This window comes from Culex pipiens, chromosome 3 (assembly GCF_016801865.2).
Source record: "Culex pipiens pallens isolate TS chromosome 3, TS_CPP_V2, whole genome shotgun sequence".
NCBI lineage: Eukaryota > Metazoa > Arthropoda > Insecta > Diptera > Culicidae > Culex > Culex pipiens.
Window position 1 is genome coordinate 139514621 of NC_068939.1, and position 72089 is coordinate 139586709.

Sequence of the window (72089 nt, forward strand, 5' to 3'; positions counted from 1 at the left end):
TTAGTTTAGTTTAGTTTAGTTTAGTTTAGTTTAGTTTAGTTTAGTTTAGTTTAGTTTAGTTTAGTTTAGTTTAGTTTAGTTTAGTTTAGTTTAGTTTAGTTTAGTTTAGTTTAGTTTAGTTTAGTTTAGTTTAGTTTAGTTTAGTTTAGTTTAGTTTAGTTTAGTTTAGTTTAGTTTAGTTTAGTTTAGTTTAGTTTAGTTTAGTTTAGTTTAGTTTAGTTTAGTTTAGTTTAGTTTAGTTTAGTTTAGTTTAGTTTAGTTTAGTTTAGTTTAGTTTAGTTTAGTTTAGTTTAGTTTAGTTTAGTTTAGTTTAGTTTAGTTTAGTTTAGTTTAGTTTAGTTTAGTTTAGTTTAGTTTAGTTTAGTTTAGTTTAGTTTAGTTTAGTTTAGTTTAGTTTAGTTTAGTTTAGTTTAGTTTAGTTTAGTTTAGTTTAGTTTAGTTTAGTTTAGTTTAGTTTAGTTTAGTTTAGTTTAGTTTAGTTTAGTTTAGTTTAGTTTAGTTTAGTTTAGTTTAGTTTAGTTTAGTTTAGTTTAGTTTAGTTTAGTTTAGTTTAGTTTAGTTTAGTTTAGTTTAGTTTAGTTTAGTTTAGTTTAGTTTAGTTTAGTTTAGTTTAGTTTAGTTTAGTTTAGTTTAGTTTAGTTTAGTTTAGTTTAGTTTAGTTTAGTTTAGTTTAGTTTAGTTTAGTTTAGTTTAGTTTAGTTTAGTTTAGTTTAGTTTAGTTTAGTTTAGTTTAGTTTAGTTTAGTTTAGTTTAGTTTAGTTAAGTTTAGTTTAGTTTAGTTTAGTTTAGTTTAGTTTAGATTAGGCTGGTACAAATATTTTAAAAAGTTTTTGTCACCCCCCCCTTCAAAATTGGCCCGAAAAATCGGGGGGCAAAAAAAATATTTTTACAATAAACTTCAAAATTTCAATGAACATTCAAGTGCAACCAACTGGAATCAAATTAAAATACATTCTCCTGCGTTTGAAATCATTTTGAGCATGTTTGGGTTTATTAAAAAATCTTAATATTTTTTGAAAATTTTCGATGCAAAATCTTTTTTTTCGATACAATTTTTGTTTTTGTCAGATCTTAGATTTTTTGAAACCTAATGATTGCAAAACAACTGAACTAGTGTAAAATGCATTTTAAAACACTTTTTTCATTTAAATGTGAAGACTATGGCTTGTTATTTAAATTTTTATATTTTTTTATTTTTTTGCCCCCCCCCCCCTTGACCTCGGCTAGGGCCGAGGGACAAAAACTTTTTTAAATATTTGCATCGGCCTTAAGAAAACAAATTAATGTTTATATATTGTTTAATATGCTAATTAGTCAAACCTTGTTTTGTTTATAAAATTATTGATTCATATTGCATTTTTAGCTGAATTCGAAGCAGGAACAACAAGTATTCACATTTGATATGAAAATTGTTCTAAATTTGCAGAACTTTTATGGATTATGTTTGAATCCACAAAATATTTATTATTTACAAACTTATTTTACCTTATCTAATTTGAATCTAATTGAAAAATGGTTGAAAAATCTGAAAATTCATTTCCATCATGTTCATTGTGAAAATCAAGAACTTAAAGAATAATCAAATAATGCTTTTCATCAACATTTTCTACATTAATGTTTACTGACTGTTTACACTTATCAATATTTTATAAATACTTCTTCTTGAAGTACTTAGAACATTCTTCTAACACGGGCAGTAACCGAAACGGTTCTGTAAAAATGTCCCAAAAATAAAAAAAATATGCGTCGATATTTCAAAATCACTAAATTACAAAAATCCTCTACAGTTATTTGATAGCAATGGGTCATGTCGGCTAAGTACATTGATTTTTGCTCAGCAAGAGTTCAATCCAATCAGAAATTTAGGTTTTTTGAGAATTTCTGAATATTTATGATACCATTTTCAAACTGACTTGTTTTTATTACCGCGTACTGACATATTGTAAGATAAGAGTATAAAAGATCCACAATTTTCAAATCAAATGGCAACCCGTCTAAGAATTTCCTCCAAAAAAGTTTTGGCAGTGTTTTCATTTCACACCCTCGGGCCAACAACTCCGAGAGCGACTGAGCTCCACCGAGAGTGGAAAACCCCGAAAATTTCCCAACGGATCTCACTCTCTTCGCTCACACTTTATTTCTCACCACTCTCCGCAAAACCGCTCGTGGATGCTGCTTGTGTACAAACAAAAATGTGCGGGAAAACAGCTGAGTGATGTGTCTGACGACGTTTTCGCCTTCGTCATCGTCTTGTGGAGGAAAAAAGTTCCAACAAACAATTTTCCCGTCAGTCAGCGATCCAGACTCGGCACGAGAAGGAGCTTCGTCGTCGTCATCCGGCGGAGAGTGAAAAAAAAAACTCGAAGCACATGACCAGGCTGGCGGGCACGTTTCGCCCCATTGCTTCATTTCTTCTCTGGAAACAGGGACTGGGGAGGATTATATCCTTTTGCCAGAAGTCTGCCGGGCGTGGCGTGCAGCATCTTCTCCTCCTCCCTCTGGGAATATCCAGCCAGCCAGCCAGCCAGTGAAAAGCTCACTGAACTTGTGGGAATGACGAGGACGCGTTAGCAGGGAAATAATAAAAATAATATGTCAATGTGACGAGTGCACGGTGGGGAATGAACAGCGATTTAAAGACAACAGAATGGAACCATACAAATCGATAAATCATCATTAAAATTTAATTGAATTGTATTGAAATAATAGTTTGACTATGAACAGTTCTTCAATTAAGATCATCATTTGTTTGAGATTTCCTTAGCCAAAAATGTCAATATATTTGGGTTGGTACAATCCTTGTGGAATTATTATTCAAAGTGGAACAGTTTTTACTCGACTGCACTGAAAAAAAATCCATATTCTGTGGACAACTAACGAAATTCAAATTTAAATTAATACAGCAAATATGGCCCAAATGTGAGCTCATAGATCAAGGTGAAGTAAGGCATAACGAAGCTCAAAGTTACAAGTTCTTGAAATGGATGGTTTTTTGAAGTGACGAATGTATTTTTTTATACATGTAAAAAATTATAGCTCAAAAATGAAATCAAATTATTCACTTTACAGTATTGCCTTGACGTTCTCGATTGCGAGATTCCTACTCGAAACTTGGTGTCCGAAGGTTTGATTGTTGAGCCAATTGCAAACCTTTTTTTACACCTAACCTTCATCCACCCCGGAATTCGAACTGACGACCTTTGGATTATTAGTCTGCCTACCAGCGACTCCATCGAGGCAGCTACATTATTAAAAATGTTAAAACGAAAGCTTTATTTTTTTTCTATTGCAAAAAAAAAAAAAATTTGCGATAATTACAGTCCAGACTCGATTATCCGATGGCCTTGGCAAAATTTCACTTCGGATAATTGAATCATAATTTTTTTTTCGGATAATTGAATCATGAAAATTGCCAATATGGCCCACTGGATTCAATGATTTTGTAGACAGTACTAAGCCTATCGCAAATAGTGGTTCTTCAGTACAACAAAAGAAATTAGTTAAAGTTGTTTTTAAAATTAAGTTTGGAAAAAAATAAAAATGTTTTAATAATTTTGTACAGTCAAATTTAATAAACAATAATTTTGTTCGATTTGTTTAAAAGGTCTTTCATTGCAATTCAAGATGAGTTAAAAGGTTGGTTTTTTGGTTGAACTCATTACATACAAATATAATGTTTGAGAAACTGCTGTCTATTTAAACCAATCTATAAAAAAATACTTCATTCATCAAACTACTCTTTGACTGTCATCGAGGAGCAATTATCTTAGAAATTGGCCGATGTAAAAAAAATATAAGTCTTTTTGAGGCCCTTCCCATTCCCAATAAATCATGGTGTTCCTCCATACAAGTTTCCATATAATTTGAACAGATGTCTAGTGAACAAGAAAAATTTATTTTTTTGAACATCTCAACAAATATACCTTTGCTTGATTCTTTAGGCATTAATAAATAACTATGTCAATTTTGAGCTAAATCTGTTAAGGGGTTACATACATGTTAAAAAATCACATAATTTCATATTACAGAAAATTTATAAAATAGGGTAGGGTAGTCCTCAATGAGACACTTATGGTTTTTAAACTTCAACGATTTTTGTAATTTTTTTTATTAGAATATTTTAAAGAACTTTTTATTGCATTTTCTTTCTTTTAGTTTGTTCTAACATTGACGAAAATATGAGATCGATCTGACGTCTACAGTCAGAGTTATTCAACTGTCTCATTGTAGACGCACTTGGCAGGAACAATGAGACAGCTGGGGAACAATGAGACACTCTACAAAAATCAATACTTTTCTAGTAAAACATCATGCTTTTATATTGTTCCATTGCAGGTGACTTGCTTTGAATATTTTCAAGCAATTTTGTCAACATGAAACTTCTGAAAAGTTTAATGAAGAAAAATCAAAGTGTCTCATTGTTACCCATGGGTAGAAGAGAGTGGGAAACAATGAGACAGACCTGGATTCTGGGTATATTCTAAATTTTGTTCAAACCCAATAAAAGAACATTGTAGCCCAACTCATGCCCTGTAAAATGGCGAAAGAAATATTAGTTTTTGTGTTAATGGCAGCCTATGAGCGAAAATGTAATTTTTAGTCATAATTTACTTTTACACCCCATAATCAAACATGTATGAATAACTTTACAAGGGAGCATCCATAACCAAAGCCACAATTATGGCAGACGTGTATCTAGTATACACACATTTCCCCCAAATATGAGCCTGATTGATTGAAACGACGTCTTGTGAGAGCCATTTTATCATTGTTCCCCGTGTCTCATTGATGACTACTCTACCCTACACTAAAATGATGATTTCAAACACTCCTGAGAGTTTCATGATGATATTTCATTATAAAACTGAATAAGAGACGATTCAAGCACAATTAGAGGGTGACGAGCGGGAATTCCCGGGAAATCAGCCATTTTTGGACCTCTCGATTCCCGGGAAATTTGGTCGAGACTCCCGGGAAATTTTTTACTTACAAATATCGACCCAAAATTAAAAATTCAATCAGAAAAAAAAACATTTGAAAAATTCAAAATTGTTTAGAATATTGGATGTTCAATGTTCGATTCTCAAATTTGAATAAACCAATGCTTCTCTAATCTACTTATTCTAAAAGTGTAAATTCAAACTTTTAAAAAATTCCAAAAACTATAATTGAGAGCTACCAAAAAATGTGGACCCCAAAATTAACCTTGAAACATTCTTAGCAGTAACACACCAGGAATGAAATATTTTTATTTTTAAGAAAGAAAACCTTTTCAAGATAAGTTTGATCTATCAAGCATAGAAAAGCTCATACACTTGTTTTTTTTAATTCTTGGTAAGCCAATTTCGCTGTATCGAGGTAATTTCCTTTTTTGATGTCAATAAGTAGTTTTGTGTTTTGCATATTAAATTATGTTGGGAATAAAAAATCAGCCATTATTTGTTAAAATAGTGTCCGCTAATTGTGAACATTTACAGTTGATCTTAAGAAGGAAAAAATCAACTTAAAGTTTTTACTTTGTGTCGTTATTTATCATATTGCAAAAATGCCATATTGCATAAATGGAAAATTATATATTAGTTATATTTTTAATTTCAAAAAAAATGTAATAATAAGTCCAACAACAAGTTTGTCCAACTTTTGAAAAATCACTTGAATGAAGCGAATGTGCGAATGAAGATTCGTAAACGTTTAAACTGCAATTTCGAGTCCCAAAAAGGCTCAAGAAACGATTTTGTATTTGTGGATTGAAGTAAAAAATAAAAATGAAGAAAATTTTCCTTAAAACAATGAGGTTACTCAAATTTACATTTCAATGGATTAGTATGAATTAATTGTACCTGAATTCATTAAAAAGATACGTTTTTTACTATTCTTTTTAAGTTATTGACACTATTGGCTAGTTGAAAAAATCCCGGGTCCCGGGAATTCCCGGGAAATGGCAAAACTCAACTCTCGATTCCCGGGAAATTGAAAATCTCGAGAGTCGTCACCCTCTAAGCACAATGTTTTGCTATGCGTAAAGCGAAGTGTCAAACTGCGTGAGCGTTTTTCTCTAAACACCGAGTCGATTTACGGGTGCCACGATATCTCGAGATGAGATGGCAAAATTGGCTGAAATTTGGGGTGAAGACTCTCAAGACATATCCCCTGTGCATGACGAAGCCCGATTTTGAAATTTTGCTTTAAAAAAAAATACGAAAATCAAAAACTATATATTTTTTATATCGTCAGTTGTGTGCTATCTTGTGACAACGACCATTTAGTGCATTTCATTTTCATTTTTACTTTTTGAAAATCGGCCTTCGACATGCACACGGAACCAGTTTAACGAGTCTTCACCAAAATTTTGAGCCGATTTGGTCAAAGCAGTGTTGCGATATCGTGGAAAATGTATATTTTAATGTCCTGAAAGCAGATTTGAAAAAAAAAGTTAAGGCGTGTGCTCAAACCAATCTCTGAAATTTATGCCAATTTACATGTATGTAACCCCTTAAGGCAGAGAGAATGGAATACTCTTTGCTTAAGGTTTAAGTGTCGCTTTTTATCATTGAACTTTATACGGAAAAAGTCGCGAAGATGTATAGGGAAATACATCGTAAGTGTAAGATTCTTGTAGGAAATTTTATTCTCGACAACTTTGTTGAAGGGTGCAAGAAGGTCCGAATAGATTTCGATGAGTTATTAGCTATGCGATGGAAAGAAATCAGCTTATTTACGTGAAAGCATTGAGGCGATATATAGGAAGTATATAAGAAAATGCTATTTACTAAAAAATCATCAAAAATCATGATCAACTCGGATCTTTTTGCACCCTTCGAAAAAATTGTGGGAAATTTAATTTTCCTACAAGAATCTCACACTTGCAGAATTTTGGGCGAGACCCGCGCCACTTGGCGGAAAAATACTGTAACGATGTTTTTCTGCATACATTTTTTCGATTTTCCCCATATAAACTTCAACGATACAAAGCGACCGATTTGCCACAAAATTTGCACAGATACTTAGTTTTTCATAAGGTATCGAAGCAGAGGGTATTCCTGATGTCGATTTTTTTATTGTCACACGAACATCCACACAAAAAAAGTCAACTTTGAATCACAGACATGGAATGGACAATAATATTTTGACGAAGATGAAATTTCGTGAAAAATGCTTAGTTTTTCACAAAATGTTGAAAATGCCTCCAAAAAATTTTCAAGTGTTATGTCGATTTTAAGTCCAATTTGCAATATTTGTTTTTGGTTGATTAATTAATTAAAAACTTCATTTTTATAATCACAAAAAAAAATCTTTGCTTGCCGTGCACGATGATTTCCATGTATGATAAATGGACGGCCATATAGTCAACCTCAAAACAGACAGATTCACTGGAGTGGTCCACACGTTTGTGCAGACATCATCAAAAGGGGTCTGGCTTTTTTTTTTTGCTTACGCGATTTTTCCGCAACAACTTTTTCCGCATAGATGGACGACCATCATGGTTGATGAAACGTTGCAGATAAAGTGGATGATGGTCGTGGTATTTCATGAAAATTGAGAACGGAATGCGATGCCGCAAGCTCTCCCCATGAATCATGTTTTAGAGCGCTCGCAGTGGCATCGCGGCGAGTTTCGGGGAGGAAAATGCTGAAATCATTAGACTGATGGAGGACGTTTTTTCCCGTTGAGATGGGCATGTTGGCAGTTTGTAACATTGTGGTTGAGATGTTGAATTATTTCTGTAACCGCAACTGATGTAATTGCGACGGTAACACTTTGTTGCATGATTGACTGATTAATATCAACGAATTACGTGACTTGAAATTGAATGTATACATAGACATATCTGAAAAGTTGTTGAAAAATTATAATTAATTAAGACTATTATGGAAAAATTCACACCAAATATTCAACCAAACATCTTACTCTATAGAAACAACTTCACCCAACTACCAAAGCCAGTACTTCTCGGGGCAAAGTTCACCTCTGCTACACCGTCTTAATTGCTCGCAAAGTTTTGATTAAATTCAATTTATACAACCACTTTGTACCGAGTGCCCTAGTTTTGCTCCCGAGCAGCTGCCGGCTCATTAAAGCTCGATATTTTGGAAGAAGCGCCGAAACTGGAGCAATGTTACGCCGTCTTCTGGTAAATTTTGGTGTTTTCGGATAGTTTCATATTTAAAACAAATATCTAAACATTTTTCAAGCACAAAGTGGTGTCTTTAGAGTATCTCTTTCAATCAATATTTTCGAAACAATTTTATCGAACGAATCTCATCCAAAGTAAGATCCTGTTACCCCTGAATAATTTCCTCTAATTGGTTTCACGATGCCGGGAATACTGTCAACACTTTGCGGTAAGAGTCTGCTGGGACCTATCCAGGCTGTTAAGGCCGCCACAATTGATCGCTGGGGAAAACTGTTTTGAATTTAATTACCAAGCCATAACGAGACTAAATAGGAATTTTTGATGAGGTTATTTGAAACCAATTAGAAGAAAATAGTAAAAAAAAATGTGCTTGTTCATTTCAGGTAATTGGTAATCCATTTCAATACAATTGGGCCTATGCATATCAAAAACTGCTGACGATAATTATGGCAACAAGTAACGTTTTTAACTTTCAGAAATTAAATTTCTTTTGCGTTAGTTTTTCTAACTGTCACCAGCGTCACGTAAACAATTTAGCCTACAATTTGAACTCCGATAAAAATACCACTCTTGGGTTAGGGGAAAAACAAGCAACAGTCGTCACCCAATTTCATTTTAATTTGTCCTTAAAGTAAAACAATTTGCCTGTCATCAGTATTGAGAATACGCCTCACAAAAGTCGATAATGGCCTCCTTATGGTCAGTATTAGTGGTGAAAAATAGGGAAAGGAGGAGGGTGTGATAAAAAGTCTATTTGCATAAAATATTAATAAGATTAAACCGGTAAGGAGGAAAAATGAAGCAAAAAATGTATACGCAACGGTGGGCGGTGGGAAACTTTGAAACCACTTTTCGTCTGATGCGGCTGATTGGTACAACTTTCTGAAATCCGAGCAGGAGGAAATAGTGAAAGACAGTCATATTTTTACCATCGTACATTATATTTTCTGGAGTTAATTCGGTGACACTTTCAAGGATAGACAAATTTCGATAAGTGTTAAGATTATTTCATGACAAAAATATGTCCCGAGCAGACGGAAATAACTTGGGAAAAACATTTTTTGATATTTGAAATTACTGGGCAAATAACATTTTATGTAATTTAAAACAAGATTTGTTATTCGTCGTTATGATTTTGTTTTATTATTGCATTGTTATTGTAATAACCGACTAATAACAAATTCATTTATTCTTCGAACAAATCATTGTTATTTTTTTGTTATTTTAACAACTAATCCAATCATCCCAATAACAGTTTGAGGTATTCTTCCATAACAAAAAATGTTATTCAAAAGTTTTTTAGGCTTTCAATCAATATCAGACCAATAACAAATTTTGTTATGATAACAAAAAAAAGTTATTCAACTCTTACGAAAAAATTGATTTTCCAAGAAGAATCCATAACAATTATGTTATTTTAACAGTATTTGTTATTGAAATGGCCTGAATTTAGTTATTACCGTCTGTTTGGGATAACAAAATCCGAGAGAACCCTAAAGTTTCTGCGACATCGCTTTTTTTTGAGTCACCATAGTTTATGCAATTTAACAAACAAAATAGCGAAATAGATTTGAGTTGAAGCCATGCTAATGAATTTTTATTTTCAAATAAAAACAAATTTAATTATTCTATGTGAACTCGAGCCATGCAGTTGAAAATGATTCTATGTAAAAAAATGTTATAAGTTCTGAGAAAAAAAAACAATTCAGCTTTTCACTTGATTTGAAAATTCCGATTTAAAGAAAAAAAAGTTTTTGCGGCATTATTTTCAACTTTCAGGACAACTACTTGTCCTAAGGGATAACTCCCTGGTCACGAATCCATATCATGTTCTTGTTCTTGTTCTTGTTCTTGTTCTTGTTCTTGTTCTTGTTCTTGTTCTTGTTCTTGTTCTTGTTCTTGTTCTTGTTCTTGTTCTTGTTCTTGTTCTTGTTCTTGTTCTTGTTCTTGTTCTTGTTCTTGTTCTTGTTCTTGTTCTTGTTCTTGTTCTTGTTCTTGTTCTTGTTCTTGTTCTTGTTCTTGTTCTTGTTCTTGTTCTTGTTCTTGTTCTTGTTCTTGTTCTTGTTCTTGTTCTTGTTCTTGTTCTTGTTCTTGTTCTTGTTCTTGTTCTTGTTCTTGTTCTTGTTCTTGTTCTTGTTCTTGTTCTTGTTCTTGTTCTTGTTCTTGTTCTTGTTCTTGTTCTTGTTCTTGTTCTTGTTCTTGTTCTTGTTCTTGTTCTTGTTCTTGTTCTTGTTCTTGTTCTTGTTCTTGTTCTTGTTCTTGTTCTTGTTCTTGTTCTTGTTCTTGTTCTTGTTCTTGTTCTTGTTCTTGTTCTTGTTCTTGTTCTTGTTCTTGTTCTTGTTCTTGTTCTTGTTCTTGTTCTTGTTCTTGTTCTTGTTCTTGTTCTTGTTCTTGTTCTTGTTCTTGTTCTTGTTCTTGTTCTTGTTCTTGTTCTTGTTCTTGTTCAAGGGGTAAATTTTGTTTTTGTTTTTGTTTTTGTTTTTGTTTTTGTTTTTGTTTTTGTTTTTGTTTTTGTTTTTGTTTTTGTTTTTGTTTTTGTTTTTGTTTTTGTTTTTGTTTTTGTTTTTGTTTTTGTTTTTGTTTTTGTTTTTGTTTTTGTTTTTGTTTTTGTTTTTGTTTTTGTTTTTGTTTTTGTTTTTGTTTTTGTTTTTGTTTTTGTTTTTGTTTTTGTTTTTGTTTTTGTTTTTGTTTTTGTTTTTGTTTTTGTTTTTGTTTTTGTTTTTGTTTTTGTTTTTGTTTTTGTTTTTGTTTTTGTTTTTGTTTTTGTTTTTGTTTTTGTTTTTGTTTTTGTTTTTGTTTTTGTTTTTGTTTTTGTTTTTGTTTTTGTTTTTGTTTTTGTTTTTGTTTTTGTTTTTGTTTTTGTTTTTGTTTTTGTTTTTGTTTTTGTTTTTGTTTTTGTTTTTGTTTTTGTTTTTGTTTTTGTTTTTGTTTTTGTTTTTGTTTTTGTTTTTGTTTTTGTTTTTGTTTTTGTTTTTGTTTTTGTTTTTGTTTTTGTTTTTGTTTTTGTTTTTGTTTTTGTTTTTGTTTTTGTTTTTGTTTTTGTTTTTGTTTTTGTTTTTGTTTTTGTTTTTGTTTTTGTTTTTGTTTTTGTTTTTGTTTTTGTTTTTGTTTTTGTTTTTGTTTTTGTTTTTGTTTTTGTTTTTGTTTTTGTTTTTGTTTTTGTTTTTGTTTTTGTTTTTGTTTTTGTTTTTGTTTTTGTTTTTGTTTTTGTTTTTGTTTTTGTTTTTGTTTTTGTTTTTGTTTTTGTTTTTGTTTTTGTTTTTGTTTTTGTTTTTGTTTTTGTTTTGTTTTTGTTTTTGTTTTTGTTTTTGTTTTTGTTTTTGTTTTTGTTTTGTTTTTGTTTTTGTTTTTGTTTTTGTTTTTGTTTTTGTTTTTGTTTTTGTTTTTGTTTTTGTTTTTGTTTTTGTTTTTGTTTTTGTTTTTGTTTTTGTTTTTGTTTTTGTTTTTGTTTTTGTTTTTGTTTTTGTTTTTGTTTTTGTTTTTGTTTTTGTTTTTGTTTTTGTTTTTGTTTTTGTTTTTGTTTTTGTTTTTGTTTTTGTTTTTGTTTTTGTTTTTGTTTTTGTTTTTGTTTTTGTTTTTGTTTTTGTTTTTGTTTTTGTTTTTGTTTGAAAACAATAATAGTTAACTAGAACATGTATAAAAAAATAAACAAACTTCTTCAAATAAATAATTTTTATGTTCATGATTTTTTCCTCATCAAACGGGCATTGAAAAAAACTCCGACGTTTATTCAATCCAAACAACAAATGCCGTATATCAGCATTATACTTAAAAAAACATGTTACAAAACCATTGAAATAAATTTTAAATATTTTTAACACTCATGTTAAATTACTATTCCTGCCATTTTTTGTATTAAAATGTGGAGTAATTTAAAATCACATAACTTTTGAAGCAATTATGTTAATGCAACATTTCAGTTTTATAAAAAAAAATTAGTCCTTTTTAATTGCAAAAATTTGATTGGAGAGATGGAATTTAAAATTATGAAGAATAGTTTTCATTCGATATATGTTGTTTATCGTTCAACAAACACAAAAATATTTTTTTAAAAATTATAATGTTGGGTTCCACCTCATGTTACGCTTAATCGAGCTCAAATTTGAGTTTCAGGCTCAGTTAAACCAGCGAAACAAGCCTTTGAATGCCCACAAAAAGTCATTGTAGTAGCACTCAAATAGATATTGGTAAAGGAGAGTCTACGATCTTTCTTTTATTTTAGGTTTACTTTAGAGCAAACTTATAGAAGTGAAGCTTTGTTTGGGATACAAAATAAAAAATTAGATACCTTCTTCTACTCGGGAGCCACGCTTTCGGAGATATTAAATTTTGTATCACTGGGCGGGCTGCTGCCACCACCAACCGAACCGGCAAGCCAGCTACCACGAACCACGGGAACGGGTACTGTGGGAAAACCGTGACCACGGAAAGTCTACCGGGAACATCTGCCGGACTCCGTTGTCCGGTGGGATGGGAACGGTGTCTCTAATTGCTGGTCTGGCTTACCTGTATCTGGGGGAAGGAGGGCAATAAGGGGAACCGGCCCGGAACCCCATTCGGCCACGTATGATGCCAAGGTGGCCACGTATGTCCCACGAGGACACGTGCCCTTGTCCGCGGCGGCCAAGGAAGTCGGAGGGCCAGTTTCGAGGCAAGAAGCTGTCAATTGATTTCGACACGTTCACTCCGTCGGACGTGTCTGGACAGGTTCATCTTCGGAGTTTTTTGTTCCTTTACCTTTTTTTACTTGTTTCACTTTTCCTCAACCGATTCTTCTGCAAGTGACTTGTGCTCGTCAACGAAACCAGCGGAAGAAAATCTGTGAAGGCGAAAAAGTGGCCAGAAAAATTGCCAAGAAAAACATTCCTCATTTTTTTGTTCGGGTGGGTGAAATGACAGTGGCTGTGAAGGAAGAATCCACAATCTGGGTGGATAAACATTATCCTTTCACAGATTTGGCGTCCTGAGCAAACACGAGCCAGCGAAAAGTGGCACATTTTCGGTTGGTGCAGTGACATCTTTTTTGCTACCCCCTTAGGGGAAAATGAGTGGCAATAAGTTAATTAAAGAAAAACAATACCAGCTTGAAGAACAAGTGGCGCGTGGGTGTTGCAATTGTTGGATAAATTAAGATCGGAAACGTACTGAAAAGTTGAAGATTCGTCATTGAAAAGAGGAAAAAAAGCAATTTCAGTGGAGAAAAATCGAAGTTGGATTAATCGTTGGATTACCAGTGTGGTTTTGTAAAATCGTTAGCAAATTTATTTTGTTTGGAACAGTTTCACAAAAATAATCAAGGTAAAGCCATTCTCTGTTTATGTTGCAACTTTCAGGTGTTTAGAAAAATACACTTTCATGACACAGTAAAAATGCGATGTTAGATAAGATATTTTTTGAGCTGAGTCTTTTTTTAACAATTGCTAAAATGAGGATCGATTCAATTAAAATTAAACTTATTTATTTATTTCATTTTCATAGAGTTTGTTTAGAAAAATGTTCGATATTATTCAAGCTTCCAAAATATACATATTTTTTTGGAGATAATAACAAAACTAATCAATCCATGAAAGATTTTTAAAATAGTGTCGTAGTACAAAAACGCGAGAAAGGAATTGATATTAATGCTGTAACTTAGCCAATGTTTTTAATCATGTCATTTTTTAGGGGTCAACTATGGCATTGTTTTTTACTAACATTTCCTATATTTTAAGTAAAAAAATGTATGAAGTAAATTTTCTAGTGTCCCAGACTATGCCCCTACGCACTTTTTTACAAAATAAATGATAGTACAGTAAATCTTTCCCAGTTCCTGAGGGGAACACCCTTGAAGAGTATCGGGGCCGGCATTTACAAAGCGGATTCAGTGGCAATTTCATTCTAAACTTAATGTTAACATGTTAAGGTTAATGCTAACATTCCTCCCTAAGGTGTCGTGATAAGGTCCAGTTTGTGACAATACACTTCCCTTTACTAAGCAATCGATTCCAGAAGGAAAAAGATCACCAGTTGTGTTGATCCGAGCCGGGATTTGAGCCCCGATCTACCGCTTACGAGGCGGAAGCGTTACCACTGGGCTATGTGGCTCGGTCAAATCTAAAAGAAGAGTTAGAGTGAAAAACAAAAATTTGAACGCATTTCGCTAGCTTTGAAAATGTAAAAGAGCAATTCCAGCTCAAATCAGGAATTTTTCTGGTACTTTTGTACCCGACCCTCTCCGATTTCAATGAAACTTTGTAGACGTGTTATCCTAGGCCTATATAAGCCATTTTTGTACTTGAAAATGATATTTGAGAAGGGCGTATGTTATCTTGATATTTTTGTATTCGTTAATTTAAAAATTACTGTACCTCGAAGGCGTTGCATTGTACCAAAAAGTGGTCAAATACAAACTTGTAGGAAATTGGACGGGCTTTCTGAAAAAAAAAATACACTGAAAGAAAAATACACGCCAATTCTATGGGTTTTTCCATTTTTATGTTAAAAAGTTAAATTTTGAGGTGATCTCACGATTTTTTTTCGTTCAAAATTTTTGAGGTAATAGCCTAAAATGTTACAAAAAGACTCACGAAAAATGCAGGATGATATGTCTCTCCTAACAAAATACAATTTAAATACATTTACTCTTTTTTCAACATTTTTATTTTTAAACCCGCAGTATCTTCGCAAGGATTGGACTTAGGACAATGGTCAATATGGAAACTGTTATGTAAAATTGTCTGGAAAATCGATGCCTACTATCGGTTTTTGAAAATTTTGACGTTTAGACCACTTTTCAAAAAAAACAGTTTCAGTAAATGATTTTTGTATTTTCTAGGAGAGACAAACCTTCCTGCAGGCTATTTCCTCAAAAATTTTGAACGAAAAAAAAAATCGTGGCATCACCTTAAAATTTAACTTGTAAACATAAAAATTGAAAAATCTCAAAGAATTGGCGTGTATTTTTCTTTCAGTGTATCTTTTTCAGAAAGCCCGTCCAATTTCCTACAAGTTTGTCTTTGACCACTTTTGGTACGATGTAAAGCCTTCGAGATACAATCATTTTTAAATTACAGAATACAAAAATATCAAAATAACATACGCCCTTCTCAAATGTCATTTTCGAGTACAATTGGCTCCATATACACAAAAATGGCTTATATAGGCCTAGGATAACATGTCTACAAAGTTTCATTGAAATCGGAGAGGGTAGGGTACAGAATGCTCTTAAAGGACCATCCATAAATCACGTGGATACTTTTTTTTAATCTCAAACCCTTCCCCCTCTCCCTCGTGGACAATTTCTGAACAAAACAAATCTTTTGTGTATGGAACGTGGACAAAGGCTTTCCCCCTCCCCTAAAGTGTACATGTGGTCTATCGATGGTCCCTAAATGGTGAATACTTTATATTCACTTTAAAACTCTTGAAAATTATGAAATTTCATCTTTATCTAACTCCCAAAATTCTTAAAAATATATTAACAATATTGACCAATTTTAGAAGCATTGGACAGACCAAAAAGTTACTTCCCGTGAAGAAACAAAAAAAAAGGTTAAATAAGATAACATTTTTATGAGTAATTTTTGAATGCTAATTAAAAATTAAATTGTTTTGGCAAATGAAAACATGTATAAACGGGAAAAGCTTAACAAATCATTTACTAAAATACTTCGATGGGAAGCGATACAAAAAAATTAAAACATAGAAGAATCTTTTTAAAAAGATTTAGATTTTAGTGAATTCGCTATCAAGCGCGATTAGGGCGCTGACCACGGGGACGCGCTGTCTTGTTTTTGCATGCTCATTTTCATTTCTTTTGTGTCGCTGTTTGTGTGCTTGGGTGTATGTTATTATATATAGGTGATGGGATTTTATTATATGATCATTATATTGCATTATTATATTTAATTAATTATATAACCACACTATATTTTACACTTAACACATTATACAAAACACATATAAAACTGTAAACAGGAGCGTTTGGTACGGTATGTCCACGCATCCTTCCTCCCCTGTAGATTCTGTGAAATGTGATCCGTTCTAAGAATCCTCTCTGCGGTAAACACAACGTAGTAGGGCTGGCCGCTTTAATTTTTGCAATGCATTTTCGTGTGTTCTCGGATGTACTGCAATTATTAATAATCACAAGAAAAGTGCTTGGGGCGTAATCTAATCACAAGACTTTCCAGCATGCTTTCATCGGACTGGCTACGTTTGTGTTGGATTAGATTAGATTAGATTAGATTAGATTAGGGAATTCGCTATCAAGCGCATTCAATTTTTAACGGCAAAAAAAAATTTGTGGCATGCCAATTTCAGAACAATCGAGTTTTACTTTACTTTAAAACTTTATTGAAATAAAAACAAAAAAATGATTTTTTAGAACAATTGTGTACAGTAAAAGTACTGAAAAATGGCAGTAGTTCAACATACAAATTACAGCCCCCTGAAACTAAATATTAACTGCAAAAAAATGGTCACCTTTGTGAAATTTTGAAGCAGAAATCACGATGCATTTCTTTTATTTCACTGAGATTTCAAAAATTTTATTTGCTAAAATATTTCCAAAACATCGCACAAACATTTACAATCAAAGCTTTTTGCTGGATCACAATCAACTATTTTCAATTTGTAAAAAATTAATGAACAATGTCTTAAATGTCTACATGTCGAAAATCGCATAACTTCAAGTTACAGAAAATTTATTAAAATATGATTTTTCATCACTCCTGAAAGTTTCATGAAGATATTTCATGATTTAACTAAGTAAGAGACGATTTAAGCTTATTTTTTCCATGCGCAAAGGAAACTGTCAAACTTTTTTAACGTTTTACTCTAAACACCGAGTTGATTTACGGGTGCCACGATATCCCGAGATGGGATGGACCAAATTGACTGAAATTTGGGGTGAAGACTCTCAAGCCATATCATCCCGTGTGCATGACGAAGCCTTCGTCATGCACACAGGACCGCATTAACGAGTCTTCACCTAAATTTTGAGCCGATTTGGCCAAAGCAGTGTTGAGATATCGTGGCACCCGGTTTTTGAAACTGCTAACGTCAAATAGCTAAATCTTGGCAAACGTCTTCAAATTTATTTTGTTAAAGGATGAAAATGTGTATATTAATGTCCTGCAAAAAGATTAAAAAAAAAGTGTAAATGTGAGCTCATACTTACCTCCGACATTTTTGACGATGTGTAACCCCTTAAAGGCAAATTTCGTCTCGAGAAATCGACTTGAAAAGTTTAATTTATTTTTCAAAAATATAAATTAAATCCGTTTCCGGTTTTCGTAGAGAATATCTCTTTTAAATTATGATCTATTATCTTCAACATAAAAAAATATATATCGAACAGAACTGCTAACAAAACCATACCCTTGATTGATTTTTCCCATCCCCCGCAGATGAACGTCCAGCCGACCAAGTACCAGGGCCTGGTGGCCGACTTGATGCCCAACATCCGGCTGATGCAGGGCGTCGGCCACTTTCTGTTCCGCTACGTCACCGGGCCCATCTTCATCCGCAAGCTGTACTCGTGGTGGAACCTGACGATGATCCTGCTGCAGTTCTTCTCGATCGCGGCCAACCTGGTGATGAACACGGGCGACGTCAACGAGCTGACGGCGAACACGATCACGACGCTGTTCTTTGTGCACTCGGTCACGAAGTTTGTGTTCTTCGCCGTCAACGCCGAGGGCTTCTACCGGACGCTCGGCATCTGGAACAACCCGAACGCGCACCCGCTGTTTGCCGAGTCGGACGCCCGATACCACTCGATTGCCCTCGCCAAGATGCGGAAGCTGCTCGTCATGGTCATGACGACGACGGTGCTGTCGGTTGTCGGTAAGTTTCTGGAGTGGCATTTTTCTTGACTTCGGTATTGTAACAAATGTTTAGGAAAAACCCTTTCAAATTGACATTTTTGATGAACGTGGTCAAAAACTTGGAGACGGTTGAATCTATATATCGGTGAATTCTCAAACGATTTTTTGTGTCGTTTGATCTGGAAGGATGTCAAAAATCATCGCCACCAAAGTAGAGCCAGCATAGATGAATCTACACGGAGAAAAAAGTGTTCCCAAAATCGTGAACAAGCGTTCATAAAAATGGGAAACTCGAACAAAGTGTTCAAATCCCATGGTACGATTTTGAAAAACGTACCATGAAACTTGAACACTTTGTTCGAGGTTCCCATTTTCATGAACGCTTGTTCACGATTTTGGAAACTCTTTTTTCTCCATGGATGAGATCAATCACCCAAATCGATTGATATTTCACCGAGACACAGCTGGTTGAACCAAGTTCTTTAAACTCATATTTAAAAGTACATAAATGTTTTCAGCATAAACTTCATCAATTCATCAAGCTTTAGTAAAAAAAATCAAGAAATGCCCGTTTCAACAAATTTCCATTCCAAAAACAACCAATTCTAGGAAGCATTCATCCTACGTGAAATGCCATTCCCGGTGAAAATCCCTCTGCATAGCGAATCCCCGATTAATTTCACTTTCAAAACTTTCCCCCTCTTAACCAACACCAGCCTGGATCACGATCACGTTCTTCGGCGACAGCGTCAAGGGCGTCCTGGACAAGGAAACGAACGAAACGTACATCGTGGAAATTCCGAGGCTGCCCATCAAGGCCTGGTACCCGTGGGATGCGATGAGCGGCGCCGGATACGTTTTCTCCTTCATCTACCAGGTATGTAAATGTGAACGAGTGTGTTTGTGCAAGGATGTGGGTGCGATGGGAAAAGTTTTTCAATAACGTTTAGGTTTGGCTTGTTGACCGTCCAAACGCTGGGAAATAAAAGGTTCTTTGGTTAAGTGTATGCGGCAGTAAATAGGAAACTTTTAGTGATTACGCTTTGGCTAGGGTAAACGGTTTGGAAAGGATGTTACCTATAGACAAATATGGAGTTGACAAACTTCGAAGAATGTTCAAGGATACTGTGCTAATATGATAACTAGATAAACAAAATCAAGCATTTTTACAAAACATATCAAAACGACAAAATCTGGAGATGCCGGGTATCGATCCCGGTGCCTCTCACATGCTAAGCGAGCGCTCTACCATTTGAGCTACACCCCCTTGTGATTGATGATTATTCGGTATGTGATAAAATAGTTTATTTCGAGTATTATTTTTAATATTTTTTTTCATTTTTAATTATTTCGAGAGTATGTTACATATCTGTGTTTGAACATTTATTTATTTTTTCAAATTATCAGCATCCAATTTTTTTTAATTTAAAAAAAACTGAATAATTTATAACGAAACTAAAAGAACAGGTTAGGCACTGTTATTATCGTTGTGAAAATGTTTACTATTTACTTAAATTCCAAAGAGAAGGGGGTGTAGCTCAAATGGTAGAGCGCTCGCTTAGCATGTGAGAGGCACCGGGATCGATACCCGGCATCTCCATTAAGATTTTTTTATGTTTGAGACGTTCACGAGCATAAAATAGTATAACCAAAGGTTTTTTTTACATGTAACAAACGAATGAAAACAAAATACCTACACCCAAAACTGGCAGCGCTAGTCCGAGAGAACGATGGTCTCGAGTCGAGAGAATAGTGGTACCATTCACGGACGCAGAGAATACAGCTCGAGATGGGCGATAGAACTATTCTCTCGAGGTTCATTTGCAAAAAAAGTTCATCCGTCAAACAAAAAACCAAAAGTGTCGACAACGGGAATCGAACCAGAGACCTTTGACAAACCAATCCAATGACTTAGCTGCCTCGGCCACCACAGCTTGGTGACCATGGAGAAGTCAGAAGTCGATGTATGACACTTGTTGGAGATTTATTGATTCAACTAACGAATGAACTCATTTGTTATGATGGTGTGAGTTGGTACCATTATTCTATCGATTTTGGCACTGAGCCCACAATAAATTTTGAGAGAACGATTATCTCGATTCTGAATTTTGGGTGTATTCCATGACATACCGATAACACACAAAAGTAACGAAACAAAACGAATACTTTTTGGAGGTGCCGGGTATCGATCCCGGTGCCTCTCACATGCTAAGCGAGCGATCTACCATTTGAGCTACACCCCCTTCTTGTTGCTTGTGAAAGGTATTTATTAAATTTTGCCCTTCATTGAAAATTTTGCTATTATACCTTGAAGGAGGGGGGTGGGGGGGGGGGAGGGGTTACCGTAGGTGTGACAAGATGTGACGAATGGGAGAGGGGGGATTTGCGAGACTGTGACGTCACGCTAGGTTTTTTGTATGATTACATAATATTAGTTCGAAACTTATTTATTTTTATTTTATCGTCACATTTTTTTTCAGCTGGAAGTTCAATATTTTGCAAACTCTTGCTTGATATAAATAAATGCTTTCAAAGTAGGGGGGCAGAATGACCCACTTAAGTCAAATGCGCCAAAAACTTTAGAAAAACACACAAATTTATGAATTCGGTGAAGTAGGCTTATGCTTTGGGATGTGTCCTTCAATGTCGTATACTTGGTTGATGAAAATTTTAGCCTAAAACTATTTTTGAGCCACTTTAAAAAAAGGTTTTTCGACTGCTTTTCCAGGGTGCGGGGCAGAATGGACCACCCTGCGGGGCAGAATGGGCCACCTTAGAAAACAAGCCATTTCGTCTAATATAACGTTCAAGGAGATAAGAAATGATTCAAGGAACCTTTCTAACATAGTTTCCATGAAGATAGACCATTTTTTATTAAAAATAGTCACTTACCAAAACAAACATTTTTGAAAATAGTCTTAATATGTTTTAATAAGACCCTATTTTTGCAAGTAAGCTTCAAAACAACTAAAAAATGAACTAATGTTGCATTAAACGTGATTTACGAAGCTACCACGAGTGAAATAATCCATTTAGCTCAAATTTCGTAACTTTTGATTGTTTTTATAAGGCAGGAAAAGGGTGGTCCATTCTGCCCCCAAGTGGATTTTTATTTAACACTTCCACCACCAAGCCTCTAAATGATTTGAAGGTTCCGTTGTTGTTTGTTTACCTCGGTAATAACATCTAGTAACATTATAAACATTGAACAAACTTTTTCGAACAATCCAATTTTTCAGAAAGCTTATTTAAAATCCTCGAAATAAACACCATTTGCGTGTTGTTGTTTTTTTTTTTTTAATAAATTTACTTTTTTGCTCAGAATTCTAAAAATACAATGAATTCAAACGTGGTTTTCGGTTTGGTGATGTTATTTGACGACCTTTATAAGACCCTTGCCTTACAGTTGGTCTAAATCAATTCTCCATTCTGCCCCCCTGCCCTTAGATACATAGCTGTTAAAAACAGTTTTCAAGATATATTTAAACTTGAATGTTTTACGAGGTCTTCTAATTTTTTAAAGTTACAAAACTGTTTTTTTTATATCGCAATGTTAATTAAAAAAAATGAATAATTAGACAACATGATTTTTTTCATATTAAAATTGCCAAAAAATACCAAAATTATGAGAGTTTAAATATATAAAAACTATGAAATATCCCATCGAAATCAAGAGGGGGAGGGGAGTCTGGCAAAATGTGACGTACTTTTTGAGAGGGGGGGGTCAACCATGCGTGGAAAAGTGTGACATAGGAGGGAGGGGGGTGGGTTAATTTTGGCCGATTTTGCGTGACATACTTTATGGATGACGCCTTGACTGCTGTTTCGAGAAAAACGCGTAAAACCATTCGTGTAGCACTCAAATGTTTGGCCGATATCGAAGATTTTGTTTTAATACGGTGTGCGTATTTAAAAACACTATTTAATCAAAGTAGCCAATTTTTCGTTTATTCTGCGGTTAAAATCAGCATTTGGCGAAACATTTTGGCTAATATGTGACATTTGTGAGTATTTTTTAAGATTTTTTTTTAAACGCCGTTGAACTCTCTTATAGTCAATCACCCAAAATGTTACCTCTTTTCATTGCAACAGCTCTTAGAATTGACTTAGAATTGACGTCCTAAGCCATTTTTCAGGATTACTGTTTCATTTTTTTTTTTCTAAATAAATAGCCAATAAACTTGTTTTTCTTATTATATGACATTTTAATATGTTCAATTTTAACAATAAATTGGTGGTATATGAAAATTTGTCATCATAAACATTGCAAATATGCGTAAATTTGTAAAAAAACATTTTCAATTTTTGTTTATCAGGGGTGACAATGGGTCGGGGAGTGAGATCGGATTACACATAGTTCTGCATTTTTGTATGTCCCAATTTCACACTTCAGACCCAATCACCCCGGCTGATTGCTGAAATTCTTCTAAATTAAATTTATCCAAGTAAAAATCAACCGTTTTATTTTGAATATTTTGTATTTTTTATTCCAATTGAGCAAATTTGTTTTTTTTTTAAATATGTTTAAGGCTCATTTTTATTACAATGAATCTCACTAGCTAATACCAACTCCACTGAAAACACGCTGTTTGCTGTCCTTTCAAGCGATGTTTTACAGCAAATTCCTTCAGCTAAAACGAGTTGCCATAATATCTCACCCCATCCAGTAAATCTCGTCTCACTAGCCTATTTTTCTTCTCTCCACCCACCGCCTCCAACGCGTGTGACAGGCGTATTTCCTGCTGTTCTCGATGTGCCAAGCCAACCTGGCCGACGTCCTGTTCTGCTCCTGGCTGCTCTTCGCCTGCGAACAGCTCCAGCACCTGAAGGTAAGTTCTGATCAGCAGCACCGATGACGCTTAGGGGGGAGGCACGAAATTAATTTCAATCTCCATCATTCTTCATTCCGGTGCATTTAACTTTTCATTCCGGGCTTGTTCTCGCGCGCGATAGGTCATCGGGGCTTTTCTCCTTTCTTTTTAACCACTTTTTTTTTGCTACCCTTCTCCGACTCACTTTTTCATCAGGGAATTATGCGTCCCCTGATGGAGCTTTCCGCCTCGCTGGACACCTACCGACCCAACTCGGCCGCCCTGTTCCGTGCCATTTCCGCCGGGTCCAAATCGGAGCTGATTCTGAACGAAGGTGAGTGGGACCGCCGTTTGCTAAGTGTTTGAGGGGGGAGGAAACGATCCGAACTGGAGAGATCATATTTTTTTTTAATTTGAAAAAATATTTTCAATTCCGAATTAAAAAAAGAACATCGAAATTATTTATAGTTAATAAAAAAATGTTTAAAATCAAAAGAAGCATTCTTTTAATAACTTCAAAATATTATTGAAAACAAAAGTAAATTTCAAAATAGATTATTATAAAAGATAATTTAAAATAAAGTTTCAAGAAAGCTTATATTTAGTTGAATGCTTACTTTACTTTACTTTTACTGCTCGTACAACCTCCGGGTCATGAGCTGTCTCCAGATGCGTTGCCATCTAACTCGGTCCTGGGCTGCTTCTCTCCAATTCCGCTGCGGAACTCCCACACTTTCCAGATCTTCCTCCACTTGGTTCAACCACCTTGCTCGTTGCGCCCCCCTCCGCCGCGTTCCAACCGGCTCCGAATTGAACACCAACTTCACCGGATTGATAGTCTGGTTCGGTTGGCGCGCATCCAGCGCGTCCGGCATTCTCGCGACGTGTCCGGCCCACCTGATCCGGCCAGCCTTGGCGACCTTCCGAATACTTGGCTTGCCGTAGAGTTGCGCCAGCTCGTGGTTCATCCTTCTCCTCCATACAGTGTTCTCACGCACGCCGCCAAAGATCGTCCTAAGCACTCGCCGTTCGAAAACTTCAAGCGCTTGCAAGTCCTCCTCGAGCATCGTCCACGTCTCGTGCCCGTAGAGAACGACCGGTCTTATCAGCGTTTCGTACATGGTGCACTTTGTACGCCGGGAAAGATGACCAGACCGTAGGGTCTTGTGGAGTCCGTAGTAGGCACGACTACCGGTGATGATGCGCCTCCGAATTTCTCTGCTGCAGTTGTTGTCCGACGTTACCAATGATCCGAGGTACACAAACTCCTCCACGACCTCGAACTCGTCGCCGTCGATCGTCACGCTCGGTCCTATGCGAGCCCTAAGGGACTCGGTTCCTCCTGCCAGCAGATATTTCGTCTTCGCAACATTCACCTTCAATCCAACCTTATCCGCTTCCCGCTTCAATTCGGTGTACCGCTTAGCCACCTCCTCGAACGTCCTGCCGACAATGTCCATGTCGTCGGCATAGCAGATGAACTGGCTGGACCGGTTGATAATCGTGCCCCGCATGTTGAAGCCCGCTCGCCTCATGACACCTTCAAGCCCAATGTTGAAACAGAGGCCGGAGATACCGTCGCCTTGTCGCAGTCCCTTGCGCGATTCGATCGGGTCGGACATCGCTCCCGAAATCTTCACGCTGCACCGTGCACCATCCATCGTTGATTTCACCAGTCTGATCAGCTTCCCGGGAAAGCCGTTCTCGTACATGATCTTCCATAGCTCATCGCGATCGACCGAGTCGTACGCGGCTTTGAAATCGATGAATAGGTGGTGCGTCGGGATCTGGTACTCGCGACACTTTTGGAGGATTTGGCGTAACAAAAAGATTTGGTCCGTCGTCGATTTCCCCTCCACAAAACCGGCTTGGTACGTCCCAACGAAATCCTTTGCTCGCTCTGACAGACGACAGAAGATGATCTGCGACAGCACTTTGTAGGCCGCGTTGAGAATAGTGATGGCTCGATAGTTCTCACATTCCAACTTGTCCCCCTTCTTGTAGATCGGGCATATTACTCCCTCTTTCCACTCCTCCGGTAGCTGTTCTGTGTCCCAGACCTTGACTATCAGCCGGTGTAGGCAGGCCGCCAGCTTGTCCGGGCCCATCTTGATGAGTTCAGCACCGATACCATCCTTACCCGCTGCTTTGTTGTTCTTCAGCTTCTTGATGGCATCCTTAACTTCCCTCATCGTGGGTGCTGGCTCGTCCCCGCCGTCCACCATACCGCTGACGTCGTTTCCCTCGTCGCCCTGGTACTCCGCCTCTGGGCCGTTCAGGTGCTCGTCGAAGTGCTGCTTCCACCTTTCGATCACCTCACGCCCGTCCGTCAAGATGCCTCCGTCCTTATCCCGGCACATTTCGGCCCGCGGCATGAAGCCTTTCCGGGATTGACTAAGTTTCTTGTAGAACTTACGCGTTTCGTTGGAGCGATACAGCTGTTCCATGTCCTGGCACTCCAACTCTTCCAGGCGGCGCTTCTTGTCCCGAAAGAGATGGGTTTGCTGTCTTCGCAACTGTTTGTACGACTCCTTGTTCCCACGGATGTTGTGCAGCAGCCACTTGTCCCGCGCTGCTTTCTTCTCATCCCAAATCGCCTGACATTCCTCGTCGAACCAGCCGTTCCGTCGAACTCGGTCCACGTACCCGATGGCGCTCGATGCCGCTGCGTTGATGGCTGCTTCCATATGGCTCCAGCAGGCCTCCAGAGGGGCTTCGGCAAGCTCACCCTCGTCAGGCAACGCAGCTTCGAGTTCCCGCGCGTACTGGGTAGCGACCTCATGGTCCTTGAGCCGCTCCAGATTATACCGCTGCGGGCGACGGTACCGGATCTTGTTGACCTCAGACAGGCGTTGGCGCAGCTTAGCCACCACCAGGTAGTGGTCCGAGTCGATGTCCGCGCCACGGTAGGTTCTGACGTCGATTATGTCCGAGAAGTGCCGACCATCGATGAGAACATGGTCGATTTGCGTCTCCGTGTCGTTTGGTGATCTCCAGGTGTACTTGTATAGGGAGGTGTGCTGGAAGAAGGTACTACGTATGGCCATGTTTCGGGAGGTAGCGAAATCGATGAGTCGTAGGCCGTTCTCGTTCGTCTGCTGGTGGGCGCTGAACCTCCCAATAACCGGTCTAAACTCCTCCTCCTGGCCGACTTGAGCGTTTAAGTCGCCGATGACAATCTTGACGTCGTGTTTTGGACACTTCCTGTACTCGCGGTCAAGAAGCTCGTAGAAAGCGTCCTTGTCATCGGCGTCGCTTCCCATGTGCGGGCTGTGCACGTTGATGATGCTCAGGTTGAAGAATCGGCCCTTGATTCTCAACCGGCACATTCTGTCGTTGACTGGCCACCAACCAATCACGCGCTTCGACATTTCGCCCAACACTATAAAAGCTGTCCCCAGCTCGTGTGTATTGCCGCCGCTCCAATACATAGTGTAGTTACCGTACACCCGGTGGTCCTTCCCCGTCCAGCACACCTCCTGCAGCGCCACGACTTCGAGACCGCGGACCCGCAATTCGTTGGAAAGAATGCGGTCGCTCCCATCGAAGTTGAGAGACCTGCAGTTCCACGTCCCGAGTTTCCAATCCCTGGATCCCCGAAAATCGGGTCGGCGATTGGATCTGCTCGCATCTGGAGCTCTCTGCACTACTGTTTTACGGCGGGTGCGTGTAGCCATCACCAACCCCCTGTCTCGCCGGAGGACCGTCGTACCAGGACTGTTTAAAGTCCCACCCTGGCACTGGGACTGTTAGTCAGCCGCCCCTAACCTGGGGAACAGACGCTGTTCCGAGCCGCCCCTAACCTGGGGAACAGACGCTCGGGGGGGGGGGGGTCCTAACTCTATCTGCTGTAAGCCGCCCCTAACCTGGAGAACAGACGCTTACCTCGACGATGGGGCAGGACACCGGTTTCCTTGAGCCGCCCCTAACCTGGGGAACAGACGCTCGAAGGGGGGGGGGGGGGGTTCACTCGCCTCTATAGGAGCCGCCCCTAACCTGGGAACAGCCGCTCACGCGTAGAAGGCGTCGAAACCCCTATTGTTTTGGGCCGCCCCTAACCTGGGGTACAGCCGCCCAAAAACGGATGGCGGAGGGGGGGGGGTAGCTGTTCTGTGTCCCAGACCTTGACTATCAGCCGGTGTAGGCAGGCCGCCAGCTTGTCCGGGCCCATCTTGATGAGTTCAGCACCGATACCATCCTTACCCGCTGCTTTGTTGTTCTTCAGCTTCTTGATGGCATCCTTAACTTCCCTCATCGTGGGTGCTGGCTCGTCCCCGCCGTCCACCATACCGCTGACGTCGTTTCCCTCGTCGCCCTGGTACTCCGCCTCTGGGCCGTTCAGGTGCTCGTCGAAGTGCTGCTTCCACCTTTCCTGGGGTAACCTAACCTGGGGTACAGCCGCCCAAAAACGGATGGCGGAGGGGGGGGGGGGGGGGGTGCACGTACGATCTGGTTGATTTAATTCACTCCACTTTAGCACAAAAAAATTTCTTTTACATTTTTTAAAACTTTTTGTTGATTTTTTTCTGCCGCACACTTTTTTCACTCCGACCCACTGTGCGTGTCGAAATTTCTTCCACACTTCCAAGCAGCACTACACCCAGCTCGTTCACGACGACGACGATACCAGCACACAACACAATCGCGGTGCGAAAGAACGAAGGCGACGACGACGACGGTATTGTACTTGCCACGCGGGAAGCACTTTATTGTTCTTGTTGTGGCTCGATTTGATCCGCAAATCGGCACAAAAACTCGCGAGAATTATGACGGATTCGCGATCGTCGAGCACTGCTTTTAATGCCCACCGGTTCACTGCAGGTTCCGGAGAGTCTCAACGGATTTTCACGCCGCGATGTACCGGCTGACAACGATTTTCGCGATAAAATCGACGGACCGGCCGGAGCGCGACACTACACCAGCTCGCACACTTACTTTTACTTTTACTTTTTTTAAGCCCCCACCAAAGTCCTTTAGACGACATCTAGAGTTTTTTTTGAAAAGGTCTCATAAGCTTATTTCATATGTGTATAGAACTTGATCAAAAAAAGTCTAGAAATATAATCTTTAAATATTTGCCTCATATTTTTCAATTGTTCATTCTTTCAAACATAAGAAGCACTTTTAAAAGTTGATAGAGCAATCATCCAACATTCATTGTAAATTTTGTATTCTATGAAAACCCTTATACAGCAAAATAAATTTTTTATGGTCTACTAAAATTTAAAATGTTACAGGCCTTTTTCAGTAAAATGCAATTCGAGATTTCTAAACGATTTTTGATAATTTTGCCTTGTATGTAATCATTGTCTCTGGGGCCAAATCTTATCGAAATCCAGTGAGTCTGAAGGTTCCCGCAACATCTTGTTTTTGGGACGCCCTATCGAAATCTCACGAATAACGTCATGATTCGAAATCCGGACACTTAGTAGCATATCATTTTTGTTATAGCTGGCAAAAAATCATGCAATAAGTTGTAAATGTAGAAACATCATCAGAATGTAGCATAAACAGTCAGTTTCAAGAAAATGCATGCAAACTATGTCTTTTCTAACCATTTTTCATCAGAATTTTAAAATCAAAGCGACTTGTTGTGCTTCGATTCCCGGACACTGATAAAAGCTGATTCAAAATCCGGACACTTTTGCTTCGAATTCCGGACACTCGATTTTACTTATGAATCGCACAAATTTGGACTGAAATGTTAGTGAATGGCATTCTTTAGGTCTCAAATAAGCCGTTAACATCAAAACAATCGATAGTTTATATAAAAATTTGCTAGAATTTAAGGAAATCTAAACCATAAATTTCTGCTTTGCCTTCCCGGTGCTTCGAACGCCTATGAAATATTTCAAGTGAAATGTTTCGCATTTTTGGTAAAATTATTATTTTATTGTATTTAATTGTTTTGGCATTACCTACAGCGTTCAAACAAAATTTAAATGAAAGTTGATGTTGAAATTCATCAAATAACACAGTTTTGGCATTCATAATGCGAACTTATATCCAAATTATTAATTAAACAAGATGAAGTGTCCGGGTTTCGAAGCGTCCGGGAATTCGAATTATGACGTTATTCTAAATATTTTTAAATGAGTTCAAGCATGCTAAAACTGAATATTTTCACCGAAAATTGCATTTTAAGTTGGTTTTCCAATGATTTTCTTTTACTTTTTTAAAAAATGTATTTTTAAATGCATTTTTGACCCCATACTTTTTTGACCTGTTTTCAAGGGAGTGGAAGGAGAGGCGAGGGCAAATTAAAAAAAAAACCGTGTCCTAAAATTACACGAAATATTTGAATATTTTTAAAATCAAGTTTTAAATCAAGTTTAGACAAAAAGTATCACCAAATGCCAAAATACTTCGACAGTCACGTATCTTATATGAAACCAATATATCAATAAACTACTGAAAACATTGTGTTGTCCCAGTTTTGATGAGTTAATTATTTGAAATGTAGTACCGCTAAAACTACGCACTCCTGAAAAAAACTTGAATTTAAAAGTAAAAAATCGTATGATGTTAAGTTGTTTTCAAAACATAAAAGCAGCTGCAATTACTTTTGATCCAATATTACTAATGTGAACAAAACAACTAGAAAACAATCAAATTGTATGCAATATATTCTTCAAATGGTTACATAACCTTATAATTTATCGAAATTCAATATGAATCCTACATTTCATCGTGATTGCAGCAATGAAGATTCATTAAAGTATGAAAAAAAGTGTAAAATCAAATGAAGACTTATTCAATAAAAAATCATTATTATTAAATGGTTTTACGGTTTATTCGGTGACTGAAAACCACTAATTAATAACATTTTATTGCTAATGGACACTGAACTGATTTTTTTTTTTTTTCATTTTCGCTGAAATGATCATCAAGCTCCAAAATAAATCCGTTTATAAATAAACTCCCCCACCAAGACTTCAACGCTCGATATAAATGAACTTAAATCCGGTCCAAAATTGCCCGAACTCTGCGACAAAAATACACTATTATCAAGCAGGAGGGGCACACGGTGTGTGCAGGGTATGTTTTAGTGGTGACTTTGTTGAAATGGATTTTCTTTAAAAGTAATTTAAACCTTAAGCGACGAACCCCTAATTTGTTCTTCTAATGATGTTTGAAAAAAAAAAAATCAATTATTGTTCCTTAAATAACGTTTGGTAGCTTTATCTTTAGGTAAATTTGTCTTAGTTAACTGAAACAAGTTTCAAAACTCCACGATTGGACTCACCGCCTCAAAAAACCAGCTCCGTTGAGCCGTGCAATCAGCTGACGCGAGGCGTGGTGGCAGTTGCTACGTGAAATGCATTTGTCGGGCTTTTTTTTGTGCTGCCCTTTCACGAGCTCGGTCAAGTCCCGAAGCATTGCAAAAGTGGGGTTGAGATTTAAATTGTATCAACGGCTCGAGACCGGTCTGAGCGAGTGCGTTGAAAGTGGGTCAAATTAAACTTAATTTTGAATTTTAGAAAATTTACCGTATCAAGGGGGTGTAGCTCAAATGGTAGAGCGCTCGCTTAGCATGTGAGAGGCACCGGGATCGATACCCGGCATCTCCAAAGATTTTTTGAATCAATTATCACATGTAATGAAGAGGCAAACATTCAGCAGTAAGCCCTGATTGAAAGACAATAGAACTATAAGCTTGAATCATCAAAACTAGTAATGATATCTACTTGAAACATTGTTTGATGTGTTTAATGTTCCCAGTTTTATCCTAACAAAACATAAAAGTCTGGAGATGCCGGGTATCGATCCCGGTGCCTCTCACATGCTAAGCGAGCGCTCTACCATTTGAGCTACACCCCCTGTAAAAAAAATGTTTTTGAAATGTCTTTTCATTTATTTAGAAACTTAATTTTTGCATTTCAGTTTTCACTCAAACCATAGCAAGATTTCTTCTGAAACTGGTTATAATTATTTATTAGAATAAAAAGAGTACAAAAAAACCTTTTTTACATTTACAATGTATTACAATTTGTTTGAGTAACCGTCAGAAGGGGGTAGAGCTCAAATGGTAGAGCGCTCGCTTAGCATGTGAGAGGCACCGGGATCGATACCCGGCATCTCCATTAAGATTTTTTAATGTTTGTGACTGAAACTCGAACCATTTCAAACAAAACATTTATTTTTCACAAAATGTCTCCCCAAAACAGAAAAGGACCCCGACTCGAAGGACTTTGACCTGAGCGGCATCTACAGCTCGAAGGCCGACTGGGGTGCCCAGTTCCGGGCCCCGTCCACGCTGCAAACGTTTGAGAACGGGATGAACGGAGAAAAGGGGAATCCGAACGGGCTCACCCGCAAGCAGGAAATGATGGTGCGCAGCGCGATCAAGTACTGGGTCGAGCGGCACAAGCACGTGGTTAGGTGAGTAGATATATTTAAAATAATAATGATGATAATTACTTAACAGATATTTACTCAAATTTTAAATGCTGAGAACTCGAAAAATGTACAAACATATCAAGCAAATTTAACTGCAAGTCAAATTCTACCCAAAGCACCACTCCAATACCACTCAACATCTACACGCATCAGGAATGGAGCAACTTGAGGGAGCTTTTATGCATTCTTCCAAGTGCTTGCGCCTGGTCGTTATGCAAACAGTGTGTCATGTTGTGTGCATTCGTAAAAAATAAACATTATGGCTCTTCTGGCTCTGCTGCCGCTGCTGCTGCTACCAGAAGCTACTTCACACAGAGTTATATCGCACATTCTTTCGTTGCGCACAAAGTGTATGCAACAGTGCGGAAATGTGTGTGTGTATTTGAGGAAAGCTTTTCTGTGCTACCAAATTGCCTCATGCAGGTCTGCGAGTTTCTTTGAATTGGAGAGAGCTTTTATCGTATTTTTTCTGTTGATGGCTGGTTTAGTAAGTGACTTTGGTAATATCATAAATGTCCCAAATGCATTTTCATCACTTTTGAGTAAATGATGCAGGTTGGCTTAAAATCATTTGTTCTTAAGAAAAAAATCAAATAACGTCATGATTCGAATTCCCGGACGCTTCGAAACCCGGACACTTCATCTTGTTTTATCAATTATTTGGATATAAGTTCGCATTATGAATGTCAAAACTGTGTTTTTTGATGAGTTCCAACATCAACTTTCATTTAAAGTTTGTTTGAACGCTGTAGTTAATGCCAAAACAATTAAATACAATAAAATTATAAGTTTACCAAAAATGCGAAACATTTCACTTGAAATATTTCATAGGCGTACGAAGCACCGGGAAGGCAAAGCAGAAATTTATGGTTTCGATTTCCATAAATTCTAGCTAATTTTCATATAAACCATCGATTGTTTTGATGTAAACAGCTTATTTGAGACCTAAAGAATGCCATTCACTAACATTTCAGTCCAAATTTGTGCGATTCATAAGCAATATCGAGTGTCCGAATTCGAATTCGAAGCAAAAGTGTCCGGATTTCGAATCATTTTTTATCAGTGTCCGGAATTCGAAGCACAACAAGTCATTTTAATTTAAAAATTCTGATGAAAAATTGTTAAAAAAGACATGTTTTGCATGCATTTTCTTGAAACTGACTGTTTATACTACATCCTTATGATATTTCTACATTTCCATCTTATTACATTATTTTTTGCCAGCTTTAACAAAAATGATATGCTACTAAGTGTCCGGATTTCGAATCATGACGTTATCCGCTTTTGTAGGATTGTAACCAATGAGACACTTTTGGTTTTGGTGTTTTTTAATCAGCATTTTTCTATGAACTTAAAGTTGCATTTTCTTTTTGATTAAGTGTTCTTAAATTGACCAAAATATGAAATCAATCTGAATGCTACAGCCAGACTTATTCAACTGTCTCATTGAAGACGCACTTGACAGGAACAATGAAACAGGTGGGGAAAAATAACACACTCTACGAGCATCAATATTTTTTAGTAAAACATCATATTTTTGTAATCGTTCCATTGAACGTGACTTTTTCATGAACATTTAAAGCAATTTTCTGGAGTTTTTTTTGAAAAGGTCGAATAAACCAAATTTCCAGTTTTTACTTTTTTGGGTGTCTTGGAAACCGCCTTGAGTCAGGGGTATTAAAAAACACCCAAAAAGCAAAAACTGAAATATTGGTTTATTGGACCTTTTAAAAAAAACTCCAGTTTTGTTAATTTGAAACTTCAATCAACTAAGATTATACTAAAAAGTATTTAAAAAGCAATTCCATCTCAAATCAGGATTTTTTGAATAAACTTTGTAGACATGTTATCCTAGGCCTATATAAGCCATTTTTGTGTAAATGGAGCCAATTGTACTCGAAAATAACATTTGAGAAGGGCGTAAGTTATTTAAATATTTTATATTTTGCAATTTAAAAAATACTGTACCTCGAAGCCATTATATCAAAAAGTAGTCAGAGACAAACTTGTAGAAAATTGGACGGGCTTTCTAAAAAAAACACTGAAATAAAAATACACCCACTCCTATGAGATTTTTTGATTTTTAAGTTTGTAAGTTAAATTTGATGGTGATGTCACGATTTTTTTTCGTTCAAAATTTTTGAGTAAATAGCCTACAATGTTACAAAAAGACTCACGAAAAATGCAGGATGGTATGTCCCTCCTAAAAAATACAAAAATCATTTACTTAAACTGTTTTTTTGAAAAGTGGTCTACACGACAAAATTTTTCAAAATCGATAGTGGGAATCGATTTCCCAGACAATTTTACATAAAAGTCTCGATATTGACCATTGCCCTAAGTCCAATCCTTGGGAGGATACAGCGGTTTTAAAAATAAAAATGTTGAAAAAATAGGTTTTTGGCAATTTCTCTATGACAGACTTGGTTTTTCTGTCTCGTAAATATTTTTAACGGAAAGCTCGTCCAATTTCCCATAAGTTTGCCTTTGACAGCATTTCAATTGGATGTAAGGGCTTACAGATATAAGCTTAATTACATTGCTTATAACTGAAAATAGAATATTTTTTTCAGTGTGTTAGAAACCAGGATAGTAAATTTGATTACGTAAATATAAAAACGATATTAATCAAAAAGCTGTCAAAGGCAAACTTATGGGAAATTGGACGAGCTTTCCGGTAAAAATATTTACGAGACAGGAAAACCAAGTCTGTCATATAGAAATTGCCAAAAACCACCAAAAACCTATTATTTCAACATTTTCATTTTTAAAACCGCTGTATCTTCCCAAGGATTGGACATAGGACAATGATCAATATGGAGATTTTTATGTAAAATTGTCTGGGAAATCGATTCCTACTACCGGTTTTCAAAAATTTTGACGTTTAGACCACTTTTCAAAAAAACAGTTTTAGTAAATGATTTTTGTTTTTTTTTTTTAGGAGAGACATACCATCCTGCATTTTTCATCAGTCTTTTGGTAACATTTTAGGCTATTTCCTCAAAAATTTTGAACGAAAAAAAATCGTGACATCACCTTTAAATTTATGTTTTGACTTGAAAATCAAAAAATCTCATAGATGTGGCGTGTATTTTTGTTTCAGTGTATTTTTTTCAGAAAGCCCGTCCAATTACCTTTAAGTTTGTCTTTGACTACTTTTAGATACGATGTAAAGTAATTTTCAAATTGCAAAATACAAAAATATGTAAATACCTTACGCCCTTTTCAAATGTTATTTTCGAGTACTATTGGCTCCATATACACGAAAATTGCTTATTTAGGCCTAGGATAACATGTCTACAAAGTTTCATTGAAATCGGAGAGGGTCGGGTACAGAAGTACCAGAAAAATTCCTGATTTGAGCTGGAATTGCTATTTAACAGAAAATTTATTAAATCCACTGAAAATGTGATTTTTGATCGCTCCTGAAAGTTTCATGAAGATATTCCATGATTAAACTGTGTAAGAAGCGAATTAAGCTCAAAATTTTGCCGTGCGCAAAGCGAGCTGTCAAAATTTCTGTTCGTTTTTCTCTGAACACATGATTTACGATTGCCACGATATCTCGATACAGAAATCAAAAACTGAATGTTTTTAAAATGAAAAACACTAAAATATTTTTATCTTTTTTCAATTAACATTTTGAAAATCGGCCTTCGTCATGCACACGGAACAAATTTGCGAGTCTTCACCAAAATGTTGAGCTGATTTGGTCAAGGCAGTGCTGAGATATTGTGGCACCCGTTTTTTAAAACTTCTTAATTCAAATAGCAATATCTCGGCAATTATACATAAAAATGTCTTCAAATTTGTTTTGTTGATAGTTGAAAATGTATATTTTAATGTCTTCAAAACAGATTTAAAAAAATGAAGAGTGTGCTCATACCAACCTATGACTTTTTTGCGGATTTACCCCTTAAAAGACCGACCACCGACAAAATGACGTTTAAAACTCGATTTTTGCTGGCTGAGACAGAGTCCAAAGATTGTAAGAGTGTTATTACTGTTAACTCTTGTAAATGATTTTTATGATTGCAAATTGGCTGTTTTAGTTTTTGGAACACGTTATAATTTTTGAATGCTTTGTCTGTTTATCTTTGAATCTATATTAAAATAAAAGCACGTGAAGATTAAAAGAAAAGAAACAACATTGAGCAACATGGAGGCTAGCAAAATTAAAAACAAACAAAAATATAGAAAAACTTTTCAATTCAATTCATCATTCATCGAACGAAATAGAGTGGTTCAAACAATAAGGGAAAATACCACACAAAGAAAACGAGAAAAAAACAGGAAAAAGATCAACCCTCGACAAATCCTTCAGGAAGCTTCCGCAAAGCCAACGCAAGTCGTAATTTATGGCACAAGTATTCAATTTTCCGCCTTGTGAGAACGGTGCTGGGTGGGAGTTGAAAATATTTCTTTTTCGCAACACTTCTGCCATTGTGCGTCCCTGCAAGGTGGGTGGGAAATTGACACTGAGAAAAAAAAGGTGTGTTCGATTCCAACTTACTGAATCACTTGGATTTATGACACTGATCGTTCGGCTTATCGAGATTGCTAGTGGTGTGAACCGATGATGCAACCGTTTGGCTATCTTTTTCTTCCCGTTATTCAGCGAGCAGTGAACCAGAAAGCGAGGGGGATTAAGGCAAAGCTTCAAAAGTTCTGCTGGAAATTCTCGTCCCCTTAGACGGTTTTTTTTTTTCAAAGCTAGCTCTGTGCAATTTTTCCACGACATCGTTCCTTTTTCCGGATCACAGTTGAAAACGAGTCCCAGTCTATTTCTGTTCCTGCTCGGATTTTCCACATAAAACTGTCATCGTATATCGTGATGATGCTTGATACTGGTGGGCGGAGGGGGAGGAGGGGGATTGCAACTCATAGGAAAACCAGGACGAACGCAGTGGGAAAAGCCAGAAATCTTTTCATTCTTGAAATCGTTGTTTACGTACTTGAATGTCTGTGACCTGAAAGCATCGTCGCGAAAGGACCTAAAGAGGACGATTTTCAGGACGACAGGAATCAAGAGCCAGCAGAGCGGGGAATGATGAGATGTCCTTGACTACGTGTCCTTGGTTTACTAATCTCAGTCCTGTCTTTGTGTGTGGGCTATTGTTGCTTGTTGTTTCACAGCCACCAGTGTGTTTGGCATTTTCATTTTCACCGTACTTTGTGTGTCCTGAGTCCTTTGTGGGGCGAAGGAAAAACCAGGTTCTTGAATTATGCCTCCATTTCACGGAGAGATCTGCTCATCATTGTCTTTAATAAGTTTTACCTTTTTGGCATTTGTTTTTCTTTGGGGTATTCTTTTCATTCAGCGGTGAATAGCTGGTGTGGCACCACATTCATAAGGATGTGCTTTTCTTGAGTTCTTGATTGTTTCCAACCTGATTAAGAGGCAGTATTTGTAAATATTGCTTGGTTTGTTCTAGAGGTCGTATCGAGGTGCTCCGATTTGGATGAAACTTTCAGCATTTGTTTGTCTATACATGAGATGAACTCATGCCAAATATGAGCCCTCTACGACAAAGGGAAGTGGGGTAAAACGGGCTTTGAAGTTTGAGGTCCAAAACACCAAAAAAATCTTAAAATTGCTCGCATTTCCGTAAAACTTCATCAATTCCAACTCTCTTAGATGCATTCGAAAGGTCTTTTGAAGCACTTCAAAATGTGCCATAGACATCCAGGATTGGTTCGACTTTTTCTCTTAGCTTTTGCAAATTACTGTCAAAAATGGATTTTTTTAAACCCTTAATATCTTTTTGCAACAGCCTCCAACAACCATACTCCCATAGGTCAAAAGATAGGTAATTATATGGACTATAAGCCTACGGAAATAACTTTTTGGCCAATCGCAGTTTTTCTCATAGTTTTTCGATTTTTCTAGAACAAACATTTTACAACGTTGGTTTTTGCCCTCTAGGCCGCCATAGCGGCACTTTTTGGTCTCAATTTTGTCATATTCGGAATCCTCGGACAATTTCACGTAAGTTAGAAGTATTGGAGTTGTAAATTTGATTTAAAATCTAATTAAATAAAACATTTTTGAATAAAGAAATAGATCTTATTTACCCTGTGTTCAATACGTCAAATACTGTATCAAGTAGGCGAAAACCTGTTTTACCCCTAATTAAACAAATTGTTAAAAAATATTTTAATTCATTCTAAATGGCAATTTTTCCAATCAAATTTACAACTCCAATGCTTCTAACTTACGTGAAATTGTCCGAGGATTCCGAATATGACAAAAATGAGACCAAAAAGTGCCGCTATGGCGGCCTAGAGGGCAAAAACCAACGTTGTAAAATGTTTGTTCTAGAAAAATCGAAAAACTATGAGAAAAACTGCGATTGGCCAAAAAGTTATTTCCGTAGGCTTATAGTCCATATAATTACCTATCTTTTGACCTATGGGAGTATGGTTGTTGGAGGCTGTTGCAAAAAGATATTAAGGGTTTAAAAAAATCCATTTTTGACAGTAATTTGCAAAAGCTAAGAGAAAAAGTCGAACCAATCCTGGATGTCTATGGCACATTTTAAAGTGCTTCAAAAGACCTTTCGAATGCATCTAAGAGAGTTGGAATTGATGAAGTTTTACGGAAATGCGAGCAATTTTAAGATTTTTTTGGTGTTTTGGACCTCAAACTTCAAAGCCCGTTTTACCCCACTTCCCTTTGTCGTAGAGGGCTCATATTTGGCATGAGTTCATCTCATGTATAGACAAACAAATGCTGAAAGTTTCATCCAAATTGGAGCACCTCGATACGACCTGTTACACATTGGTGAAAAACTCGCTCTTAATATTTTAAATAATAATGTATTATCGCAAACAAGAAATAAAGAAATTAAAACTGTAACACTAATTGAATAACCAGAATTCAAAACAAAGCAAAATCAAATGTTGGACACAAATGACGTTCAATGTCCACAAAGTGGAATAAAACAATCTAACTTTCCCTATACCCAAACTCCTAACCAATCGAAACTTCTCATCACCATAATTGAGTTTTCAACGACGTCTGTGGAAAACTGTCCGGGACGACCGTTCAGAACATCTATTAGCATTCTCTCCGCATAGAGAATAGAAAGTTGAAAAAAAAAACATCCAAATCGATATCGAAAGTCCATTATTTATTCATGTTCCCATTTCAATCTACGTCGTGTTCTCGGCCATTAGTAATTCAAATTGTATGCTACGGTATGGATCCTCCCAGCTCGCCAGCTTCAAAGCAGTTTTCGTTTCAATAACCGTTTTTTTTTTTTTGTTCGATTTTTCCACCCCAGGTTGGTCTCGGCCATCGGCGACACGTACGGTGCGGCCCTGCTGCTGCACATGCTGACCTCGACCATCAAGCTGACGCTGCTGGCCTACCAGGCGACCAAGATCGACGGACTCAACGTGTACGGGCTGACCGTCATCGGGTATCTGGTCTATGCCCTGGCCCAGGTCTTTCTGTTCTGCATCTTCGGCAACCGGCTGATTGAGGAGGTAGGTTTTAGGCATTTCTTTGCTTTGCTTAATTCAGACATTTGATTTGAATGGAACGATTGGAACAGTTTCCAAAAATACATGACAAAATTATATTTATCGATATTAAAAGGTTTCTGTCCCATTACAATTGAAAGCTAGTAACTCTGACTTTAGGATTAAAATATTTTTGCCTTCCTCACTGAGGTAAGGCTATAATCCTGCTCTAAAAATGAACTTTGTATAAAAACGTCGTAGACCCACCTTCATGTGTACATATCGACTCAGAATCGAAAACTGAACAAATGTCTGTGTGTATGTGTGTGTGTATGTGTGTGTGTGTATGTGTGTGTGTATGTGTGTGTGTATGTATGTATGTGACCAACAAACTAGCTCATGTTTCTCGGCACTGGCTGAACCGATTTGACCCGAACTTGTTGCATTCGACTTGGTTTAGGGTCCCATAGATCGAGTTTTATACAGATTGAAGTTTCGATAAGTAGTTCAAAAGTTATGTATAAAAATGTATTTTCACATATATCCGGATCTCACTTAAATGTATGTAAACTATGTCCGGGTCCACCATCCAACCCATCGTTGGTTAGGTTATCAAAAGACCTTTCCAACGAGTCCAAAACATTGAAGATCTGGCAACCCTGTCTTGAGTAATAACCACTTAAGTGATATTTATGTACTTTTTGAAGCCGGATCTCACTTAAATGTAAGTAAACTTTGTCCGGATCCATCATCCCACCCATCGTTGGTTAGGCAACTGAAAGGCCTTTCCAAAGAGTCCAAAACATTGAAGATCTGGCAACCCTGTCTCGAGTTATGACCACTTAAGTGATATTGATGTACTTTTTGGATGCCGGATCTCACTTAAAAGTATGTAAACTATGTCCGGATCAACCAACCGACCCATCGTTGGTTAGGCAACTGAAAGGCCTTTCCAAAGAGTCCAAAACATTGAAGATCTGGCAACCCTGTTTCGAGTTATGACCACTTAAGTGATATTGATGTACTTTTTGGATGCCGGATCTCACTTAAAAGTATGTAAACTATGTCCGGATCCACCATCCGACCCATCGTTGGTTAGGCAACTGAAAGGCCTTTCCAAAGAGTCCAAAACATTGAAGATCTGGCAACCCTGTCTCGAGTTATGACCACTTAAGTGATATTTATGTACTTTTTGGATGCCGGATCTCACTTAAAAGTATGTAAACTATGTCCGGATCAACCAACCGACCCATCGTTGGTTAGGCAACTGAAAGGCTTTTCCAAAGAGTCCAAAACATTGAAGATCTGGCAACCCTGTTTCGAGTTATGACCACTTAAGTGATATTGATGTACTTTTTGGATGCCGGATCTCACTTAAAAGTATGTAAACTATGTCCGGATCAACCATCCGACCCATCGTTGGTTAGGCAACTGAAAGGTCTTTCCAAAGAGTCCAAAACATTGAAGATCTGGCAACCCTGTCTCGAGTTATGACCACTTAAGTGATATTTATGTACCTTTTTGAAGCCGGATCTCACTTAAAAGTATGTCCGGATCCACCATCCAACCCATCGTTGGTTAGGTTATCAAAAGACCTTTTCAACGAGTCCAAAACATTGAAGATCTGGCAACCCTGTCTCGAGTAATAACCACTTAAGTGATATTTATGTACTTTTTGAAGCCGGATCTCACTTAAATGTAAGTAAACTTTGTCCGGATCCATCATCCCACCCATCGTTGGTTAGGCAACTGAAAGGCCTTTCCAAAGAGTCCAAAACATTGAAGATCTGGCAACCCTGTCTCGAGTTATGACCACTTAAGTGATATTGATGTACTTTTTGGATGCCGGATCTCACTTAAAAGTATGTAAACTATGTCCGGATCAACCATCCGACCCATCGTTGTTTAGGCAACTGAAAGGCCTTTCCAAAGAATCCAAAACATTGAAGATCTGGCAACCCTGTCTCGAGTAATAACCACTTAAGTGATATTTATGTACTTTTTGAAGCAGGATCTCACTTAAATGTAAGTAAACTTTGTCCGGATCCATCATCCCACCCATCGTTGGTTAGGCAACTGAAAGGCCTTTCCAAAGAGTCCAAAACATTGAAGATCTGGCAACCCTTTCTCGATTAATGGCCACTTAAGTGATATTTATGTACTTTTTGGAAGCCGGATCTCACTTAAATGTATGTAGACTATGTCCGGATCCACCATCCGACCCATCGTTGGTTAGGCAACTGAAAGGCCTTTCCAACGAGTCTAAAACATTGATGATCTGGCAACCCTTTCTCGAGGTATGGCCACTTAAGTGATATTTAAGTACTTTTTTATTCCGGATCTAAAAAAATAGATTAAATTGTTGTACAATTATATCATATCAGCCATTGTTGGCAATAAGTGAGGAAGGCTCCAACCACATAGGTGGATTAAGTTAGTTTTTTTTTTTTATTATTATCTGTCCTCATGATTACTGACGATGATTTTGGACTCTTAAATTAAAACTAATTGGAAGTTTTTGCATTGAATTAATTCAAGTCTAAACCACCACAATTTTGGAAAATCACCATACAAGTTTAAAAAAATCATTTTTTAAAATTCAAAAACAAAAATGGCATTCCAAAATGTTTTTTTTCGTGAGGGTGGTCCAGCCGCACATCGTTGATGTTGAAACCTCTAAACTGGGCCCTCGTCCTGTCACGTCCGCCAGTAGTCTTGTCGTACATTACAACTAGAATCAGATCTGCAAATGAATTAGTACACTTCGACCAAATAAACACTGACGCTGTATGGATCTGACTCTACAATAAATGCACAGTTGAGTGTTATTCATTAGTCCAAAATGTTCAATTATTCATTTAAGTCCAAATATTCATTTGAGCAGTTCTCTAGGATTTCGGTCATTCGATTTTTTTTTGTATTTTTTAATCCGACTGAAACTTTTTTGGTGCCTTCGGTATACCCAAAGAAGCCATTTTGCATCATTAGTTTGTCCATATAATTTTCCATACAAATTTGGCAGCTGTCCATACAAAAATGATGTATGAAAATTCAAAAATCTGTATCTTTTGAAGGAATTTTTTGATCGATTTGGTGTCTTCGGCAAAGTTGTAGGTATGGATACGGACTACACTGGAAAAAATAATACACGGTAAAAAAAATTTGGTGATTTTTTTATTTAACTTTTTATCACTAAAACTTGATTTACAAAAAAACACTATTTTTAATTTTTTTTATTTTTTGATATGTTTTAGAGGACATAAAATGCCAACTTTTCAGAAATTTCCAGGTTGTGCAAAAAATCATTGACCGAGTTATGAATTTTTTAATCAATACTGATTTTTTCAAAAAATCGAAATTTTGGTCGTAAAAATTTTTCAACTTCATTTTACGATGTAAAATCAAATTTGCAATAAAAAAGTACTTTAGTGAAATTTTGATAAAGTGCACCGTTTTCAAGTTAAAGCCATATTTAAGTGACTTTTTTGAAAATAGTCGCAGTTTTTCATTTTTTAAAATAAGTGCACATGTTTGCCCAGTTTTGGAAAAAATATTTTTGAAAAGCTGAGAAAATTCTCTATATTTTGCTTATCCGGACTTTGTTGGTACGACCTTTAGTTGCTGAGATATTGCAATGCAAAGGTTTAAAAACAGGAAAATTTATGTTTTCTAAGTTTCACCCAAACAACCCACCATTTTCTATCTTCAATATCTTAGCAACTAATGGTCCGATTTTCAATGTTAATACATGAAACAATTGTGAAATTTTCCGATCTTTTCGAAAAAAATATTTTCGGAATTTTCAAATCAAGACTAACATTTCAAAAAGGCCAAACATTCAATATTACGCCCTTTTAAAATGTTAGTCTTGATTTGAAAATTCCGAAAATATTTTTTTCGAAAAGATCGGAAAATTTCACAATTGCTTAATATATTAACATTGAAAATCGGACCATTAATTGCTGAGATATTGTCGATAAAAAATGGTGGGTTGTTTGGGTGAAACTTAGAAAACATCAATTTTCCTGTTTTTAAACCTTTGCATTGCAATATCTCAGCAACTAAAGGTCGTATCAACAAAGTCCGAATAAGCAAAATATAGAGAATTTTCTCAGCTTTTCAAAAATATTTTTTCCAAAACTGGGCAAACATGTGCACTAATTTTAAAAAATGAAAAACTGCGACTATTTTCAAAAAAGTCACTTAAATATGGCTTTAACTTGAAAACGGTGCACTTTATCAAAATTTCACTAAAGTACTTTTTTATTGCAAATTTGATTTTACATCGAAAAATGAAGTTGAAAAATTTTTACGACCAAAATTTCGATTTTTTGAAAAAATCAGTATTGATTAAAAAATTCATAACTCGGTCAATGATTTTTTGCACAACCTGGAAATTTCTGAAAAGTTGGCATTTTATGTCCTCTAAAACATATCAAAAAATAAAAAAAATTAAAAATAGTGTTTTTTTGTAAATCAAGTTTTAGTGATAAAAAGTTAAATAAAAAAATCACCAAATTTTTTTTACCGTGTATTATTTTTTTCCAGTGTAGTCCGTATCCATACCTACAACTTTGCCGAAGACACCAAATCGATCAAAAAATTCCTTCAAAAGATACAGATTTTTGAATTTTCATACATCATTTTTGTATGGACAGCTGCCAAATTTGTATGGAAAATTATATGGACAAACTAATGATGCAAAATGGCTTCTTTGGGCATACCGAAGGCACCAAAAAAGTTTCAGTCGGATTAAAAAATACAAAAATTAAAATTGAAGAAAAAAGACCGATTTCGTAGAGAATTGCTCATTTGCCAAATATTACTTTGGATTGAAAATCTAAATTTTAATCTAAAATCCTCTAAACTTAATGTTCAAAAGTAAACGTTCCTTTAACTGTTGTAGTACCGTAAAACGGGGTGACTTTGATAGCCGGGGTGACTTTGATAGGCTTGAGATTTTTCCGCAAAATGAAGAGTACAAATAAATTACATACGGAATGGTTTGTAATCATACTGACCGGGGTAGAGAAGTGTTCAAAGTACCTAAAGAAGAACTTTTCATAAAATTTTGAAAAGTTTAAATAGTTAGTTAACTACAACTAAGAAAATGTTGATGAAAAGCTTCTCAAAGTGTCATGATTTTATCAATGAACATGATTTTGAATCGTGAAACGGAATGCATTTTCGGATTCTCTGGACAATTTTCCACTAGAAAATGGTAAAAAAGTTTGTAAATAATAAATTAAATGTGTTTTTAAAAAAACATTTCAATAAAATCTCCAAAATTTAAAGGCAATTTCAGTTGAACAAATTTCATGTAAAATGTGCAAACTTGTGATTCGTGCTTTGAATTTAGTATAAAATGCAATATAAATCGATAATTTTGTAAACACAACTAATTTTCACTAATTTAAGGAAAAATTCCAACATTTTAACAATTTTACCTGAAATTTATATGTATTTTGTTAAAAAGAACATAAACTTAGTTAACTAAATATAAACATTGATTTTCTTTCTTTAAAACTGTATCAGCAACCTTAGTGATGGTACATTTGACGTAAAAATAAAGTTTGAACGCTCCAAATCTGATTTTAACAAGAAAAACTAAGACTATCAAAGTCACCCCGGAATTTAAACTAAGAATTTTTAACGTAACTATTTTTCCAATTACTATTGAAAAAACTTTTTTCAAAAATAGTGCATGGACTTTGTGTGGCATACCCCAGTACATGTTTTAAAAATAATAATCTTGAGAAAAACCTTGACAGTTGGAAAATATTCCAAAAACAAATTGAAATCCTATCAAAGTCACCCCGGTTTACGGTACTACTTCTATCAAAAACAATGAAAATTTATGAACTGATATACAAATAGGATAGAAACCGCGATTTGAAAAAGAAATGACCATTTACGTCAAAAGATCCGTAGTTCCTCGATTCGCAACAATGGTCGATACAACCATAATCCGAAAACCGTTAGTTCAACAGATCAACGAATTTTGTCCGATATCATTACATTATTGATTGAGTCTCGATCTCTATGGACAATTTGACATAAAAGAATGCCTCGTATTCTACATCAATTAAAGTTTATTGACAGCATTACTCTTACTTAACAATTGCAACTAACTTTAACATCAAATAGATTTGGAAAGGATACAGATTTATTTTAAATGCTAATGCTAAGCAACAAATCAATTGTACTATCCTGAAGTCCCAACCTAAATCCCACAATGTGATAGTGAAAAAGCAGCGGTGTCTTGTGCAATTGTGATATTTTCACTATCGGAGAACTACCTAGTTCACGAAGACAGCTTATCGGTCAACGCTTAAGCCCTGGGGCTGCGACAAAGCGAGTTCTCGTAGCATGAAGTGGTGTCCATAGTGCTTATAAAAAGAATGTATAACCAAATTTTAACTAATACACTACGATCAAATCATGCCCCTTGACTTTACAAGGCCCAGGGAAAATTATAGTCCTAAATGTTGCTATAGAAAACGTTAAAAAATAATTCAAAGCTTTATTTAAGCACATCTTACCTTAGCAATTCTCTACGAAACCTTTTTTTTTTTTAATTTTTGTATTTGAAACTTTTTTGGTGCCTTCGGTTTGCCCAAAGACGCCATTTTGCATCATTAGTTTGTCCATATAATTTTTCACACAAATTTGGCACCTGTCCATACGAAAAGCCCATACATCCAATTGAAATGTGGTCAAAGATAAACTTATGGGAAATTGGACGAGCTTTTCGGTAAAAATATTTTTGCAATTCCGTCGTGAAACTACACACTTTTCCTGTCATTCTTGAACGACGAAATAGCCTACTTTTCTGTACCAAAAATAACAGAATCGAATAGCAACACTTTTCAAAATAAATGCTGAAAAGTTCTACTTTTCAGCACTCAAATGGGTGCTGAAAAGTTGAACTTTTCAGCACTTGTTTCGAAAAGTAACACTTTTCAACATTTTTTTGAGTTAAACGATTTATTGACAAAATACATGAAAATTTGACCTAAAATTTCACTAAGTGTGTGTTTTTTGGAATTGCAAGAAATGTTGTATGGAACTCGTTGCAAAACTTGATTTTTTCAGCACTCTTCGTATTTATCCAACTCGGTGAACCTCGTTGGATAAATGTACGACTCGTGCTGAAAAAATCCTCTTTTAGCAACTTGTTGAATAAACTACTATTTCGAAACTGAAAAATCAAGTCCGTCATATAGAAATTGCCAAAAACCATCAGAAAACCTATTTTTTCAACATTTTTATTTTTAAAGCCGCTGTAACTTCACAAGGATTGGACTTAGGACAATGGTCAATATGGAGACTTTTATGTAAAATTGTCTGGAGAATCGATTTCCGTATTCGGCTTTTGAAAATTCTGACGTTTAGAGCACTTTTCAAAAAAACAGTTTCAGTAAATGATTTGTGTATTTTTTAGGTGAGTTGCTCCATCCTGCATTTTTCGTGAGTCTTTTTGTAACATCTTAGGCTATTTTCACAAAAATTTTGAGCGAAAAAAAAATCGTGGGCTCACCTTCAAATGTAACTTTTAAACTTAAAAATCAAAAAATCTCATAAAAGTGGAGTGTTTTTTTCTTTCAGTGTATTTTTTTCGGAAAGCCCGTCAAATTTCATACAAGTTTGTCTTTGACCACTTTTTGATATGATGCAACGGCTTCGAGATACAGCAATATTTAAATTACGAAATACAAAAATATTGAAAACACGTACGCCCTTCTCCAATGTCATTATCGAGTGTTACTGGCTCTATGTACACAAAAATGGCTTATATATGCCTAGGATAACATGTCTACAAAGTTTCATTGAAATTGGAGAGGGTCGAGAAAAAAGTACCTACAAAATTCCTGTTTCGGGCTGGAATTGCTCTATATTTTTTGTAAAATTCGTGCCTAAAAGGGTTAAACTAAATACTCTACGTTAGCATCTTTGATGCTGGAATTTGTATCCAGGCAATATTTTGCTGTGTTATCGTGACAAATTGTATAAAGAAAAGATTTGTGTCTTTTGGTTCTTCCAGCTTTGATTTTGGAGTGAATTCAAAGTATGCTAGAAAACTAGTAAATTTAGGTTTGAAAACTTTTTATTGGAGGTCAATAAATTTGAAAGATATGTACATGAATCCATCTACTTTTAATGACTTTTGTGATTATAAATCATATAAAATCGAAGAAAAAACTTGCTTGCTTAAGACCCAACGCCAAAATCATTCGATTCACCTCGTAAAATGTCGAGAAAGAGCCCTTCTTTCATGGTGCCAAATATCAGCCTTGCCTATTCTTTTTCTATTTTTTTTTTGTTTTACGAAACACACCATGATATTGTTAACCTATTTACTTTAAGGGGTTACATACATGTACATCAACAAAAAAGTCAGAGGTTAAAATGAGCACACACTTCAACTTTTTTAAAGTTCTATTTTCAGGGCATTCAAATATATATTTTCACCTACTAACAAAAAAAAAATTGGAGATATTTGGTAGCATCATTGCCGAGATATAGCAATTTCAATTTAGCAGTATCAAAAAACGGGTGCCACGATATCTCAACACTGTCTTGACCAAATCGGCTCAAAATTTTGGTAAAGACTTGTTAAACCGATTCCGTGTGCATGACGAAGCCCGATATTAAAACAAAAAAAATAAAAAAAGATAAAAATATTTTTGTGTATTTCATATAAAAAACCGTTAGTTTTTGATTTTAGTACACGAGATCTTGAGAGTCTTCACCTCAAATTTCAGTCAATTTGGTCCTTTCCATCTCGAGATATCGTGGCACCCGTAAATCAACTCGGGGTTCAGAAAAATAAACGCCAATAAAGTTTGACAACCCGCTTTGCGCATGACAAAATGTTGAGCTCAAATCTTCCCTTACTCAATTAAATTATAAAATATCTTCATGAAACTTTAAGGAGTGATTAAAAATCATGTTTTGAGTGGATTTAACAAATATTTTGTAACATATAATTTTGTGATTTTCTACATGTATGTAACCCCTTTATCCTGTAAAGTATTTATTCATAGGGGAAAGTGGGGCAAGTGTAACAGGCTAACGAAATACTCGTTATAACCCATTAAAAAGTTCAAAAATCTGTCGGATTCTATTATGATCATCTTATTCTTGGTCTTGACTAAGACCTTGTTAGAACAAGTTTTTTTTTTAAAAATCCAGTTTTTTAATGTAAAAAAATGATTTTAAAATTTTTGATTTTCCGTACGTTCTACTCAACTAGTGGGGCAAGACGAACAACCCGTTGGGGCAAGAGGAACAATGCATGAAACAACAAGTCAATTTGCTAACAATTGAACTGTTATCACTTAGATACATCAGATTAGAATGTATTTGAAAGGTCTCTTCCATTTTTAGATTAAATAATAAAATATTTCACTAAAAAAATTAACGTTTTTACGAAAAAAAATATTACTTAGATGATAAATAGTAAATTTTCATAATATCACTATATTTTGTATAGACAATTTTTTTAACAATTGTTTATCAGTTTTAAAGTACTTTTATGTATTTATTTCCCAATAAAATATGTTGTTACAGCAATTCGTATTTTTTTCCATACTAAAAATCCATATGGTACACTTGCCCCACCTGAACAAGATTTTTTAAAAGCTCTCAACAAAAATAGCCAAAAGTTTAATCATACTTTGTAATAGGTGCATGTCATTGGTAGGGACACTACTGATCTAGGAAAAATAGCATTTTGATAAAATGAGCCTTAAAACGAACCCTAAGCCTAATTTTGTGCTTTCCAAATATTATAACAAAACAAAGGTTTTGAAAAAAACTTCATTAAATCCTATGCCCCATGGCGTATACGTCGTTTTGGCGGTTATGTGGTAGTAAAATCAGCTCATTGCATTGCTAGCAACAATTCCTCATACTGGAAATAATCAAAATTGGAAAAATTACGGCCGTACGAGCGATTGTTCCTCTTGCCCCACCTTCCCCTACACACTTTTCTAATAAAAATAATAAAATTAGATAAAAGTGAAAAAAAAACACTCAAACAGTTTTCAGCTTTAAAATATTATTTTCAATGTTTGGATATGGGTTCGATCACAATTATATTTTACCAAAAATTTAAATAATTCAACACTCTTTTTTCCCAACTTCCAGAGCTCCTCGGTGATGGAGGCGGCCTACTCGTGCCACTGGTACGACGGTTCCGAGGAGGCCAAAACCTTCGTCCAGATCGTGTGCCAGCAGTGCCAGAAGGCGATGACCATTTCGGGGGCCAAATTTTTCACCGTCTCGCTGGATTTGTTCGCATCGGTAAGTTGGAGCGGTCGTTTGCAAATTTGATGCTCGAATTTTTGCTAATATTCCTGTTTTTTATAGGTCCTGGGAGCAGTCGTGACCTACTTCATGGTGTTGGTGCAGCTGAAGTAAAGCGCTGGCGCAGATTTGCGAGATATTTTGTACTTGTTTACTAACTTTGATACATATCAACTGAAACGGCAATACATGACAATTTACTGTAGATTTTAAAACAAAAGGAATCATCCGTAAGTTAGAGTAGGCTGTAGTGATGTTAGTTTGGAGCAATATAGATGTTGTTGAATATTTTTTCAAACGTTTACATAGATCAAATTTAGTCAAAACTGGCAATACAATGTTCTTAAAGTGGTTCATAAAATGTGTTTTTTTTTCTTGTTAAAGTATCACATCTTTTTAAAAAATGAATCCTTTAAAGGCTCTTACGACTAGCATTTATCACAAGTTTGCACTTCGCACGAAAATGCATTTTGCAGGAGCCCTATTTTAGTTCCTCCAATTAAGACATATCTACAATTCGAATTGAACCAGGCAGCGGCAGCTCTCCAAAACTGATAAAACTTGGTGTTTTTCGAAGCGTGAAGGACGAGCCAATAAAATTGTGAATCGGAAATTGCACGCAAAGAAGAAAGCCTGTGGCTCTGTGGCGCCATCAGCGAACGTAACGTAATTGTACCTACCTATACTTGCAGTTTTCAAGAAGCTCGTTGTAATAGGTGAAACGAAAGTTCAAGAGTTTACAAATAAAAAAATACTAAACATTTTCTAAAAAAACTGATAAATCTACCTGATTATAAAATGATATAAAAAAATCTTGAAATTAATTTTAAAATCTTAGCATTTTTCCCTTACCTTTATTTCAAATGTTCTTCTTGAAATAAAACAAATCTGCTAAGTTGACGATGTGCAGGGAAGAAAGGTTGAATCTCCAAAGTATTTTTTATCTAGAAACTAAAACTTGGTTTGAAAAGTCATTTTGACTAAATTTAGAGAACTACATCATCAAAGTTCATGCCTCAACAAAACCAGTGAATCCGGAAACCCCTTGCTCCCTTAACTGAATTAATTTTATGACGCGTAGTTGCAGTTGTTTTCACCGCACACTTTATATTTTCGCACTTAAACTTGTGCTCGGAAGGTGCAGCAATATCGGTCATCAGGTGGCTTGCGCACGTGCTCGTGGGTGCATTTCGGAAAGTCAACGTCCGCATGAATGAAAATCTCGAAAAACCTCCCAACGAAAAGATAGCCCAAGATGAATGCATCTGCCGAATCACGCCACCTGTTTGCAACTCTCAACCCCAGCTTTTGATTGGAGAATCTTCGATAAAGACGTATGTTTCGAGGTGGGTGGAAGAGGGGGAGATGGGGGTTCCATCCATAAAATGGAAAATTAGAGAAATTCGGCAACGATTTGCGGTTACGAGAGCTTGACGCAGGTTGAATGAGTCGATGGAAGGAAAAAAAAAGCAGAGCTGAAAAACCGAGCCGACGAAAATTAGCTGGGGAATTAAGTTTTTATTTTGCCAAACAGAGGCAAGCAGGCAAGTAGGTTCATCACGGTGGCCAAGATCATATCGTTGAAGGTAAAGTGGCCTGGCCTTGGCAGCAGCCACGTGGAACACCTTGTTTGACTGAGTCATCAAAGTGTAGCGATTCATTATCTTCGTTTGCCATACTTTTGTCAACTTTGTTATGTATTTCAAATTTGAACTTAAAATGAAAAAAAAAAAAAACTAAACTCGAATATAAGTATAAATTGTAAAGTCCTCTGGCTAAATTCCCTTTCGCCAGTTGTTGCACTTGCAAGGTGTGACAAAAAAGCATAATCGGATCGGACTACTTAGAGTGACAACATAGTACGAGTTTTTTAACTGCTAAAAATGGCGTTCTTGACACAATTTGGCCTAAAACTAATATGCAACAAGAAAGCACCATCACAACGATATATCGTCGATATGGCTATGTTGCACCGTCACATGTTTAACTAAGCTCAATGTGTGGCCTTCGCACTCTCAAAAAATTGCACCAACCAGCTGGTAAGCTTAACGTGCTGATTTGAACCTTAACGAGTCACAAAGGAACACACAACTGCTGCTTACCCTGTGTCTGTGAAGCAATTCGTTAATGAAAACTCATAATGCGTAAACACACCGAGCGAAAATTTCCACCAACGTTCCACAACAACGTCAGTGCTTCTGTTTTCGATAGGGTGAATAGATTTTTTATTATTATGTATTTATTAAAAATATTGAATTGTTAATTCTTAAATGCCAAATGTTTGTTCTTATAATAAGAAAAATGACATCATAATAACAGAACATCAAAAGTTCAATACAAACAGAAGTAAAAAATCAAATAATAATTCATGTAATGTTGCAATAAGCTTGTTTCAATGCTGCTTATATTAGGTTGTCACAAAATCATAGTAAGAACCATGACTCCAACCTATAAATCGAATGATTTCCAAAAATTTAAAACTCGCGCACTGGCCTAAGTAAAACCAACTGAGGCTTGCATAACCAAAGGTACAGTGCTTATGGGATTGTGACTATATGGAAGACATTGGCTATAATCCTGTAAATATCATCAAAATTTAAAAAAAAAATTATAGCGTTTTAGAATCAAGACGATGTCAGCTATCCATTTCAATTATAATTACATGAAAATTTTCACAAAATACGTATTTTTCCTGTATCTTGAAATGCAATTTTTCCGAAAAAATACTCAAAATTATTGTTTTTTTCTATATGGTTATCAAATGATTAGGATTTTTCATACATTTCGAAAGATATAACACACATTTTTGAAAATTCTCAAAATTTTCACAAAACTACGTATTTTTGAAAATAATACTAAAATTTTCAGTATTTTACAATATGGATATCAAATGAGCGGACATTTTTATACATTCCAATAGCAATAATATTTTTTATGAAATACTCAGTATTTTCACAAAACTACGTCTTTTTGAAAAAAATACTATAATTTTTTATTTCAAAATGGGCATAGCTTTAGAATTTACTATACATTTCAATATATTTTTTTTAATTACTCAAAATTATCACAAAACTACGTACTATTGAAAAATGCAAGACATTCTAGTATTTATGATAAGGGTATTAAAAAATTGGATTTAAAAATAACAGAAATGTATAGTATTTTTTGAAAGTTATTAGTTTTGTGAAAACTTCGATTATTTAAAAAAAATGTTATTACTTTTGAAATAAATGAAAATCTTCCGATCATTTGATACCAGTACAATAAAAAAAAGAATATTCAGTATTTAAAAAATAAGTAGCTTTTCGATTTTTTATGCGTATCTAAAAATAATGTTATTACTTTCGAAAATACGTGGTTTTGTAAAAAAATTATTTGAGTAAAATAAAAAATGTGTCGAAATGTATCAAAAACTTCCGATCATATAATATCCACATTATAGAATACGGAAAATTTGAGAATTTTCGAAAATACGTTGTTTTGTGGTAATTTTGAGTATTTCAAAAGTGTTTGTTTTAACTTACGAAAGATTTGAAAAATCCCGATTTGATACCCATATTGTACAAACTGAAATTTTTAGTATTTTACACCCAAAACTGGCAGCTCTAGTCCGAGAGAATGATGGTCTCGAGTCGAGAGAATAGTGGTACCATTCACGGACGCAGAGAACACAGCTCGAGATGGGCGATAGAACTATTCTCCCGAGGTTCATTTGCAAAAAAGTTCATCCGCCAAACAAAAAACCAAAAGTGTCGACAACGGAAATCGAACCAGAGACCTTTGACAAATCAATCCAATGACTTAACTGCCTCGGCCACCACAGCTTGGTGACCAAGGAGAAGTCAGAAGTCGATGTATGACACTTGTTGGAGATTTATTGATTCAACTAACGAATGAACTCATTTGTTATGATGGTGTGAGTTGGTACCATTATTCTATCGATTTTGGCACTGAGCCCTCAAAAAATTTTGAGAGAACGATTATCTCGACTCTGAATTTTGGGTGTACCAAAAATACTTAGTTTTGTGAAAATTTTGAGTTTTCCACAAAAAATATTATTGCCTTCGAAATGTATGAAAAATTTCCAATTATTCGATACCCATTATGTAAAAAAAAATATTTTGAGAATTTTTCCAATAATACGTATTTTTTACGTATTTTCAAAAATACAGGAAAAATACGTATTTATGAGAAAAAAAATTCATGTAATTATCATTGCAATAGATAGATGACATCATCCCGGTCCCAAACACTTTAATTTTTTAAGTTTTAAAACACTATAATTTTTCTAAGTTTCTTTGATCTATCCTTTCGTTGGCAATAATTTGGAAAATTCAGGTTTTTGATAGGTTAAAATCCTGTTATTCATTGTTATGTCGATTTACATGATTTTTAAGATTTCTTATTGCAATTTAATTACATTTAAAACAATAAACAGCACATAATTTAATTATCCCAATTCAAAAATATTGGTTTTATTCAAAGATATAATGTTTTTTTTTTTCGGTTTTTTTGTTAAGATTTGCAGTGATTGTTAGTATTTAAATATGGTTTTTGAATTGGCTGAGTTTGTAATCTATTTCTTAAATATATTTATGACTCATTCACAGGGTTGCCAGATAAATCTGGGAATGCCAGAATTTTTATGTTTCAGCTAGAACAAAGATTCACCCTTCTCTGTGCAAATGACGCGGTCCAAACTGCTATGCTGTAGCTATCTTGAAGAGCTTTTGTTAAACTCCTGGAAAACAATTTACTTGGGATAACTGTAACAATGTATAAAGCATTTTGTGATACTTTTTGCTTCCAAATGTTGAAAGTTGGACTTCGAATTTAATTTTTATTTTAGTGGGGGGGAAAATTTACCTAACCATTCAAGTTTAAATAATACGTTTATCAATCTCCATGGGTCCATGGGAATCGTGATAACTCGTGATGTTTATAAGCAAACTCCTTATGTCTGTACATCAAAATTTTTGTAATTGTCTGCTCTACAACTTTGTAGAACATTAATACAATCTAAAAAATAACCCTGCAAAGTTAGAAAAAACACGAAATTTTAAAATGAAAAATTTTGTTCTAAATGAAAAAAATGACCCTTCTGGGTCAATGTAGATTCGAAAAGTACATTAAATTTCCCATAAAATGACATGTTCCAAAATTTTTTACAGTCGAGTAATGGAAAATGGGAGAATTTTTAAAACTTTATTAGTGTTTTTTTCGATGAAAAATACGTTTTTTTTGGAATTCTGAGACAGCCATCAAATCGGGCGTCTAATTTTACATAAAAGTCCCTTTGACACCAAATTTCTACCTCATCACCGTTTCAGGCTTAACTTATTGAAAAACACTTCTTTTTTCGCACAATCTTTTTTCGCATGTTCAAAAATGGAAGGGGTCGTACCGCCCCTCCGTCACGAGATATCAAAAAACGGACCTCGGATTCGTGATCAGGGACAAAAGTAACCCCTTAGGACAAAGTTTCACGCAAATCGAAGAGGGGTCGGGGCAACTGCTGTGTGAGTTGGTGAAGAATTACCCTTATTTCTTTTTTTTTTTTGCCAATTTTTGACCTTTTGCAAATTTCAGATTTCGGGACCACAGATTTCATAAATAATTCAAACTTTATGATTTTTTTTTAGTCATAAATTCAGTTATATTTTACAAATTTCCAGTAGAAGCATAACTGTCAGGCCTGCAAAATGTTTCCAACCCAGCGTACACATGAAGCAAACCAAAATGTCAGTTCACTGCTAGCATCTGACTGTAAGCCTACTGTGTCCGCTCAACCACTGCCGCCTGACTCGTGCCGGTCGGCTGCTGGAGAATGAAAGACGTGAAAAAATGAGCTACACTCACTCAATTCGTGTCGTATGACTGACTCGTAAAATCCTCTCTAAACACTATTTTGACTATTTTTAAACAATTGAATGGTTCTAGACTGTGCAAAACACTCAAAACAACCATAACTTATATTCAAAATTACATTTCCACGCATAAATACCAACTTTTTGTGTAAAAACGTGTTTCTTTATGTGTGTGCGTGCAACGTCGGATGAGCGTTGGTCGATTACTGCTTCGCATTGCAGCTGCTCAGTGAGCTAGGGCACTCACGACTGAGTCGGATTTGTTTATGTCACGGTTTTGCGGTTCAGTGAATGGACCTGAAAAAATCGTGTATGCGTCGCCGATTTTCGCGACCCCTGACATTTTCAGCTCTGATAACTGTAACAATGTATAAAGCATTTTGTGATACTTTTTGCTTCCAGATGTTGAAAGTTGTACTTCAAATTTAATTTTTATTTTAGTAGGGGGAAAATTTACCGAACCATACAAGTTTAAGTAATACGTTTATCAATCTCCATGTTTTCTATACTGATAATCGCAATTTACATTTCAATAGAGTTGATAATTCGTGTATTTCAGATGTTCACAAAACTAATTTTTTTATAATTTGCTAGCAGTGTTCTTTGCCATATTGGCCATGTCTGTAACATAACACCCTACGCTTTGTATTAACATTAGAAAATTTTCGATATATATCGGACTAAATCATCTAAATTTGGAGAAATGCTTGCACATGAGTTGAAGGAAGCATTTTAAAATGGCTGTTCTGAGTCAGTTTTATTAAACAACACAAGCTGATAGGAAAATATTTCATTGTTGTGTTGAGCTTTTGAATACAATTTACAGTATAGTTTGAATAAACTTTGGAAAGTTTATTTAACATAGTAGTACTTTTTTGAATGCGATTTTGATTTAAATTGTTAGAAACAATTCATCACCCTAGTGATTATGCTTACGTTTGCTTAAGGAAGAACCAACTGTAGGCCAACATATGCTTAACAACATACTCACAACCACATACAAAAGCTTCGCCAGCATTAGTGCTGTGGAAACAAAATCGACAAAAGGTAAAATAAAACCAAACGCAGCAGAAGCAACCGCCAACTTGCCCCGCATATCGGACTGCAAAACCCTTCCACCATCAGCGGGGGGGGTTCGGCGATGTTAATTGTAAGTTGTGCCATTATTAGTGAATTTTTATTGTCGGTTTCATGCAACTGGCCCATCACGGTGGTGGAGGTGTTGCGTGATACTCACTGACCCTTGCACCATCTAGACTGCGATGATTTCAAGTGTTTTGAGTGCGAATCCTTTTATTGGGCCAACTTGAGTTTGCTTGAAAGTTAATGTTCCGTTCAGAAATAAAATCATGAAATGTTTGTTTATGCTTTTTAAATGTAGTATTTTCCTTGTGTTTGAATAACTTACTGAGCAATTTGCTCATGAGTTCTTAAGTAATTTGGTGTTTGAACAAGCATCATTATTTTTATATTGGATGTTCTCAAGTGATAACTCTTTTTGAATTCCTGTATTCTTCACAAGGATTTCTTGTCTACCATGTCATGAAGCAAGGCGGAGACCAGGTCGTCCTTGTGTACTCCTTCAGGCTTCAAAAGTAAGGCTGTGGGACAACTATCTCCAGTAAAACATTGCCAATATCAAGGTCTTCTGAAGTTCAGGTAAAATGTGAGTCCGAACACTTCTTTACAGTAGACATGGTTATCACGTTTGTAGAAATAGCTTCATCACAGCCAATTAGAATGTTGTGGTCTGATTCTTGATAGTTTAGATATCTTTGAGGGAAATATGGAAAAGGTCAGATTTTTTTTGGTATTATTTGTTTAGCTTGCTTTTATGTTTTTTTTAATGAAATATATCATAGCATAGAAGTGCAAATAAGAATGCTAATATTTACAATGAAATGCTTATCTCAAGCAAAAACAAAGTTAACGAAATACCTCACCCGCCCAGCCCGGAGAAGAGCCGTGCATTAAAATGGCATGGCACAAATCTGGCAGACCGTGGCGAATGCCTCTCTCGCGGTATCAATATAATTATCTCATTAACAGGATGAACATAACTAGCTCGTACTCTGGGTGTTGTTATAACTCTCTGCTCACACACGGAGCAGCGCCGAAATATGCACGCACGAACGTACATTATCGCGCACTTTACAGAGTACCCATTTGGCGCAAGTGAAGGCACACACACACATACACTGACAGACACACACAGGCACAGAGTGAAACACGTGCGGTCGGTATTTTTGCTCGTTACGAGAAAGGAGCAAAACAAAAAAGAAAGAAGTGATCTCTGAGCTATCGTACGATGTATGATATAAATATTTTAACTGTAGAAAATTTTAAGGATAGAAAATTAAAAATATTTCAAACGAAAAAAAAATTGAGCATAGTAAAAAAAACAAGATGAATTTTAATTCATCATGTTAAATGTTAAAATATTAGCTAAATTTAAAAAAAATCGAAATTTTTGGAGTTGTCAAACTATAAAACATTAATATCAAAGAAAAACTTGTTCAATTATTCGTGAACCATTTATTTATGGATTTTTAAACAAATGAAGAACATTTATTTTTTTACATTTTCTATATTTTAGGCTTCAAAGACCAGCCCATATTAAAACAATAGTTATCACACAGTTGAAACGAAAACCTCTAAATCTGGCAAAATTTCAACACAATCAATTATATTTCAAAGCAGCGTAATGAGTCCAAAAGGATGCAGCAGTATCGATTTCGATTTGTATCTCAACGAATCTCTCTCTATCACATAACATTCATTATCCCTCCTGTTGCTTTACTGCCTCAAACATATGATATCACCCCCAGTCATCATCATCATCATCATCTTCCACATCAGGCAGCGACCGCATCTTCTTCAGTACCCAGACATCAAATCAAATCTTCGCAGTGGTTCAACCCACGGAATCGACAGCGGTAATGAATGATGAGCTTCGGTATGGTGCATTTGGGTGCGATGAAAATGGAAAACTGAAAATGCAAAATTTGAAAATTACGCAACCGTTACGTCTTTTATGGAGCTGTGGATGCTTCCGTATGTTGCTGATATCTAAAGTGGAACAAAAGAGATTTTGAAACCTAATTGCCAAACCACGTTTGAAGCCATGAAAAATTTATCAAAATTTCATGGTAAAAATGTCTTACGTGCAATTGCACAAGTGCTGCTCATTGCAAATAAAAGTATTGCGCTCACTTGCAGCGAACCAGAAAGGTGACATGAAAAGTCAATTTACTTTAATTTCATTCGTGACGCCGGTCGATGCATGTTTTTTTTTTGTTGTGAGGTTACGCTATTTTTACCTCAGCTTTCATTTTGATGTTTTGGTGCGAAAGTATAAGAAACGTTCAGGACTGTTCAGAATAAAATGGTAACAATCTTCAAAATCGATATTTGGACACATAGACATTTTCAAACAATGATACTAATAATAAAAGACATTCACACCGTCTTTGCAGACTGCAACTTAGAGATCTTAGGGATCGGCAGCCGAAGCCGCTAACTACTGCGCCACGAGGCCCTTCAAAATTTTTTTTTCGTAAAACCGTGATAACTCGTGATATTTATAAGCAAACCCCATATGTTTATATATCATTTTTTGTAATTTTCTGCTCTACAGCTTTGTAGAACATTGTTACACTCTAAAAATACCCAGCAAAGTTAGAAAAAACACGAAATTTTTAAATGAAAATTTTTGTTCTATATGAAAAAATGACCCTTCTGGGTCAATGTTTATTCGAAAAATACATTAAATTTCCCATAAAATGACATGTTCCAAAAAATTTTACAGTCGAGTAACGGAAAATGGGAGAATTTTTAAAACTTTTTTAGTATTTTTTTCGCTGAAAAATACGTTTTTGTGGAATTCTGAGTACACCATCAAATCGGGCGTCTAATTTTACATTAAAGTCCCTTTGACACCAAATTTCTATCTCATCACCGTTTCAGGCTGCAAATTATTGAAAAATACCTCTTTTTTCGCATGTTCAAAAATTGAAGGGGTCGTACCGCCCCTCCGTCACGAGATATCAAAAAACGGACCTCGGATTCGTGATCAGGAACAAAAGTTACCCCTTAGGACAAAGTTTCACACAAATCGAAGAGGGTTCGGGGCAACTGCTGTGTGAGTTGGCGGAGAATTACCCAGTTAACTCTCTTGAGCCCCTGGTAGCTCCAGTGCTTCAAACAATAATTTTTCGAATACTGTTGAGCAAATTCTTCGTGCTTCAATTTTCATCTAATTTGGTCACGGTTAACAAAAACGTTTAAATTTGGACTATTTTTGATTGGACTATTTTTGATCACCGTTATTTTTATGATTACGGGTTTTGATTGATATTTTTTTGTAATAAAATTTTTACAGTTCTGAGGATGGCCGAAAAAAACGAGTAGGCCGAAACGTAAACAAATTAAACGCAGCATTTATTAATCACCGAAAAATATCAATCAAAACCCGCAATCACAAAAACGTTTAAAAAAAACTCAATTTTGATCTTGGCCAGAAGAGGCTTATACCTTATTTTCTAATGATATAATAAAAAAATGTGTAAAACAATGTTATCAAAAATAAAATAGTAAGTAAGTGTCAGATGTGAAACCTTCAGAAATAAATATAATCTAAATGAAACCTTGACATGCAATTTAAGGACAAGCTGATTAGTACAATATGAACAGTCGATTGAAATAAATAAAATCAAATAAGGTTCTCTCATAAATTTTTCTTGCATATTTTCAAAATATTTGTATCAAAAAGTAAGGAAAATATATATTCCGCTTGAATTTCTGGAATTCCCTGGAAATTATTTCCCGAAATGAAGAAAATATAAATATTATTGTACTTGTAAATAATTATGTTTAAATCATTTCAGCTATATTTCCAGATTTTTGCCATCTCAAACTGTAGTGCAACGGAAGCCATTTTCGGTCATTTATGCATATCAAAAATTGTCGATGATAAAATTATATATTTTGAGAACAGTGTGGTTCAAGGATAAAAAGTGATACTAAAATAATCGCAATTCGCAATTTTCAGTGTAAGAACGGGCCTTGATCGATCTTATGCACTAGGTTCCCGACGATCACGCACTGCCCTTACACCTACATCTCACCCTTGCTCTGAGTCAGTACGAGCAACACGCTAGAACACGCTTTGAGTGTTCGTGCCAGGCATGCACACCTTCCTTTCCGGTTACGCATCATGGCAACGTCCATCAAACAAAAACAAACTATGTCAAACACCCTTCAAAGTTTCGTTTTGCAAACAAAAATGTCTATGCAAGCCATGAGAAAGTGAAATTATTGACAACCGGAAGAGATTTTTAAAGCAAACAATCCAAGGGACCGTCGAGGAAGATATCCTTCAAGCAAGGAAAAATATCGAGGAATGAAGAGATTTGGAGTATGCAGATTGAAGGGACTGAAGAATTCATCGATAGATGGAGAATTATTGATATCGAGAAGATCGACAGCCAGAGAGTCGACTGTAGTTAATAAACAGAGGCAACAAACAAGCTTAGATTGCATAAGGGCAACTTATAAGGCAGATGAAAAATTATTCAAATAGATAAATAAAGATAAACAAAAATTGACATCGCTGCCAAATTAAGGGAAAACAGACAGTTTGTTTCAGCAGCATCAATTAGTAAATAGAGTGGAAAAGCGTTGAGAAATAAGAGAATCAAGAAAATAAAATCGAAAACAAATGGACGATAATAAACAGAAGGCGTGTTAGATAATCAGTGAAACAAAATAAACAGAATATAGTTGGTAGAAGGTAGATAGAGAGCCTGGAGCCTATTAGAGAACGGACATCTCAAACCAAAAGCACCAATCGAAGCACGAGAACTGTCAAACGGAGGTACCAATCGAGCAAAAGACAAAGGACCAGCAAGGTCATACTTTGTCATTATGATGACGAAACCAAGCCAACGTGGAGGTAAGAAAATAGGACACTTGCTCAATCATAAATTTCCTTTTGAAAAAAACAGATTGTAATTGTAAGGAGACTTGTATGACCAAACAAACTAGTGATGCCAAAATTCGAGATCGAGTTAGGCACATTTGAGTGCATTCGTAATGTTTAGATTTTTCGGTGATATTCATAAATCCCAGAACGAACCTAACCAAATTTCAGCCAATGATTAAAATAGGTTCTGTCAACTCGATTGGTCTACAATGCATTATTTTTTTTCCTAAAACGTCGAAAATATACGTGCAGCACCACAATGATCTGATTTGGCTTCACGCAGCAGCTGTTTCCAATCGGTAACCGTTTCGGTAGCCATGCTGCATTTCGCCTGTTCAGGGCAACCATTTCAAACTGTGCTCATCTGAGGCTCAGCCTTTTGAAATTGCTCAATCAGCCGCATTAGATGCAATCAAATGCAGCTATTTCGGGCCGCCTCGTTCACAAATTGAATGCTTCGTCTTCTTGTTGGTTTTCCTCTTTTCTCCCAGCTGATAATTGCAGCAAAAAAAAGGAAAATTTTCGTGGAATGACGCTGATATCTCGATGATGATAAACCTGCAGCATCAGCAGCAACGTCGAATTTGAGACGCTTTCTCCACGAGCCAGCTCAGCTCTCATCTTTTCGCTGGCGAAGCTTTATTAATCATTCGTAGCGGTCGTTTATCGAGCAGTGTAATTGTTTATTGATTTATATGAGTTTCTACGGGCGAAACAAAGGCAAAACTGCATAGCTTTGAAGCAGGTGTGCGTGCTGATGTGGACCACGTGGAACCAGTTATGGAAAATTTGTTATTGATAACTTTGAAGTTATCAATCGTTTCTGCTACAAATTTATCAAATAAGAAAAGAGTAGCCTGGAAAATTACCTTCCCATAAAATAGATTTGTTAACATAAAAACAAAATTTATAGCTAGAAAAGCACAATTTATGTTTTCAACAATGAATTTTCCACCCTTGATCAGTCCAGTTGCAGCAATAATAACTGAGTGAAGTTGCGTTTGCCGGTGTGGTTTTGCATGGGTTTTGCACGGAAGCACCGCCGGAAGGAAAATGCCGCACTGCACAGAAGTGTGTGAGAGGTGTTGGAAAACCGATGTAGGCTGTTGTTTGGTTGAACGCAATGTGGTAACAACGGCTAATGTAGAGAGCTTACGAAATGGCGACCACAGTTGTGATGACTTGCTGTTGGTCTGAAAAAAGGATTTGTAAATTTGCTTAGCTTTATTGGTAGTGTAATATTATCGAGAATCAAGAATAGCATAACTTTAAATTTTATAAAATGAAAATTGTAAGGATATCAATTGTTTAAAAAAAAAAAGTTCAAAATTATGGATAATTATGGAGGGAAAATTAAGTTGTTTTAGTACGGAATTTTCAGAATTACTATTTCAATCGAGTCTTTATTTTGCATATTGCTGTAAACTGATGCAGATAGTATTTACAGACAAAGCAAATATTTTATACATAAAGAACGATTCCTTTTCTCGAATATCGCAATACACTCCTGAGCAATATACAGATCTCTCATCAACATGATCGTGCTATCTATTGACAAGACATAATAATTGTTTTTCTGCGCATCCTTCATTTTTTTTTTTGTTGAAAATAAACCAAGGTTGATTAAGTTAATAAAACATTTTTTAACTGATTTCAAAGTCAAAAATTAAATTGTCTCTTTCCTCTAACTATCCCACATCTATTAGCTATTTCGAAGGTTATTTTCGCATTTTTTTTCCTTCTCTGTCCAATTCGTTCTCCTTAGTAAGAGTAAACTCTATCCTCATTAAGAACAAATCAGCTGTTGAAAGGTAGTCCATATCTCAGCTCAGGATAACAACTGCACCAATGTATTTGTTAAAGCAACCAAATAAATGAAATGAAATGAATTAAATTGTCTTTATTATGAGTAAAAACTTAAAACTTCAAGCGGTTTTTAATGGATGTTTATTTTACTCTGAACTTAAAAAAATCAGCTTTTTTATGGTCTCTTTAAAATGTTGGTATACATTCACTGCTATAAAATGACACGTAAATCATGCAAGATTTATTTTATTTTGATATGATATCAAAAATAAAATAAAAGCTAATGCACATGTCAGATGACGTCATCGACTCCACCACCTCGCAACCATGCGATATACATATGTGCTACAAATTTTCATTGTTTATTTTCCTCGCTAAAAAACATGCTCATAAAACAGCTTTAATAACAAACGTTCCATCAAAATCAAGTGTAGCGACATGCACACACACACACACACACACATACACACACACACACACACACAAACCCAACGCAACATCAACCCAAAATGACCGATTGCGCAATACACGCAAAACACTCGACTCCACCAAAGTTGGACCTCACACAGCAACAACGGCGACCCCAATAGACAGAGTGTGGAGTATGACTTGGGGCAGGCACCGACGAACAGGAAAAGTGAAATGGAGAGAGAGAATAAAAAAAAGTTTTCCACCGGCGCAAGTCATAAAAAAGCTCAAGTTTGAGTGCCGCTACCACGCCAGTTGAACTTATTTTTTTTGCTTCTAATTCTTCCTAGGTGAACTCACGCATACTCAGCATGGCTCATCATGGCCAGAGGGCACGCAATCACTTAATGTGTGAAATGTTAAATGATCCCCACGTTTAACGAGGTACTCTTAGAAAAAGCTTTGGTACTGGGCACGTGTTTGAGACCGGACTGGGGAACGTCTAATTTGATACAATTTGAAAATCAAATCAAAAATCAAATTATTCGCTCTACAGCATTGCCTTGGCGTTCTCGATTGCGAGATTCTACTCGAAACTAGGTGTCCGAAGGCTTGATTGTTGAGGCAATTGCAAACCTCTTTTTATACCAAAGCTTCCATCCACCCCGGGATTCGAACTGACGACCTTTGGATTGTTAGTCCAACTGCCTACCAGCGATTCCGTCGAGGCAGGACCCAGGGAGACGACTCCTACACTTGGACTGCACAGTGGTCCGAAACCGAAATCTAGCGTGACAAAATTGATAGCGGCCACACGTTAAGATTTAGAGCTTTGGTGTATTCGGGACAAATGATCAGGGTCAAAAGGTGCATCTTTTGGTATGGTGGGCATTAGGGTGGTCCAAATTTTAGGGTGGTTCAGAATTTTTATTTTGGCGGGATGACGAGATAGCGCTTTGGTGTCTTCAGAAAAGTTGTAGAGAACACTATTCTGAGCAACTTTGCTGAAGAGCACAAAGCTCTATCTTCAAACGGGAAGTTTCTAGAGCCATTTTTGTAATTTAGGTTGAAGTGTTTATGAAAAAATGAGTTTTTTGAATTTATCAACTCAGGCTTGTGTCGTAGCGAGTTGGTGTCTTCTAGACATTTGTAGAGCTTATCAAAACACACATTTATCTTCCAAGAGAGTAAAAATCGGACCTTTAAAACGAAAGTTATAGCCAAAATACGACGAAAAAGACGCCATTTTGAAATGTGAATAACTCGAAAAGGTGGTGGAGTTTGACCTCGCTCTTAGAAGCATCTGAAAGTACACATTTTAGAGTACATTTGCTGAAAATATCTCGGGGGTCTTTTTTGTTTAACTTATTTAATCTCAATTTGAAAATGCGCATTTTTTAATCGTTTTTTGCCCATTACTTTTGATAGAATTGACCAAAATTCATGTTTCAAGAATAAAAATGTTCATTTTGACAAGCTCTACAATTGTCTAGAAGGGCTCAAAAATGTACAAAATGATCTAGTGGTTGTAAAAGAAGAAACAAGTTTTGGCTGAAATATTTCAGGAATCAACAAAATAATTAAATTTATTCCTGAAATATTTCAGCCAAAACTTGTTTCTATTTTTACAACCACTAGATCATTTTGTACATTTTTGAGCCCTTCTAGACAATTGTAGAGCTTGTCAAAATGAACATTTTTATTCTTGAAACATGAATTTTGGTCAATTCTATCAAAAGTTATGGGCAAAAAACGATTAAAAAATGCGCATTTTCAAATTGAGATTAAAAAAGTTAAACAAAAAAGACCCCCGAGATATTTTCAGCAAATGTACTCTAAAATGTGTACTTTCAGATGCTTCTAAGAGCGAGGTCAAACTCTACCACTTTTTCGAGTTATTCACATTTCAAAATGGCGTCTTTTTCGTCGTATTTTGGCTATAACTTTCGTTTTAAAGGTCCGATTTTTACTCTCTTGGAAGATAAATGTGTGTTTTGATAAGCTCTACAAATGTCTAGAAGACACCAACTCGCTACGACACAAGCCTGAGTTGATAAATTCAAAAAACTCATTTTTTCATAAACACTTCAACATAAATTACAAAAATGGCTCTAGAAACTTCCCATTTGAAAATAGAGCTTTGTGCTCTTCAGCAAAGTTGCTCAGAATAGTGTTCTCTACAACTTTTCTGAAGACACCAAAGCGCTATCTCGTCATCCCGCCAAAATAAAAATTCTGAACCACCCTAAAATTTGGACCACCCTAATGCCCACCATACCAAAAGATGCACCTTTTGACCCTGATCATTTGTCCCGAATACACCAAAGCTCTAAATCTTAACGTGTGGCCGCTATCAATTTTGTCACGCTAGATTTCGGTTTCGGACCACTGTGGACTGAGCTAAAGACCTAACCTCTAGGTTAAACCTGGGCCAACATTTACTTCCCCGTCCGACGGAAGGCATGGTCAGACAAATCTTGTCTCAAAAAATGCCACCGGGAGCGTCTGGGATCAAACCCAGGCCGACTGGTTGAGAGGCAACCACGCTTACCCCTACACCACGGTCCCGGTTATCAAGACAATTTGAATAAAATGGTAAAATCTTTCTTCTTGAACTGATGGTGATGGTTATAAGTAAACTCAAATTGCTGTCTATTCAATTTTGCTGTAAATTGTTACGCTTCAAGAAATTAATCTTAACCGTTGAAAGAAAAATGTATAAAAAAAATATTTCTATTTGAAAACTGGACCATTCATATTGCAGATTCTGAAAGAGCATTAAATTTTACATAAAATGACATGCCCACAGTTTCCAAAAAGTGAGTTGCAAAAACGGAAACGTTAAAGAAACTATCTCTAAATATGAAAATATTTATTTTAATCTCTTTGAATATCCATCTAATCATCATTTTAAGCTGCAACTAATGGAAAAACATGTTTTATTTTCGAATGAGCGTTTGAAAGTAGATATTTTGATTTTCAATAAGGCCAATGATACTTATAATAAAAATTTATTGGAGACTTTTTCTTACTTTTAAAAATTTGAACAGCTTTCTGATACATTGTGCAAAGATTTTTTTGCATTTTTCACTGCATCAAAGTTGAAACTACCGTGAAACTTAACATTCTATGCAAAATAAAAACGTTTTGTTTTTTCAAACATGTAAATCGTCAAAAATTTCAAAAGTTATTATGAGTTTTAAACGTTTATTTTAAATCTTTTTGCAGGGCATTAAAATATACATTTTTGTCTATTAACAAAATAATATGAAGACATTTGGATGCACCATTGCTGAGATATAGCTATTTCAGTTAGCAGTTTCAAAAAACGAGTGCCACGATATCTTAACGCTGCTTTGACCAAATCGACTCAACATTTTAGTGAGAACTCGCTATACCGGTCCCGTGTGCATGATGAAGACCGATTTTCAAAAAGTTTATGTATAAAAAAGATAAAAATATTTAAAAAATATTTTAATGAGCTTATTTGGTTAGGGTTGGTGGGTCCCATTTTTACCTGAGGATTTTTGATATTTTTGTTGCAAAATTTAAAAACATGCTCAAAAAATTAACCTATATATTTTCGGGATCCATTCCTAGCGCTTTGCGATGTTCTACACAATTGTTCCCCCGATCAAAATATTTGAGAATTTTGACAATAAGAAAATTTGATAGCATTTTGGGAAACTTTGTCGAAGAAGATGTTAAAAGTGAAAATTCCCCATAGTAAATTAATTAAAGTTCCATTCTAACTTCAGGTCAAAACTAGACCCATTAAACATTAACCAAATGGGCTCATATTATCAGGCTAGCTTCTGGGGCCATAAAACTAGAAAATTTCTGTTGAAGCGCTCGAAATTAAACATTTTCTTATATCCGTGAACCACGCCAAGTCCTGCCAAGACGGGGGTTCAAATGCATACATACAATACATACATACACAAATACATACATGCATACAATATATACATACATAAATTCAATTTTGGGACATTCACCTTCTTGCGTTAAGAAATTGAAAAAAGATTTTTTTTTTCAAATTTCAAGGCCTACTATGCTCTCACGCAATGTACTGTTGAAAATTGATGGTTAAGTGAAACATTTGCTTTGCAATACAAAGCTTTCCAACTTAAAAATGTGATATCTCAAGAAAAACTCATTTTACCCTGCGGTTTTGATTGAATTTAATGTAAAAAACTCTCAGCAATCGAATGCAATTGTCAGTTTGCCCGTAAGTACTCGTCCAAAGGGTTAAAAATGCATTTTAAAACTTAAAGCGCAAAATTTTCATATCTGGCAACACTGTACGTAAATTTTGAGTACGCCATTCGATTCTACGTCAAAAAATCTTCAAATATGCATACCCAAAAGTTCACTTTTTGTAAACTTTTCTTTTTGCAAAATGCATTTTAAAAATGAGGTTTATCAAAAATCTCAGTAAAAGAGGGGGGTGCAACGGGCGCGGGGGTGGACCAATTGTCACCAAACTTTAGATTCTTTGTTTTTGGGGCAAAAATATGAGCAGAATTGGTGAAGGTCGATGTTGGGCGCGTGGTCACTTGGGATGGAATGACCCTTATATTTTTAGTGAATATAATGAATATTCTGAAATATGAAATTTTGTGGTTTTGTACATGTATGTAACCCCTTAAAAGTATTTTTAAGGGCCTTTTTAATTCAATTATTTGGGAATTTGTTTTTTTAAGGGACACCAAATTTTACGACAGTTTTTTTAATATTGAAAATCTGACGCATATTTGCTGAGTTATCGTCACTTATGAAATTGACCTTAATTTTTCTTGATAACCTTTTGCAGATGATTTATCTCGGCAACAATTGGTCCAATCTTCAATGTCTTTAAAGCAAATAAACAGCATTTTTTTCTGATCATTTCGAAAAAAATCGAAGATGGTCAAGCTTGGTCATGACTTCAACAGATAAAAAAGTCACGCCTAAAAAATATTAATTCAGGTGGATTCATTTTGATAGACACCAAAATGTATGTAGGGAATTCTTTGATATAAAATTTGATTATATAAATAAAATGTAAAGTCAAAAGCTATGACACTCAAAAGATGTAATCTAAAACTGATGAGGAAATGAGATATCTCCAAAAAAATTATATGAAACAGATTTTTTTGTTTGAAATGTCACATTCAAAGAACGAAGTGTGTTACTTTTTTCTGAGAAGCCCTTAACAGTATTTTGTCACCGTCGTGCCAACTTGTCGTACATGCATTGTGGGCCAAATTGTGTTAAAACGCCATTTTTTGCAGCTCACAATGACTTTTGACATTCATAGAACCGTTTATCATTCATTCATTCATTCATTCATTCATTCATTCATTCATTCATTCATTCATTCATTCATTCATTCATTCATTCATTCATTCATTCATTCATTCATTCATTCATTCATTCATTCATTCATTCATTCATTCATTCATTCATTCATTCATTCATTCATTCATTCATTCATTCATTCATTCATTCATTCATTCATTCATTCATTCATTCATTCCTTCCTTCATTCGTTCGTTCATTCATTCATTCATTCATTCATTCATTCATTCATTCATTCATTCATTCATTCATTCATTCATTCATTCATTCATTCATTCATTCATTCATTCATTCATTCATTCATTCATTCATTCATTCATTCATTCATTCATTCATTCATTCATGCATTCATTTGCATATAAAAGAAGTTTCAATCATGTCGTGCTATCTTGTCACTCCCCGAAAATTGATGTAAGTGCGACAATTGGCCAAAGGGATTTCAGGTCAGAACGCGTTTGACGCACGTACAAGTTAGACTACCGTGAACATTTGTAATTATAAATCGGGTCTCCAGCAACCAACTTCAACCAAACTTCGGTACAATGCACAGAATGGTCAGCCAAACAAAATTTGTTTGTTTTTGTTTAAATAGCGTGTTTAGTTTTTGTTTATTCAAGGTCAAACATATTTTTATATTACTTGGCAAAATAACAAATACAAAAATGTGCCAATGGTTGCAGAATAATAGCTGGTAAAATAACATTAACCCTCTAACGCCCATGGTTACTCCAGAGCTCCACTATTTTTTGTGTTCAAAATTAAATTTCTCTGCAACCATGCATTTATTTAACCTGGCTCAACCTGCATTAGTTTATATAGAATGTTAACTTATAATCATTAAAATTTCATGTAATTTGGTCGATCTGATTACGAGTAATGTACAAAAACGTAAAAATATCTCGATTTTGCTCTGGGCGGGAAGGGGTTAAATGATAACAAAAAAGAAGTATAGGGGAAGACCAAAGCAATACCAAAAAAAATCAAACCATCCACATTACCGACCCCCGGGTCTTTTGTGGTCTCTATTGCCAGTTACTGCTCGAGCCTAGGAGTATGAATCATCATCTGTTTCTAGATTTTTCCTGAAAAATACTTCGATTTCCCAATAAATCAAACCGGAATAAAGCTCATTCCTAGATGTTCTACTAACGCAACCGCCCTGTAACCTTGATGCTACACCTTAAGTATCCGCAACCACGATCTAAATTACCACTTATGCGATTGTTCAACGACCAACCAACGCGCATCGAGTTATGCCAAATGTCGAACACACCGGGCAACTGATGAAAACTTTTCCAGCAAAGCTCACGTGTGTTGTACTCAGTATAGGAAATGCATTAGTTTTCGACCGCAAATCGATCGCAAAACCTGCTACTGCTGTGTCTTAAGTTGTGATATATTCGCCAATGTTGGTGCATTTTTCTGCCCGGCGCTCTGTCATGCCATTTGGCTGTTAGTGCCACCACGCGCGCCCGCACTCACAGACAAATGGATGCGTGTGTGTGTGTGTGTGTGTAATTGTACGCGTATAAGCCACGCGCGCGCATAACTTATGCGTTTGCGTGAATTCTGCAGCAGACTTCTTCAGATTTTCCTCGTCGACCACATGTTCGATCGGGCGCGTACTGTGCGACGGGGTGGGTTTGAATCAAATAATGAAAATTGAACTTTTTTAATGTCAACATATTTTCAATTTGTTTTAAATTTAATCAAATGCTCAAGTTTAATTTTTCTAAACAGTTCAAAACGTTTAACACTTCTGAAACATGTTTTTACAGAGCCTTGAATACTTGTAATAAGCAAAAACTCTCAAAGTTATAATTAATAATCATAAATACTTTGTAAAAAAGCTTGGAGTTACGAATTCCACTGAAAAATCATTCTTTATTACACCCATTTGAATTGTACGACAATACCCTAAATTAAAAAAAAAACCTTCGATAACATCATAAAATTACAAAAATGTTTCGTTTTTCAAATTTACCATTACTGGATGAGATATTGGCATTGGAAAGTGGGAGTCTGTTTGGATGAGACTTAATAAACTTCAATTTCCTTTTTCTGTTTTTGTTTCTTAGATAACTTTTCGAAAAAATATATATTATCGGGGATGGACAATCATGGACCCTATTTTTAAAATCAGAAAACTGGAATTTATAAGTTAAAATTAAACCTTAGGCGGCTATATCATCTGTTATGTGCTAACTTGTGAAACGACCATCTCAAATTTTTCGCGAAAATTGATTTTAAAGTTTGGTGACAAATACTTTAAAAATAATGAATGGTGTAGTCAAACTTTTTGTAGCAATCGATTCGTAAACAAAACAAACGCTTAACTAAATAGTTGGGTTAAGCCAATCAAAAGATACAGTAGGTAATGTTAACAAAAATTTGAAAAGCACGTGTCACAAGTGGGTATTGAAAATGGAAAATGTACTACTTTCCATACAAATGGAGCACGGCGTGTTTTCTGGGCAACCTTAAGGAAAAAAATAGTCATCGCAACTTTCAAAAGTATCTTATAGGAAATTTTCTTAGCTTTCCAATGCTTCTAAGAGCAAAATGTTTCATCGGAAAATTTCTGAGATATCTATATTTTAAGTTTTTGTTTTAAAATCCTTAATCATTTATTGGAAACTTTTAAATAACAGTCCAGGAAACTTGTCAAATGATGAGTTTCATGTGTCATTTACTCATCAAAAAGTGCAAAATAATACAAGAAACAACTTTGTTGAAGGTTGCAAACCGTTAAACATTTTGAAAATTTTGTTTTAACCGAATTTTTGAATATGTGGGATTTATTCAGAAATTAAAATCATAAAACCGCATTAAAATATATATTATTTTTACAAGAATAAAAAGATTATTACATAATTGTTGTGTACAAATATCACCGGTCTACTCCGATTCAGCTTGGAATTAGCTGATACAACCGAAATTTTTACAGGTTTGAGATTGATAGGGTATTACAAAATTTTTATAAATAAATAACATATTTCCGTAATCAAACATTAACCAGTTGTTTTTTTTTTTTATAGTATGAAATGATTGTTTTCGTTTTTTTTGTACTAAATGATCAAGGAAAAAGCAATATTTTAGAAGTTTATAAGACTCTCATCTTTAATCTCATCTTTTTTAAAAAAATGTTTTATTTCTTGATTCTTGTTCAAATAGTTTGGAAAGACTTTTTTTAGTTTTTTTTTTTCGTTAAAATAATAAATAATATTGTTCAAACAAAACAAAAGTTTGTGACGGTGTTTTCAGCATTCTGAATTGGAAGACTCGAGTTTTATTGCTACTTTTAAGTGCATTTTCAACAGTAAACATTTTATAAAATTTTATACTTATTTTATTCTCATGAAAATATGACTTTTGAAGCTTGCAACAGTAATATGTACAGTTAAACCTCGTATAAGAGCGCCTCGCATATGCAACTTTGCATATACGAGTCATTCCACCTGATTCGGTTTTGTCGCAAGAGTTGCATATGCGAGGTACAGGGCTTATGGGATTTTGGCTATATGGGAGACATGGGCTATATTTTTATAAAAAATCAACTAAACTATACAAATTTATAGTGTTTTGGAATCGTTATGAAGTCAGCTATACAGCTACACCAAATTTACATGGTTTACGATGTTCTAGATCATCCGAAACTTCGTCAAGTTAAGGCCTATGTGTTCAACGCCGTACAAGTATGAGTTAGGCGATTTGTCTGTGGTTTTTGACCACAGATCATTTCCGGATAGC

At 35.6% G+C, this 72089-nt stretch overlaps 1 protein-coding gene and 4 non-coding genes across 5 annotated transcripts; 3 read left to right on the plus strand and 2 right to left on the minus strand.

Moving 5' to 3' along the window:
- The first annotated feature begins 12728 nt into the window (after positions 1-12728).
- Positions 12729-49285, plus strand: LOC120421244 (odorant receptor coreceptor). Its single transcript, XM_039584445.2, has 9 exons — positions 12729-13432; positions 17524-17962; positions 18660-18820; positions 22674-22772; positions 22971-23088; positions 30923-31136; positions 38441-38645; positions 48774-48929; positions 48996-49285. The coding sequence occupies exons 2-9, from the start codon at positions 17524-17526 to the stop codon at positions 49044-49046; spliced, it is 1443 nt and encodes a 480-aa protein (XP_039440379.1). The 5' UTR covers positions 12729-13432; the 3' UTR covers positions 49047-49285.
- On the minus strand, positions 19138-19210 carry Trnaa-agc (transfer RNA alanine (anticodon AGC)). The gene has a single exon. It is a non-coding gene; the product is annotated as a tRNA-Ala (tRNA).
- Trnaa-agc (transfer RNA alanine (anticodon AGC)) lies at positions 19471-19543 on the plus strand. Its single transcript has one exon. It is a non-coding gene; the product is annotated as a tRNA-Ala (tRNA).
- Trnaa-agc (transfer RNA alanine (anticodon AGC)) lies at positions 30253-30325 on the plus strand. Its single transcript has one exon. It is a non-coding gene; the product is annotated as a tRNA-Ala (tRNA).
- Positions 30503-30575, minus strand: Trnaa-agc (transfer RNA alanine (anticodon AGC)). Its single transcript has one exon. It is a non-coding gene; the product is annotated as a tRNA-Ala (tRNA).
- Positions 49286-72089: the final 22804 nt, after the last annotated feature.

Bases quoted from the DNA above. Each gene is read 5' to 3' on its own strand.
- LOC120421244 (XM_039584445.2), top strand. From the start codon at position 17,524: ATGAACGTCCAGCCGACCAAGTACCAGGGCCTGGTGGCCGACTTGATG. The intron at 17,963-18,659 runs GTAAGTTTCTGG...AACCAACACCAG, and splicing joins GACGGTGCTGTCGGTTGTCG to CCTGGATCACGATCACGTTC. The intron at 31,137-38,440 runs GTGAGTAGATAT...TTTCCACCCCAG, and splicing joins CGGCACAAGCACGTGGTTAG to GTTGGTCTCGGCCATCGGCG.